The sequence below is a fragment of the Eleutherodactylus coqui genome, chromosome 11 (assembly GCF_035609145.1).
Source record: "Eleutherodactylus coqui strain aEleCoq1 chromosome 11, aEleCoq1.hap1, whole genome shotgun sequence".
NCBI lineage: Eukaryota > Metazoa > Chordata > Amphibia > Anura > Eleutherodactylidae > Eleutherodactylus > Eleutherodactylus coqui.
The window spans coordinates 90,345,707-90,413,072 of record NC_089847.1 but is presented as its reverse complement, the minus strand read 5'-3'; the positions used below and the strand labels follow the sequence as shown (position 1 = coordinate 90,413,072).

General features: G+C 44.3%; 2 protein-coding genes and 1 non-coding gene across 6 annotated transcripts; 1 reads left to right on the top strand and 2 right to left on the bottom strand.

The window, feature by feature from the left end:
- Positions 1 to 8,586: 8,586 nt before the first annotated feature.
- RPLP2 (ribosomal protein lateral stalk subunit P2) lies at positions 8,587 to 20,146 on the bottom strand. Its single transcript, XM_066583017.1, has 5 exons — positions 20,027 to 20,146; positions 18,367 to 18,490; positions 14,539 to 14,587; positions 10,847 to 10,945; positions 8,587 to 8,697 (listed from the first exon to the last, which is right to left on the bottom strand). Exons 2-5 carry the CDS (start codon positions 18,487 to 18,489, stop codon positions 8,621 to 8,623), a joined length of 348 nt encoding a protein of 115 aa, XP_066439114.1. The 5' UTR covers position 18,490; positions 20,027 to 20,146; the 3' UTR covers positions 8,587 to 8,620.
- LOC136582939 (small nucleolar RNA SNORA52) lies at positions 13,249 to 13,383 on the bottom strand. Its single transcript, XR_010787259.1, has one exon. It is a non-coding gene; the product is annotated as a small nucleolar RNA SNORA52 (small nucleolar RNA).
- A 5,042-nt stretch (positions 20,147 to 25,188) lies between the features above and the next one.
- On the top strand, positions 25,189 to 66,841 carry PIDD1 (p53-induced death domain protein 1). Of its 4 annotated transcripts, XM_066583014.1 has the most exons (19): positions 25,189 to 25,390; positions 25,475 to 25,535; positions 27,350 to 27,435; positions 29,335 to 29,441; positions 31,833 to 32,166; positions 35,345 to 35,758; positions 37,454 to 37,660; positions 42,158 to 42,212; positions 46,152 to 46,353; positions 47,442 to 47,576; positions 48,159 to 48,335; positions 48,420 to 48,567; positions 48,655 to 48,790; positions 51,990 to 52,140; positions 56,907 to 57,030; positions 58,164 to 58,282; positions 59,311 to 59,418; positions 60,762 to 60,967; positions 63,989 to 66,841. In XM_066583014.1, the coding sequence occupies exons 5-19, from the start codon at positions 31,908 to 31,910 to the stop codon at positions 64,230 to 64,232; spliced, it is 2,685 nt and encodes an 894-aa protein (XP_066439111.1). In that variant the 5' UTR covers positions 25,189 to 25,390; positions 25,475 to 25,535; positions 27,350 to 27,435; positions 29,335 to 29,441; positions 31,833 to 31,907; the 3' UTR covers positions 64,233 to 66,841. The 4 variants fall into 4 exon arrangements, with proteins under 4 accessions (XP_066439111.1, XP_066439110.1, XP_066439112.1 ...); XM_066583013.1 differs by lacking the exon at positions 27,350 to 27,435; XM_066583015.1 differs by lacking the exons at positions 25,189 to 25,390; positions 25,475 to 25,535; positions 27,350 to 27,435 and having other exon boundaries at positions 29,124 to 29,466.
- Positions 66,842 to 67,366: the final 525 nt, after the last annotated feature.

Genomic DNA, 67,366 nt, shown 5'->3' with positions numbered 1-67,366 from the left:
CAGGGAACCCATGGGTTAATGGCTGCTAAAGCATAAAAATCTTATACCTACCTGTTCTCCTGTTGTTGTTGACATCGGGGGGTCATCTCCCGGCAGCATATTAGCACTTTCTGCTTAGGTTAAGCAGCCTGACTAGAGCCACCTGATTGGTGCACGCTGTGCAGTCACGTGGTGCCGAAGAGCCAATCAGGTGGCTCTAATCAGCAGCGCTGCTTAACCTAAGCAGAAAGTGCTAGTATGCCTCCCGGCAGGCAGTCTTCTTCCTCCAGCAGTCGCGCCGCTCCGGGATCGCGCGCATGCGCAGTGGAGAGGTGCCCTCTGACAGGAGTCAGGACGGGCCGCGTCTCCACTGCGCATGCTCAGCACTCCGGAGTTCAGCCAGGACGGACGGGCCGCCCACAGCAAGCACTGCTTGTGACGTGCTTGCTGTGGCGGTCCGTCCGTTGACCTCGGAAGTGCCTGACGGACGGACCAGAGCAGGAAGCGGTCTTTTTGACCGCTCCTGCTCTGCTTTAAAGGCACAGAAGAAGATGCCGGCTGGAGGGGACATGCCTGGCGATCGGGCCAGGCCAGGCAAGGTGAGTACAAATTTTTTTTTTTCATGTCAGAACCCCTTTAAGGAAAACAATTGCCCCTCAAACGTGTCCACAGGCTTTAATGTAATCCCATAGACTGTCAGTGTGGCGGCATAATGATCGTCCTACCTGAATCTGACAGTCTTGTGTCCATGTCAGTCTAGCCATGAGAGCGCAGAACAGGAAGCCAAACCCAACGAAAGCCTGCAGGATAGGAAACAGTTCTTAAAGAAATAATCTAAAAATCTACCCGATTCCTTTCACTTTTCACGTTTTCCCCATAAGGCGAGGAGCAGCACTTCATATTCTGTATGGTTAAATGTGTCAGGATGGAGCTCTCCACAGCAGAATATACTGCAGTACTGGCAGAACCTAAGGAGCACACTTCCTATATAATATCAAGCAAATGTTCATATTGTGTATAGGCTCTAATGTGACACCAAGCCGTGGATTCTATAGCATTAACAATTTCACGACCAAGATGTAACAATCAATTCTTGTAGATGTGTCTTATATAAATATATACCTATTAGACATTTCTGTGGACCGTATATGGTCTATGCACTTTTTGTCAAGAGCAAGGAGTGACACAGGGTGATGAGGGGCGATTGGAAATAGCTTTAAATTACTTTCTGGCATTTGGTTTAGTTATCGTATATCTATTGATTTGTGCTGATTATTCAAGGCATTTCTGACATCTTACAATCATAAGCAAATCACACAACAGTCCTTGTTATTTTAGGATCTCCCATTAAAGAGGTATATGCTGAGGACAGCATAAAGAGGTGTATGCTGAGGACACTTAGTGTTCATAGTGAATGCTGCAAGATGGTTTAAAAACATACATTCAGGCTACATCACACTAGCATTATTTTGACTAATCCATTCTTACCAAAAACGGAAATAAGTATAACGGAATAAATTATATTTGTTCTTCTTTTTGGGGCTTTATGAAACAAAACTATTAAAAAACCTTATAAAATGCTTTCCGCATCATGTTCGCTTTCGGCATTTAAAACAAATCTGTTTTCTCTTGCAGCCTGCTAGATGTGGTGGTGGCTCTTCAATGAATATGGCTTGGTGGTTAGCACTGCTGGGGTTCTAGGGTCAAATCTCATGAAAGACAACAACTTTGAAAAACTCCATGCAAATGGCACCCTAAGGGTGGCTTCCCATGAGTGTATGTGCAAAACGTATGCAATAGTGTGACTTTTTTGTGCCATGAACGTTGCGCTATTGTGGGTATCTGTGCATTTTTCAGTACTATGGACACAGCCGTACCCCTAATTAACAGGCTCTTTCGCCTAATTTAGACTCCAATGTGGTCTTTTCCATGTGAAATTGGACACATTTAGACTACATTCACACTTCGTTTTGGCGCCCATTCAGGCTTCTTGTCCAAGGATTTCATCTGACATGCCAAAAACGGTATTCAGATGGAAAACTGAACGGCTCCACTTATGATCTCCATTGAAGCTGGGTTCCATTTGTCTCCGGCATTTTGGCTGGACTGAATAGTGTAGTCGTCTGACCATAATGTCAGAAAAGAACAGAAACTTGCTGGAACGGAGACCAAGGCTTGCAGTTTTGGTCTACATTTCATAAGTGACAGTCTATGGAGCTATTACGCTTTCAGTCTGAATACTCTATACTGGCGGGGTCTGTTCCACTGGATTAACGCATATTCAAATTGGGTCAAAAAGTGAGACTGGAAACTACAGGCCAGTAAGTCTAACTTTTAATTTGGGTAAAATGTTTGAAGGGTTTCTAAGAGATACTACTCTGGAGTACCTCAAAGAATATAGCTGAATAACTCTGTATCAGCATGGGTTTATGAGAGATCGCTCCTGTCAAACCAATCTTCTACGAGGAGGTAAGTTTTAGATTGGATCAGGAGGGTCACTGGATTTTGTATATCTGGGCTTTTCCAAAGCGTTTTATACTGTGCCACATAAAAGGTTGGTATATAGAATGAGAATGCTTGGTCTGGGGGAGAATGTGTGTAAGTGGGTAAGTAACTGGTCAGTGATAGAAAGCAGGGGGTAGTTATAAATGGTACATACTCTGATTGGCTCACCATTACTAGTGGGGTACCACATGGATCGGTTTTAGGCATTAAAATGTATTAAAGGGGTTGTCCCGCGGCAGCAAGTGGGTCTATACACTTCTGTATGGCCATATTAATGCACTTTGTAATGTACATTGTGCATTGTGCATTGTGCACTGCACAGTAAAATAGCAAGATTCGCAGGATGCTACAAAACTATGTAAAGTAATTGACACAAGAGAGGACAGAATGCGGTTGTAAATGGTACCGTTGAAAAATACATGATTGTGGGGATCCTAGCTAGACTTATTTATACTTGGTAAGTTACAAACATTATTTGGATTTCCTACTATTCTTACCATAACGATAATTATATAGATTTGCATTGGTAGCATTATAAATTACTGTATAATGTATCTGTGTTATTGGAGAGGTTCTAACCAGGGGCTCAGCTGTAGGGGATGCAGACATAACAGCCACTCAAGCAGCCAACCCCTCCGCCACATAAGAAGACACCAGTATCATAGATGGCTTATGGTGGTTGGGGGCCTTATTATAGATGTTGCATTAAAAGCCCCTATGTTACTCCTACGGTTCTAACATTTTCATCATCCAAATATATTAGGTTTTTTTAGGTGGTCCACTGGCCTAAATCCATAGAGATTTACAACAGGAAGTTGTTTTCTTGCTCTATAAATTGCCTGGATCCCTTGTAGTCACTTGGAGACTTTTGTGCCATGAAACCTCCCAACATAACTTTTAAAGTAAACGGCCTTTGAAATCCTTGAGGGCTTTGGGGTTTCTAGAGTTCTGGAACCTTCTCTTAATAACCTCACAGGCCCCACCATTCTAATCCTATGAATAGTCTATATAGTACACTACAGATCACTTTTTATTGACTTTCCCCTTTTAATGATGATTTATTTAAAATGTAATTGGAATGTATTTTACAAATTGTAGGAGAATGGACACCACCACCCCGGAGAGTAGAGGGGAACATGCCACGAGTCAGACATCCATACGTTATGTGAAGGAGGTGAAAGACACAGAGATACATATCGACTTAGAGGTGAAGAGCGATAAAGATCAGCAACTCCGCATAAAGACCGACAAGCAAATCATCAGCTTAGTAGGCAAACAGATATGTATTGAAAGTCACCTGTGCCGAGAGACCAGTGATACCGTCATAGATATAGGTGAAGAGGAGGAACAGCTGAGAGCTTCAGAGCAGATAACGCCACAGCGGAGAGCTTCAGAGCAGATAACACCATGGCGGAGAGCTTCAGAGCAGATAACGCCACCGCGGAAAGCTTCAGAGCAGATAACGCCACGGCGGAGAGCTTCAGAGCAGATAACGCCACGGCGGTGAGCCTTAGAGCAGATAACGCCACGGCAGAGAGCTTCAGAGCAGATAACGCCATGGCAGAGAGCTTCAGAGCAGATAACGCCACGGCGGAGAGCTTCAGAGCAGATAACGCCATGGCGGAGAGCTTCAGAGCAGATAACGCCACGGCGGAGAGCATCAGAGCAAATAACGCCATGGTGGAGAGCATCAGAGCAGATAACGCCATGGCGGAGAGCTTCAGAGCAGATAACGCCATGGTGGAGAGCATCAGAGCAGATAGCACTATGGCGGAGAGCAGATAACACCACGGCGGAGAGCTTCAGAGCAGATTATGCCACGGCAGAGAGCTTCAGAGCAGATTACGCCACGGCGGAGAGCACCAGGGCAGTCCATCTTCATGTAGGAATATCTCTTTGTTAAATTTCCCTCAGTAGCCTGACGGAGGCGAGATATCCCCAGGAAGTTAGCTGTAACATCATGTATTTTTGTTAGCCATTAAAAGGTATCATATCTACAAGATTACTTGCTTTCTATCACTGAGAACAATCACACAATATACACAAAAACACCAAATATCAAGCAAATATACACAGATATGCCTATGCCGTAAAGCTGGCTTCACACAGGTGTAAGAGTATTTGCGCAATAGGCATTGCATTTTTGATTGTGTCTGTGCAGTTTAGTTTAATTTTTACCCCCCCATCACCTGCATACTTATCCACGCAAGGCTACCATCCCACCTCAATTGATGACCAAATCCCCAAAGCTGCCAGGATACGCAGAAAAGGAAGGAAACAATTGTATACCTCTACAATTCACAGCTGAAGGTACTAAGGAAAACGGCAAAGAAACTCCATCATACCCTAAACAAGGATGACCGTCTGACAACCATATTCCCGAAAGTTATAAAATCAGAAGTGTGTTGCCCCCTGACACACAAAAAGGAACTTATCCCTGTAATGTAAGGAGCTGTAAGACCTGCTCACATATACTGACCGCAGACAGGATACAGATCCCAACACACAACAGGACTATAAGATCTCGGGGACATTCACATGTTCATGAAAGTTATTATACTTAAAGGCAATTTCAAATCACAAAGCAACAGAAGAATTTGGGAGTATAAATTTATAACAACCTTTGACACTTTCAGCAGAGGCCTAAATTATTCCAAGAGGATTTGTGTGTGACCAGGAAGTATGAGACATCTATAGCAGAGATAACACTCTGGCCTGGTGACCCCCTAACACTAATTCAGACACCATAAAACCTTCATATCTTTATCAGTGGACTATTCAACTATGTTTTTATTTCTCTAGTCATCCTGTTGTGGTATTCTTTTAAGTGCAAATTAATCACATCCATATCTGTGCCCAGATATATTCATGCCTCTTCTGATCTATTCCATTATGCCTGAAGAACCCTGAGGTTCGAAAGCTCTCTATAACATCACATATTTTTGTTAGCCATTAAAAGGTATCATATCTACAAGATTACTTGGTTTCTCTTGCTGGGAACAATCACAAAAACCATGCACACCTGCTCCATTTAATTTCAAATTTAACATGGGCTACTTGGTGCGTAATACACACCAAAATAGGACATGCTGCGGTTTGCTTTTTACATGAATAAATTGCACAGACAAAACCTGCACGTATAGAACCCACTTAAATCAATGGGCCCTATTCACTGCGCATTGCATGTGCAAGTTTTGCATGTCATATGCAACACAAATGCATTTGTGTGACTAAGCCCTTGGATTCCAATGCATAAGATCACGTGGCCGTATTCCTGTGAAAGCGCCTGGCCGGGCCAATATAGCGTTGGGCATTTTCATACCAAGCCGGAAAGATTGTCCTGGTACTATATTTCTGACCGGAATACATCAGCTCCTATGTGAGCCAATGACAGCGGCCGGAGAGGGGAGGTGGGAGGGAGTTTAGCAGCGTGACTTCTAAACTCCCTCCCTCTTCGATCCTCCGGCTGTTTGCAAAGGGAGGGGGGTGAGAGGGGGCAGAGCTAAGTGCCGCCCCATCTCACTGCTGGCTGCGGACAAGGGGTGAGAGCTTAGTGCCGCCACCTCCTATCGCAACAGCCAGAGGGGAGTCGGCGAGGGGGAGGTTAGGGTTAGGGCAACAGCATCAGCGAATATGCGCCTCGCCCATGCCATCTGAACAGGTGCACAAACGTTAGATTTGTGCGACCGTTCAGACGTTTTTACGGCACCGTCGGGCGCACGTAAAACCGCCTACAGCCATGTGAAAGAGGCCTTAGGCTCCCATTCAAACGGTAGGGTTTGGTCAGTATTTTGTAAGCGAGAACCAGAAGTTTGTTCGACATACGAAGAGATGCAAATCTTTCCACTATGCTTCTTTAGGTTAAACTCCTGGTTTCAGCTTACAACTACTAGTGCGAAATACTGAGCAAATATTGCTGGAGCTGAAATCTGAGTGTCAGCCTCGAATGTCTGACTCTAGTATATACGTCAAATGTGTGCGACTATATCCTTAGAAGACAATTAATTCTGCTATGACAGATCCCCATGTTTACACAGATATTAAAGATCAGGAAGCATTGGCTTTCTTAATATATTGCATCACTGGCATTTTTTGTGTCCCCTCAAGGGGAGAACGGCTTACAAAGGAGTTTTAGTCCGTTTGCTCCATTTAATGAGCACACAAGAAAAATGTATGACGGATGGGCTCAGATCTTCAATTACCGTAAACAAAACATTTATATTGGCAAGTGTCATACTGTTTCTTTGTCCATGGGGTATACGGATACAATGTTTATGCCAAGTAAGTGGTCTGTCATGTGGAAGATAATACATACGAGGAAGGCAGCACTAATGTAGTAAATGATGAGATTGCAATTACAAAAGTGATTAGTGTAACCAAAACGCACCTATAGGACCAGAGCAGGTGTGTGCTGGTAATTGCCCTATATAGCCAGTGGCTGCCATCTGTCTAGTGCTGGCCAGTGTTTGCTAATACACACTTTTGCAGATAGTGTCATTTTTGTTGGTTCAGCCAATGCAAGATGCCGTCTCATATCCTAGCGCTGATAAGGCCGACCACAATGTTAAATTTCACTTTGCACTAATTACTTCATGGCAAACTACTACAATCAGGTGTGGAAACGATAAACTGACTCGCTCGGGTTACTAATTTTCCAATAGGCAGTCTGTAGCCATTATCAAAATATTTAATATTTGGCACAAAAGCGAACAAGTAAAATTTGCTCCCCCCTAACCTCAGTGTTTCCTTACAAAGAAAACAATGATTCTAACGAATGCCAATATACAATTATGTATAGCAGCGCTCATTTAAGTTTTTACCAATGAGCGTTCATTGGCTAATTGGTGTCTTACATGGCCCAATGGGCAGTCTGTGTAAAAAAAGGAAGGGCTTAACATTCTGAAATTAGGCCTGTATGAGCATCTATTGTCATAATTAGTCTTTATTCACACATGTATATCGGCCGCCATACCTGCCTGTATAGCCCGATTAACAATTAACCTAAGATTTATATCCTGTAATATCCTTCCTCTCCAGAAAGACATCAAGTCCCCTTTTAAACTCCTCTATGGATTTTGCCATCACCACGTCCTCAGGCAGAGAGTTCCACAGTCTAACTGCTCTTACAGTAAAGAACCCCTTTATGTGTTGGTGATGAAACCTGCTTTCCTCTAGACGTAGCGGATGCCCTCTCGTTACCGTCGCAGTCCTGGGTATAAACAGATCATGGGAGAGATCCTTTTATTGTCCCCTCATGTATTTATACAGTTACTTGGTCCCCCTTAGCCGCCTGTTTTCCAGGGTGAATAATCTTAATTTTAATAGCCTCTCTGGGTATTCCAGTCCCTTCATTCCATATATTAGTTTAGTTGCTCTTCCTTGAACCCCCTCCAGCACTGTAACATCTTTCCTGAGCACCGGTTTCCAGAACTTTACACAGTATTCCATATGAAGCCTAACAAGTGCCTTATATAGTGGGAGGATAAGGTCCTCGTCCCTGGAATATAAATATATGCAGCCAGGAAAGATACTCCTGGAACTATCTTTCCTGGCTGGAATATATTGGCCGCTGCATAGACTCCTATGGAAGCCAATGACAGCTGCCGGAGAAGGGAGGTGGGAGAGAGTTAAGCATCATGACTGCTAAACTCCCCCCCCCTTCCCCCCTGCTGGCTGTTTGCCATGGGAGGGGCCAGAGCTAGTTACTAAGCTCGAGCCCCTCCCATTGCTAGCCACCAACAAGGGGTGGGAGCTTACTACACTAGCTCCCGCCCCCTTTTCCTGGCGAGAGCTGGCAAGGGGGAGGCAGTTTAGCAGTGCTAAACTGCTTCCCCATGCCCAACGGCATCGCGGGCTCGGAGTATATGTGCCAGGCTGTTTGAACGGCTGCACAAATGGCAGATTTGTGCACCCATTCATAGGTTTTTACGGCACCGGCCCGTGTGAAAGATCCCTTACACTGTTATATATTCACTAATACAGAAGTGCTGTAGTACCCGGCCTGATTCTCACACTGGGGTAAGGGACAGCAACCAGTGTGGCCACGGACGAGTATAACACATCAGAGTATTTTTTTTGTATAATAAAAAAAGCACCAAAGGCTAAAATATACATTTTATTTTATCTGCCACAAGTTCTAATCGAAAAGCCCAAATCCCATGTCCTCATCAGATTCCTCAGACTCTTCTTTCTTTTCTTCCTTCTTCTCTTCAGCTGAAAAACAGTAGTCATATTAAGGATTGGGTAATTACAATCATCAAGTTTACCAATGATTTGCAGATTAAAAGGGCCATTTACACGGGACGATTCTAGTTCAAAATTCGTTTCAACGAATGAAAAGGAGCAATAATCGTCCCGTATAACTGCAAAAAAAATAAAATTCTTTACCATTTGTTCACTTGTTATCCAGCATTAAAAATAAAAAATCCATTGCTGGATCGCGGACTTCTCGCTGCGTATAAACTTCCCCCGCTGTGCACAGAATCTGGAGCGCTGAGGGAGAAGCCTGCGATCCAGCGGTGTTCTTTGCCTCTCTAAATGCCCTGCACAAGCGCCAACGATCTTAGCGGTGACATCAGCGCTCATGCAGTAGTTTAGACAGCTGTTGTCCCACGTAAGTAGGATTTAAGGCTGCGGTTTCACATGGAATCTTTGAAAGATTAGTTTTAGATTATAGCAGCTGTAGAATCATCAATATAAACCTACAGCACCCACCAAGTAGCGCCCAACACAGGGTTGTTGAAAATGGTCTATCTTGACTGTTTAGAAAGAAAATAGCTGCTTCAGAAGCCTATTTTGCCGCGTAAAAAAAAAAAAAAAAAAATTTATATATATATATATATATATATATATATATATATATATATATATATATATATATATATATATATATATATATATATAGCGCTTTTGTTTCCACGATATTGAGCGCCACCGATGCTTTTGAAAATCAACTTGCATCGCTGCCGCCTGCAATAAAATTGTGTGCTTTTTTTTAAATTGCAACAGTCAATAGGACTTTCTAATGTTAAAAATCACATTGCAACCCGGGTTTGTGCTAATGGGAAGGAAACCATTCAATATCATTGGTTTAATAAATCTGCTTTTTTACTCACTCTTGCACGAAACTTACACTATTTTATCGTCCGTGTGAAACCACGGGTATGAGCACACAGGAGAAATAGTTGGCAAGGAAATCTGCACAATTTCGCTGTGGATTTTCACCGCAGACTTCACTCCCTGCATTGGCTGAAATAGGTGCTGTAAAACCGGCATTCTTCTGCAGAAGCTAGAACGTGACAGATTTAAAAATCGAAAGCATGACTCGATACGGCTGCAGATTTTGGTGGGTACATAGGGTTGGTTCTAACCCCATTCACTTACATTGTACTGCACTTTGCTGCAGAATTTTGGTGCACGTCACAGCTGAAATGTCGCTGTGTGCGAATTCACCCTTAGGCCACCTGCACACGACAGTGTCGCATTCGGTCTGATCTAGCGTACCTGCATTTTCTATATTGTAGATGACCGTGGACCCTCACAATCGGTCATGTGCAGTACAGATTAAAAAAAACAAACAAAACAAAAAAAAAAAAACCCACAAAAAACAACGTTTTCCCCCACACTGTCACTGGGCGATAACGAGGCTTTCCGCGTCCTATCCGTAACGACAACTGCAGATGGGCAGCGGGTTGGACACTGATTTCAATGGAAGCCGGACGTATGGCATTTGCACTAAAATAGAACATGCTGTAATTTTAAATTATCTGAGCGGACAGGCAAAGGTTTTTTCCTCTTTTTTAAAATGCATGCGGAATACCACGGGTAATGATCATGGATTCCACAATTTGATATCTGGTCGTGTGTGTGCGGCCTAAGGCCGGTTTCACACGGCTAAGAAAATTGGGTGGGATTCGAATGTTGCAAGATGCACGAATATGAAGCCCATCCTTCTGCATGGGGTCGGTCATACACAGTCAGTTTTCTTAACCGAATAAGGATGCGTTCATACGCTGCAGATTTCTTGTGGCATTTTCGCAATGGATCCGCAGCTTAGCGTTACAGTAGAAAATCTGAAGCCCCTTTACACGTGAACAGGATTTGCTTTAATCACATTCACTTTGATTGCGAACTTTTCTGCAACATGCGAACGCTCCATATGTGCAGTTAAAAAAAACCCTGAAAAACAAAAACAGAATTATACGGATCTTTCACTTTGCCTTCTGGTTTTTAAAATCAATGGGCGAAAAACGGATCAGTTTATTTCAGCTTTAATTCTACTTCTCTGCTTCAAAAACATTACAGAGACTGAAAAGCCCTAAAGCAGGTGTGAATGGGTCCTTCTATGTATTCTATAGGTTACCTGGTGCGGCAGACCCTCCAGCAGCGGGGGCAGCTGATCCAGCAGAGGCGGCAACAGCAACAGCTCCTCCGGTGGGCAAACCTGCCAGCTTGGTGTTACCTGCAAGAGAAACACAAGACTCCTGATTTCTGTCCTTTACAACAATGGCAGCACTTATGGTAACATCACCCACCGAGTTCACAGGGTAACCTGTAACCTACATGTTACCACGCTTGAGGACACGAATATTGAAAACCGAACCATTTCCTGAAGCTGGCGTGTCCCTTACATAGGAAAAAAAACATTCTTCCCTTAAGTGAACTGTAAATAACAATTACATAAAGACGGATATCTAAAGCTCCGAGAACAGTAATCCCCCGAGAGCCTTCTGAGAAATCTAAATTCCTTACAGACATTATCAAGGCACGGACTGAGCGGCTTTGTATTTTTGACCTAGAAGTTGCATAAAATGTTAAAAGGGGTATTCTGGGACTTAACATTTTTCCTATTGATGACAGACAGATGATTGATGGGGACCCGCTGACAGCAGAAAGTGCTGACCATAGCGCAGTGGCCATGGATGGTACTGTAGGTGCAGCTGCCATAGAATTTAACAGGAGCACCGCTGACCATACAACATGGGTGCTGTGCTATGGTCAGCGCTTTCTACAGTGACAGCAGCCCCAGGAATTAGCTGACTGACGTGGATTCCAGCGGCAGGTCCCCAACTATCATCTATTGCCATAGCATTACATTATACTGCAATCTGACAGGCAATCAAGTTATGTCACAGGCAATCAGCAATTACAGTCCTGAGGGCGTTCAGAAGATCTTATTGCAGAGGGCAGTGCAAGACCCCCAATCATTAAATCGGGACATTTAGATTGTCCAGAGTTGACAGAATTGACAATTTAAAGGGTTAACAGCTCCAATGAGCGGTGTGGCTTATCGGAGCTGTTGCAGGCAGGTGTCAAATGTAAGAAACAGCCAGGACTCGCATTGTATGGAGTGGGATCGACCAACGATTCCCACTCCATATATACACCAAACATGCAGGACGTAACTGTATACCCCCTCAATGACAAAACCCCTTTAAATCCTATATATATTGCAGTCACCAAGTGTACCTTTTCCCCCAAGGTTAAGGATGTAAACCGATCTGGACATAAGTTCACTTGCCCTCGCGTCCTGAAATAAACCGTCTTGTAAAAACGCACGTACCCCTCACTTCCACAGAACACTGACGACATATGCTGTCCATTCTTTCTAAGTGAAAGCCCAAGGGAAGCTCTGCTAATACCACCAAGATTTCTCAAGACAGCAAAACAAAACGTCTTCCTGGTGGATCTTTAGTCTCATAAGAGCCGTGCCTGCAGTTACAAGCGCCAGCCACTACATGGAGGTCGGGCAGAGGCTTCAGCTCCGACCTGTTAATGCAGTGCTGACAGCATGCAGTCTGCCTGATTTTCTTGCTTGTGAAGTGGAATAAAAGTGATCCCTTTGAGGACTGTGAAAACAACACCTCGTTTGCTGCTGGTATCTATTCTTGATTGTTCCTCTGGCTAGGGGTCCTTTTGGATCGGAACCGTTTGGACCAGCTTGCCAATACCGCTCCGCCAAGGTTGGTGACTTCTGAGAGTGCTGTTGTAATCTTTAGCCATTTGTCAATAAACGGCATGCCTTTTTTTGAGATACTGTTCGCATCTGTAGCCGTTCGTGAAAGTATTCTTCCCCAGCTGTTAGCCCAACATATCTGTACATCATTGGTATCTATGTAATGCTTGAACCCCCACCAAATATCGGGATTTGCAGAGGCAAAACTAATTAAAGTTGCCCATAAACCTTTGATAGTTGTTGGCTGAAGTGTGGAGAAGGCCATAAAACAGCTGACAGACTGGTCCGTCTGTAGCTCAGCCCCAGACCCAATATGTTAGAATTAGAGATGAGCGAGCGTACTCGGAAAAGCACTACTCGCTCGAGTAATTTGCTTTATCCGAGTATCGCTGTGCTCGTCCCTGAAGATTTGGGTGCCGCTGCGGCTGACAGGTGAGTTGCAGCGGGGAGCAGGGGAGAGCGGGCGGGAGAGAGGGAGAGAAAGATCTTACCTCAGTTCCTCCCCGCTCTTCCCTGCAGCTCCCCGCTCCGTGCCGGCACCCGAATCTTCAGGGACGAGCACAGCGATACTCGGATAAAGCAAATTACTCGGGCGAGTAGTGCTTTTCCGAGTACGCTCGCTCATCCCTAGTTAGAATCCAACATGGTCGACGCTTCTTTACCAAAAAAATTGCCATTTGGATGTGGGGAGGAAGAGTCTACATACCGAATGGGAATAAGATAGTCAGCCTGTCTAATCTGCTTGGGCCCTGTAAAGGCTACACTAGAAGGAAAAGATGTTTAATGCCCATCTTATACGAGATACAAGTAATTGTCCAGAGAAGCTTGTACAATGAGAAAGGAGAACCAAAACTCATCTCATGAAACAGCTTCTCTGAATTAATGTAGTCCACAAGCGAAACCCAGCAGATACTGAACCAACCTCCGGGTATTAGGATGGACCATAGATTGCTAACATAGATGCTGCCCAATTAGAATGGTTTGCTCCAAAACCCATAGTCCCTTTCCAATATTACATTACTGGGTAGCAATAAAGAGCCAGCTGGGGGCCCCACTGATAACACAGAACAGGGTCCGGCCGATAATCCATTCTTCCTCACCAAGTCTGAAGGAAGCGAAGAAGGTCCCATGGAGAAGATGATAAATGTACATGGAGGGAGCCATCGGCAGCCATCTATAAACCTCTCAAAGCCACTTCCTACGGATGAGAGTTGTGACCACGGATCTACTGGCCCAAGCGTGCCTGTAACACTCCTCTGGAAGGGGACTAAGGGATCTTTTCACAAGGATGCAAATTGTTCCACAGAATAAAACCGGATTTGCCATCATGGAATCCTGCGTGTCTAAATGCAGATTTATATGCAGAACTGCCAGAGTTTAAGCAATTTTCAATTCCGCATTACAATCTGCACGTTGGACATTTTGGCCTCATGTCCACGGGTAAAGTAAGATTTTAAATCCACAGTGATTTTCCCGCAGCGTGATCCGCGCCCCATAGGGATGCATTGGACACCCGCAGGTAGTTAAATACCTGCAGATATCATTTTCCCTTCAGGCGCGGATTGCGTCTGCGGAAAAACACCCGCGGCATGCTCCTTTTTAGTGTGGGTCTCCCGCAGGCTTCTATTGAAGCCTATGGAAGCCGCCCGGATCCGCAGAACACCTGTATCTGAATTTCTGCTCTCTGGCGCGGTAGAAAGGGAGAGCAGTAGTTAAAAAAAAAAATGGAGTGCCCGGCGCATGCGTGCGGCACGCTGCCAGCGTGCCGAGCACATCCACCAGGTCGAAGAAAGAAGATCAGGCCACGACGGAGGGCAGATCCGCAGCGACCGGACAGGTGAGTTTAATCCTATTTTTAGCCTCATGTCCCCGGGAAAGGAGGGACCCGCTGCGGGATTCTGCATGGAGAATCCGCGACAGGCCTGCTTTTCCCCGTGGACATGAGGCCTTCAGGTTTTGGTGCAGTATTTTCTGCATAATGGTAAAAGCCGCTGCATCCTGCAGAACAATTCCTCCAGTGTGAAAGGTCCCGAGAGGACATGCCTGTCTGATCATGTGGGGAGAAAAAAAACTCCAAAATAAAATGTATGTAGTCTTACCTTGTGCGATCACATCATCGATTTTCTTGCCCTTAAGTTCACTGATGACCTACAAAAGAGAAAAAAATCCTTACAGCAAGTTCTGACTATTTCTATTAGCCTGGGTTCACACGGGGCGGATTCCCGTTGGAAATCTCGCGGTTTGGCCGCAGCAAAAACTGCGAGATTACCGCCGCAGCTTAGAAGCCGCACAGCCGCTTGCTCTTTCGCTGCGGCCGGCACTCCCACAGAGGAGAGCGCAGCCGCAGCGGAATGAAAAAAAAAAAAAAGAATAGACATGCTGCACCTTCTGAAACCGCGGCTGCGGCCGCTGCAGCCGCGGTTCCAGCCGGACTTACCGCAGCGGAATGGCTGTCCCGTGCGGACGAGATTTCTGAGAAATCTCGTCCACATGGCTGGCTAATCCCGAGATTAGCGGCCGCGGGCGGATTTGCTGCGGCGAAATTCTGCACGTCAAAACCCCGGCAAATCCGCCGTGTGAACCCAGCCTTAAAGGGGCTTTTTGAGATGAAAAATAAATAAATAAATAAGTTCTATGAACTTAAAATAGGGTGAAAGGAAAAAAAAAAGAAAAAAAAAAGGATACTCTCCTATTCCGGCAGCTCCCCGTCCAGCGCTGCAGCCCCAGAATGGCCGCTAAAACCTGTGATTAGCGAGCTGTCACACGCACAATGAATAGCACATGACCGCCGGGGGGTTCGGCACTTTTTTTTTTTTTTTTTTTTACTTTACAGTATTTTTAGTCTATAGAATTTTTATTTGTTCTGAAAACCGCATTTAAGCAAGAGACCTCACCTACGGCTGTGAAGACATTGCAGCAACCAATATGTACACACTGCCATGAACTGAGGTTGGAGATGAGATGGCAGGGTTTTCTGCCAACATTCAGTGGTCTCCGCTGGTATCATTTCTTTTTTTGTAAGCCAAAAGCAAAACTAGTTCATGCTAAACAAGCTGGAGCCAAAGCAAAGTCAGCGCCATCATATGGGTGCAGCGGATGTCTCCACTTGGACTGCTCAGGGTAATAAAGCTTAAAGGGACCCCGCCACTTCAGCTGACATCGTTTTAGTAAATACTTGTATTCTCGGTTACATACAAGAGAGAACTCTGCAATATGTGAAATGAAGAATATGTAAGGTTTTGGTCTACTGAAAACTTCAGACAATTGCCACTGGCATTAAAGCGAAATAGAAGACATCAGCCACGTGTAGGGGGCCACGGTTTATCAGAACTCTGTTGTAATGTTCCTGCTTCTGTTCTGTTGACAACTTGGTGTTCCTATTTTTCTTACCATACTGTACATCCTACTGACAAGGGGACATAACACCCAGGTACCCATTAATTCATTTCTAGGAGGAACAAGAGGAAAGGCCCAACAACCATAAGAGAGGATACAGAGTTGTTGTACTACGAGAACACAAGTATTCACCAATTCCGATAAGTGGATGGGTCCCCTGACGTTGTAGGCTTCTCTATATTGTCAGCTTTTACTACATACTTACATCCCAGGCTGCTGTCAACTAAATAAACCCCTCGCCCTGTCCTACTCACACAGGGGAATATAAGGCTCCGTTCACACATCAGGCTCTGCTATATAAGCCAGATGTAGCCATAGACTCTTATGCCACATTCACACAAGTGCGAGTTTTGTGCATAGCGAGACGAATGAATATAAACTACACAGCGATGCTACAAAGGTAAAAAGTCACTGAATGTTCTATATTTTCACAGCCCTCGGAACGCTTCGCCCATTGTTTCACATCCTCGTCACTCTGAACAAATGTGGCAAGGATAATCCAAAATTCCAGGCAGTTTCCCATGTTCAGGCCGCTCAGCCTGTGAGTTAATCGACAAGGGTTCCTCTTTACTCACAAGGGCTTCCTCCTAGAGATGAGCGAGCATACTCGCTAAGGGCAAATACTCAAGTGAGTAGTGCCTTTTGCAAGTACCGGCCCGCTCGTCTCAAAAGATTCAGTTCAGGAAGAGGCCGGGGGGGGGGGGGGGGGGGGGGGGATTTCTCTCTCTCTCCCCCCCCCCCCCCCCCCCCCTACCCCCAGCTCACTCCCACAACTCACCTGTCACCCCCGCCGACCCCCAAATCTTTTGAGACGAGTGGGCAGGTACTTGCATAAGGCACTACTCGCTCGAGTATTTGCCTTTAGCCAGTACGCTCGCTCATCTCTACTCCCTCTTTTAGTGCAGGGACTAAACTGTTTGATGCAATAGAGCATTCATCCATCACAGAACCCCCAATGTGATTACATGGCACCCTACACTGGTCTCATGAATTATGGGGGAAAGTCAAACCTTTCACACTTTTGAGCCTCCTATATTCTCTCATCTTTAGGTAGTCCTTGAAGATTATTCGGGTTTTCATCTCCAGCCAATCCCTGAACATTTTTATAGGATTCATCTTTAGTCGTTGACAGCCATGTTTTCTCTATCAGTCTAGTGTTTTCCTTTGCTTAAACTTGGTCACTTTGTAACAGGCAGAACCAGCAGTCTTCTCCAGCAGCCATCTCTAGACTAGCTTTAGTCAGCTTTACCATTTCCCTGACAGCTAGGGCCCTGGGTATATTTTACTCATCTGGGTCTTTCCTACAAGGGATAGCACTGCTGACCAACATCAGTCACCTATAGATTAGTGATCCTAGATGTCAGTCCCCTTCTTTACGGGCCAGGGAGCATCGGACGGCTAACCCTAGCCCTGACCCCCTGGGCTTGTAATGTCGGTGTCACCAGGAAGGAACTCTATAGTCATCTTGTATGATCCGGTCCTGGACAGTTTGTGTGGCTTTAAGTTCTTTTTATGGTAGTCTGTGGGCCACAGTTCTTAGATCATCATTAAGGGCTCCGGCACACGGTCAGATTTGATTTGATGAATCCGGGGCCGGCAGCTGTCCTTGGATTCAGCAGCAAATCCCGCTAATGGCATTCTACGGAAATCTGCTGCTTCCTGCATACAAGCGGAAACTTCCGCTCACAGCAGGAGAGACGCAGCATGCCCCCCTTCTGTGTGGCTTTCCGTACTACGGCCCTTGAGCACTGCAGAAGGGTCGGGGAATCTGCATCATCGCCTAGCGACGGCGCAGCTTTCTCTGTACTGCGCATGTGTGCCGGCTGGCGCTCCCGCAGTACAAAGGAGAGCCCGGACAGGTAAGCGGGGTCACCGGCCAGGCACAGAGTCAGATCCTGCTGCGGGATCCGACCCGGCCGTGTGCAGGAGGCCTAATAAGGACTAAATTTTAGGGTTCTTGTCTGTGAAGGGCGTTTATTCTAAGGGCTCCCGTTGATAATCCGGTCGTGAGTAACGCAATGCACGCTTTCCATAGCGTTGCTATGGAAAGCGCAGCCCCCTGTCCATGAGCGGAGAATCGCTATGATTCTCTACCCGTGGCCAGGGGGTTGCGCTTTTCATAGGGGTTTAAATGGTGGCACGCTGCTTATCTGTCAGATAGGCTCACCGTAGAGAACTGTCAGTTCTCTCCCCGGCGTCGGAATATGACTAGCGATATTCCGCCTCGCCCGTGGACAGGGGGCCTAAACCCCATACCCATCTGCCCCAGTGAGGTGTTTGTAAACAGACCGCCCCGAGTTGGTGATCTCATCACCAGCTCATTCACTTGGGCACAATGGGCAGTAGACTAATTCAGAGAGATTAGAGACCCCTGGATGTAAGGAATGAAGGGTCAGACTTACTGCCAGGATCTTAAGAAGAGAAGCAGCGTGTAGCATGAAGCTGCAGAACTCTTCAATAGCCAATGCCTGAAGTTAGGCTTGGCGAGGGTGACATGGCTGCGACGGGGACAAGCGGGCAGCAGCGCTTACCTTCTCCACGTGAGACTTGTCCATCTCGATCCCCACACTGTCCAGGATCTTCTTGATGTCTCCAATGCTGGGGTTCTCATTCCCGCCCAGCAGGGCCAGGAGGTACGCCGCCACGTAACGCATCCTGGTCAAGACAAGATGGCAGGCCATTACAAGACCGAAGGGGGGGGGGGGGGGGGGAGAGAATTAATCACTCGCGCCTAAAAAACCGCCAAACCACAACGAACCTGCCATTCAGATCGGTTCATCGCGGTGACATTAGCGCTCCCCCGCGGCAGAATACCGCTCGCGATATTCCATCCCGCCCGTGGACACTCAGCCTAAAACTGCTCCAGTTTACAAAAAAAAAAAAACAACTTTAACCCCTTAAGCACTCAGCCTATTTTGGCCATAATGGCGCAACGCTTTTTGGAGGATGTTCATCGACACTTTCCAAAAGCCATTACTTTTCTATGTTTTGGTCGATGCGGCCGTTCGAGGGCTCGTTGCTTTTTTTGCGTGGCGAACTGCCGTTTTTATTGGTACCATTATTGGGCGTGTATATCTGTATTCAGAGCTTTTATTCATTTTTTTGAGGCCACGAAGAGCAAAAAAAAACCCCGTCAGTTTTGCATTATTTGCTTTTAACAGCGTTAATCGTGCAGAAAAACATAAGTTTTTTCTGCGGGTCGGCGCGATTACGACGATACAAAGTTCGCGGTTTTTACATTTTTCCACAATATAACCCTTTTCTTTGGAAACTAATGGTTTTCTACATTGTCGCTAAGTCCCGCCTCTTTTTAGTGTTCCCGTGGCCGCAGCGCTGGGAGGCCTTGTTTTTTTTAGCAAGCTGTATTTTTTGTTAGCCCCATTTTGGGGTAGCTGAGGCTTTTTTGATCACTTTCATTGCTTTTTTGGGACCAAAACTGCGTATTCACACCGTGCTTGCATTTTTTGTGTACGTGATAACGGCACGCCGCTCCCGTAGACACCTCCTGCCTATATACATAAACACGCAGCGCACGTGCTGGCGGACTCACTGCGTGTTTTCGCGATTCCATTGCCTTGCGCCCGAATGCAAACCAACTGTGTTGCTGCGGTCCGTATCAGGCCGGGCGTACTTGAATTGCGCATTACGCACACAATGCTCGCGGTATGATCCGCGGTACACAGCGGCGGTTAAAATACATCGAATTTCGCTAGCAGGTTTATTTTATCGCGTATCACTTGCGACAGGGGCCTACGGTTCTCCACGGGCGCAATGAACGCTGACAAACGAAATTACATTGCATTTGTGTGGCGTTTACACGCAACATCGCTAAGCGTCAGCAGCGATCTGCAGCGGTAAAAGGCTATATTATATACGCAGCGTTTTATTGTACGCCAGTGTGAGCGAGCGGCCCTTTAAATGTTGATGCGTCCCTCGGTGGGTCTGACCGATGCAGTAGAGGGGAGTTTGTTAGGTGGCACAGGTCACTGTGATGCACCTTCAGCTCTGCTACATCCCAGCCCTTGTGTACCAGAGTGTCTGCTATCCGCTCATACCCTGAGGAGATGCTGCGACCTGTAGTGCCTGGCACGGAGGGGCAGCCTATCTATTAGGAGCCCCGCATGAAACTGAGGCCTAGTGGTCACCACCACCGTCGCCGCCATTACTGCCATACCGGGCGGCCCTACTTACTTCACGGGTCCTTTAGTAGCACTGAGGCCGGAGAGAAGGAGCTGCACACGTGCTTCCTCTATAGGGGACGAGGCGGAAAGACCGCTCACAGGAAGGGCTGATACACAGGAAGATCCTGAGGTATCGGGAGAAGTGCATCATGGGAGTCGGTGCCATCTTGCTACACCCAAATTGCCGCGCAAGCGCAGTAGAAGGAGTGCGGCCTGCTGATAACAAGAGCTGTGCTTCTCTATGGGCAGGTTTATACTTTTTACAGTGTGTGTGAATATATGTATACACACATGGCCCTCTCCAGGCTACACCACAAGTACCACAAGTAGCAGTGTAATAGCATACTTTTTCCATTAAGGGTCAATTGAGCTCAAAGAGCACCAGATTGACGAGAGTTTATGGCGTTTTCAGCCCAAAACATGCATATGTTCATAAGTGCTTGTTTGGTGTTTTCTGTAAGGCCGGTCTCACATGAGCGGATTTGAATTGCAAATTCCGTGATTGCCGTTCGCGTGGACGATACGCGGGATTGAAATGCATGGATTCTCGCCGGTTCGCTCACACTTGCGGGCAGGAATTATGGATTCTGCGAGCGGAAGAAAAATGGCAGCATGCCGTATTTTACCGCGGATACTGCGCATATGGGCGCCATTGATCTCTAAGGATGCGTTCGATCTGCAGTACACAATTAACATGGCGTACGGACGCAGATTCGCTTGAGAGAGAGTTTTTAAATTGGCAATCTACGGTCTTTTGGAGTGGCGTTATCAACCGCATTTGAAAGCGTTTTTTTACGTACCCGCCATTGCGTGAGAATAGAACATACGGCGTTCATTTTAGCACGTGTTAGAAGCGCTTTGCCATAACGCTCATCTGCGAAGCCCTATTGAAATGTTAGGGGACAGGATGAAAGTAGGACGCTCCCTTACAGTCATTGCGTCCGTCTGACGTGTTTTGTTTCTGTCATTGGACAAATCCAGCTCCCATATCAAAGCCAGAAAACAAAATGCCAAATGCCGGTGTGAATCCAGCTGTAGGCCGGCTGCACACGGACGGATTTGCAAAGGCCGCAGGATCCGTGTCATCGCCTAGCGACGGCGCGGCATTATCTGTACTGCGCATACGTGATGGCCAGCACATCCGCAGGGCAGAATAAAGAAGAATCCGGACAGGTACGCGGGTCACCGGTGGGCACAGGGTCGGATTCTGCTGCAGGTCGTGTGCAGGTGACCTTACCAATGGCCACTTTGACTTCAATTTCGCAGTCACGGTTCTCCATAGCGTTGGGGGGGGATGGTCACAGCTGGATATGTTATACGTCTGAATTGGAAAACCTCTTTCTGGATGTTTTCACACGCAGCATTTTTTTCTGACCTTTTTTTGAGGCTTTTGTCTTGCTAAAAGCATCACGGGCCGACGCTAACTGCCTTATCACAGCGATCATCAGTGCTGTACTATAAGTGCCCCAGAGGGACACAAATTGTGTGAAAAAAAGAAAAGAAAAATGAATAAAAAAGAAAAATGTAAAAAAAAAAAGTTAAAAACCCCCTTTTTTATGCTCTTTCTCATATTGGCATAAAAAAAGTTAAAAAAAATTAAAACTCCACATATTTGGTATTGTCACGTCCGTAACGACACGTACAATAAGCTGCACATGCTTTTGACTGTGCACGGAAAAAAGCGTTTAAAAAAACGCTAAAAAACTGAGGCAAAATGCAAATTTTTAGCATTTTGCCTCCCTAAAAACGCAATAAAAGTGATCAAAAAAGCCATATGTACCCCAAAATGGTACCAATAAAAAACACAGCTCGTTGCGCAAAAGGTAAGCCCTCACAGAGCTCCGTCCATGAAAAAATAAAAAAGTTACAGGACTTTAAATACAGTGATTTAGAAAAAATTTTCCAAAAAAAGGGTTTTTATCGCAGAAAAGTGGAAAAACCTAAAAAAAAAGTAAGCATTTTGGTATCGTTGTAACCGTACCAACCCGCAGAAAAAATTGATTGTGTCATTTATGCTGCATGATTAACGCTATTAAAAAAAAAAAATCTATGGCAGACTTGATGCGTTTTCTCTCCCTGCTATCATAAAAAAATAATAAAAGTTTTACAATATAGTCAATGTACCCAAAAATAGCACTATCAAAAACTACAGTTCGCCACGCAAAAAACAAGCCCTTATACGGCCGCGTCAACGGAAAAATAAAAAAGTTATGACTTTGAAAAATGGAAAAGAAAATCCGCCAAAAATCGTTGCGTCCTTAAGCCCAAAATAGGCCATGTCATTAAGGGGTTAAAGGCAATGGCTAACAAAAATACTTGATGTTATAACGAGCGTAAAAACCCAGCCGATATACAGTGGTCTGAATGCACCCTTATCGCGAGTTTTGAAGCAAAATGACAATTCATTCTATGTGCTGATCAAAAGTCATATAAGATATCCACTATAACAATTACCTAAATGATTATAAAAGTAAAAAACAGAGAGATCAGGACAGATTTTTTTTCATCTGATGCAATACATCTAAGCCACTACAGGCAGGACTATGTCATTTACAGGACATGAGAAGAATATGGGGGTAGGACTTTGCCCTTGTGTTCATATGATCATATGATGTCGGTGGCACAATGCATCTGTGATGTCAGAGCTGAAGCTATATAAATAACTACACCCCTACTATATGAGGTGCTACCAACCAGAAACTTAGTTCTTGGAAGGTATTGGTTCTCCTTGCTAGGCGTATGCATCCTTATCCTGGGCATTTGCATTTAACTGCCATAGGATCCCATGTAAAAGAAATATACAACACAAGGTAGAGGTTTCTTTACTTAATGGCCTTGTGCTGAAAAATGTAATTGACTACACTTTCCAGTGCAGCAAAAAAAGGGATGCTTATTCCTATCCTACCCAAACTTATCCCAAAAGACAATATTTTGGCATACGTCAAATACATGTGACCATATGGAAGTCAGCAACTGCAATAGGCAACGGGGCACTAAATTGTGAAACACCTTTCGAATGAATGATGATTTGTCCGACAACTGCTTCCATCAGCTCCCCCATACACATGAATGTTTGGCTCGGCTGAACATTTGTGTATTTAGGAGGGTAAGTCGCAGCCAGCCAGCCCTAGCGCTGGCTTATCTCCTAAAGAACAAAAGGATCGGGCGTTCAAATTCAACATCCCCAAATCTTCTTTTGGAAGGAGAAAAAGAAAGAAGGAAAAAACGAGACAGAACAAACAAAAAAAAGACAAAAAAATAGAGAGAACACCCCCACCCTCCCCAACAATTTAACCCTCCCCCTTAAACAACAAACCTGCGCGACTCTTAAAGAAAAAAGAATTAGCCTAAACAGTAGATCGGTTCAAGCGGGTATCCCTCACCATATCCATTCCCAGTATCTAGACAGGCCGTTGCAGGACAGTTCACCCAGCACCCCCAAACTTTGTCAAACTTCTCAGGAAACCCCCTGGCCATATAAGTCAGTTTATACATTGGAAGCACAGAGTTCACCACTTGGATCCATGCGTTCCTGGTCGGCCTACAAGGGTGCTTCCAATTCAACAAAATCACCTTTTTAGCATAGAAAAACAGTAGCTTATATAAGGTGCGGTATGCCGCTGCCACTGGTAGGTCTCCAACAAGCCCAAAGGGGCAAACCCCAGGGTGCATGATCCTCGGGGCCCCCAGGTGAGATTCCATAAATACAAGAATGTCCCCCCCAGTAGTCTTGCATGACACCGCAGTCTCAGAACATGTGCATGAGGGTCCCATCAGCAATTAAGCATCGGGGGCAGGTCGCTGAGGAGAGCAGACCCATTAAATGTAGCCTGGATGGGGTGTAGTATATACGGTGTAGGAACCTGACCTGGATTAGCCTATCCCTAGCACTAATCAAAGGAGAACCAGAGCCCGCCAATATGTCCTCACTCTCCTCCGCTAACAGATCAGGGATGTCAATGACCCACTTCTGGGTGGCCCTCTCTCTCAACGGGGCAAGACGGATCCATCAGGATTTAGTGGCATTTGTTACCAGTCATACGACCCTTAAGAACATAAGCCATAACGGTAGTGTGAAGAAAGCCTCACATGCCCTAGTGAGGGTGACAGAAGGGGCTTTGGATGTGATTGGCAAGTTGATGTATGGTTGTGTTTTTGTTTTTTAATCCCAATATGGTTTATTTTTTGCAATGTGTCGCAAGTGCATTTCAGTGTTCTCCCAGCCTTTCTGTCCCAGGGTTTAGTCTGGATCACCAGAAATGGCATTGAGATAGAACAATGGACAAAATCATTGCTAAAACGGAGACAAAAGCGGCTCTGTTTGAGTAGGTTTCCGTTTCTTTCTGGCATTTGTGCCATTTGTGACTAATTTCCATCAGGAACAGAAACCTGCTATATGAAGACCAAAGCTTGCAATGTTGGTCTTCGTTTTAATATTGAAAGCCTATCATCCCATCCAGTATTCTTTGGGCGATCCAAACAGAATCTCTGGTCGGAAAGGCTGGGCACACATTGAAACATAGTATGAGCCATGTCTAAGGGGGGCTTAATTATGGTATTCTTTATACCACATATTGGCAATACTTAAACTCCCTGGATATAAGTGCATTTACACTACAATTACACGAATCACCATGACTACATCAGGATCTGTATTTGGCTAACTATCTGTCATCTTATGCCAGTCTGCTGCTCCAGTAGGACTTGGGTGTATCAAGGTAATGGGGGTGAATAATTATGCATTCAGTTGGCTTATGCATTATTTTTTAGACAGAAGGAAAGAAAATAATTTCCAAATTTTAGCATTGATTCTGTATTTCAGGTGATGAGGAAATAGAAATAATCCCCGTGCTCAATAAGAAACGTATATAGAGGAAATTCGGCTGAAAAACTGTGGTTGTATAATAAAATATACATATTTAATATATTACAAGGAGGATAAAAAAAAGAGACATACAAAATACTATATGCAACGCGCTTCTGCAATACTATGTCGCATTTCTCAAGCATAGTATGCACTGGTATAGACCCTGTTTGCTTAGACATAGTGTTGCCGAAACGCGTTTCATATAGTATTTTGTATATCCTTTGTACTCTTTTTTTACCCTCCTTGTAATATATTAAATATATATATTTTATTATACAACTACGGTTGTTTTTTTTGGATGAATTTCCTCTATATACCTTTCTTGTTGAGCGCAGGGATTTTTTCTGTCTATTTCCTCATCTTGGATTGGCCAAAAACTGCCATTTTTGGATTTGTCCTGTGGCTCTCCTATTACCCTAGGATGCCTATGTGCACAAGACCCGTATCTTTTTGCTGACCTGGACTTCAGGTGTGGTGACAGTCTTCTTTGAGGACTGTGCACACCAGGTAAGTTGTCTTAATTATTCACTAAATATCCATTATTGCCACTTGCACAAGGCGCTATCCCAAAATATTTTCTTTTTATTTCAGGTGATGATGCGCTATGTTGACGAACGCATTAGGACTCTATGCATCAATCCTGTGCTGTCAGGTGAAGAGGATATACAAATCTGATGTGTGAGCTTATCCCATTACAGACATTTAGGACAATATGGCATTACCTTCCCGGTAGCAATACTTTGGTTCAGCTCAGTGTGTCTACCAACATGACCATACACCATGTCATACAGCACACAGCGTTGAGGCTTGGTTTGCGGGACAGAAGGTCCAGAAACATCATTGGCCAGCCCAAAGTCAAGATCTAAATCCCATCGAGCATCTTTGGGATGAACTAGGATGCCATATCTGTGCAAGCCCAACCCCCCACATCCATATCTATCCCGACATCTATTGAAATTTGGTAGAAAGAATGCCTAGCAGTTTTTTCAGCAATCATTTAGGTCAAAGGTGGCCCAACACCGTATTGAAAAAGCTGAATAAAATCGAATTTCATCACCTTCTATGTGTGCCCCAATACTTTTGCCAACATAGTGTATGTAAGGCTGGTTTCACACAAGATTTGTGCATTGCGAGATTCACAAATCTTGCACAGATATGAATTCCATTCTTTTGAATAGAGCCATATGCATCGTGGTGAGGGAAAAAATTGGGGCACGTCCTATCTTTTTGCGTTCCTCAAAACACATCGCCCATTGTTTTAAATGGGACAGTAAAACACATCCCCCGATATCGCACTCGCCCATGTGTAGGTAGCCCAAGTGTTGTTTGTTATAGGGTTTATCTAATGACTCATTATTAATGAGCAATATAATGGGGGTTAGTGCAGAGAAATGGGAGAGGGCAGAAACATATGCTTACACTTTCACACACAGGTAATGACTATGGCATTCTGCGGTGCCCTGGGATCTGTAATGTAGTTGTTACCATGATCGCAACCTACAGGGAGTTTATCAGCCAATTTACGTCTTCTAATTTAATTACACCAAAGCTCAGTAAGAATTATGGAAACTCAGTGGAGGCTGGAGAATTGTTCTCCTAAACTCCACATTCTGATGTCTTCTGTACTGCTGTCCATGATTTCTCAGATCAGGAGGAGCCTAGTCTGGTCCACAATCTACAAGAGCCATCCAAGGGAATGGAGAGGTCTGTGGACATGTGCGGCCACCTCTCCATTCATTCTCCGCCGAGATGCAGGGAATAGAAGCTTGGGATAGATGTGGGTCCCAGAGGTCAGACATTATGGCATATCATGTGGATATATCTTAAATGTCTAATATCGGAATACCCTATAGCAAATATTTAAATATGATACATTTTACCTGCTTGCTTATTAATAAACTGCTGTTTATATTGTCATTATATTGAGGAACTGATTGTAATGAAATCTCCTAAAATTATATTTAATGACTACTTGATGGAGAAGTTATATAACAACCCCTATTCTCCCCCAAGACCTGAACTATGCATTATATAATACATCCAATTTCCCTGAAGTATCCCTTTAAGAGAGCTTGTTAAGGGAAAAGAACAAAGCAACGTAATGTCAATACTTGTACGATTAATAGAGATGAGCGAGCCTACTCGCCCGAGCACCGCGATTTTCGAGTACTTCCGTACTCGGGCGAAAAGATTCGGGGGGCGCCGTGGGTGAGTGGGGGTTGCAGCGGGGAGTGGGGGGGAGAGGGAGAGAGAGAGGGCTCCCCCCTGTTCCCCGCTGCTACCCCCCACGCCGCCACGCCTCCCCCCGCCCCCCAGCGCCCCCCGAATCTTTTCACCCGAGTACTGAAGTACTCGAAAATCGCGATGCTCGATCGAGTAAATACTCGAAACGAGTAGATTCGCTCATCTCTAATGATTAACAAATTATACAAAACAGGTGATAATGATCATCATTTTCATATGTAGGTTGAAACACAGTCATTAAATAAACCAGAAACAGCTGTGTAGGAGGCTTAAGACTGGGTCAAGAACAGCCAAACTCTGCTACAAAGGTGAGGTTGTGGAAGACAGTTTCTAGTCACAGGTCATATACCATTAAAAGACTGAGCATAGCAACAAGACACAAGATAGTTATACTGCACGAGCAAGGTCTCTTGCAGGCAAAGATTTCAAAGCACACTTGGGTTTCAAGACTTGCTGTTCAGGCGCTTTTGAAGAAGCAGAAAGAAACGGGCAATGTTGAGAACTGTAGACACAGCAGTCAGCCATGGTAACAGCGCAACAGATGAAATACACATCATGCTTCCCTTCTAAATTGGAAGATATCCAGCAGTGTGATCACCTCAGAACTGGCAGAAACCAGTGGGACACGGGTACACCCATCTACTGTTCTGAGACGTCTGGCCAGAGGTGGTCTTCATGGGATAATTTTAGCTATGAAGCTATACTTTTGACGTAGAAACAAGGCCAGACGACTCAACTATACACAAAAACACAGGAACTGGGTTGCAGAAAAATGGCAGCTCTGGACTGAGGTTTCAAAATTTGACATATTTGTCTATAGCAAAGGGCAGTTTGTTCGCAGAAGGGCTGGAGAGCGGTACAGTAATGATGTCTGCAGGCAACCGTGAACCATGGTGGAGGGTCCTTACAAGTATTGGCATTTCAGCTAAAGGAGTTAGAGATTTGGTCAGGATTAATGGTGTCCTCAATACTGGGAAATACAGGCAGATACTTATCGACCATGTAATACCATCAGGGAGATGCCTGCTTGGTTCCAAATGTATTCTACAGCAGGGCAACAACCCCAAAAGTACAGCCCATGTCATTAAAGGGGTTTTCTGGAACATTGAAAAAAATTCTAGAGCCTTTAAATAGTGCAACCCCGATGCCCACCACACGGAATCCAGAAGAAGCGGTGCACCACTCAGCCACTCACAGGCTTTAGCGGCCATAGAAGAATGACCACTGAGGCCTGTGAGTGGCAGAAGGGTCACATGCACAATGAATGGCACGTGACCACCCGCCACTTCTTGGTCCTGCATGGCAGGCATCAGGACTGCATCGCTGGATTGGAAGCTGAGAATAGGTATTTATTTTTGTCTTCATTTTACACAAATTAGGTGGCTAGAATTCTTTTAAATGTCCTGGAATACCCTTTTAAGACATCTTTTCAGCATAAAGTAGAACAAGAAGTCATGGAAGTGATGATTTGGCCCACAGAGCGCTGATCTCAACATCATCCAGTCTGTCTAGGATTACACGCAGAGACAGAAGGATTTGAGTGAGCCTACATCTACAGATGGTCAGTCCTTCAAGATGTTTGGAGGAAAAACCTCCCTGTTGAGTTCCTTCAAAAACTGTGTGCAAGTGTACCTAAAAGAATTGATGCTGTTTTGAAGGCAAAAGGGTGGTCGCACCAAATGTGGATTTCATTTTGCATTTTTCTTTTGTTCATTCACTTTGGATTTTCTTAATTGACAAAAGTAAACTATTAACACTTCTATTTTTGAAAGCATTATTACTTTTTTGCATTTTTCTGCTTAACACTCTTGCACAGGACTGCATGTCTGATCTGTAGAAGCCTATTAGTACTATGCAGTCTGTATGTGGATACCTTTTTGCTTATTTTCTAATGTACACGGTCAAATGCATGTTGAAGTGTGGTGTGTCGAACTACGCCAATACAACACATATACATCTGTAGATATATTTCGTGTGTGATTCAGTTCTCTAGTGCACAACACAAAAGGAGCGTCCTGTGATGCGAACAGGACAGAAGAGGGAGGGGTGGATAGAGCTCTCCAGCTCCTCCTGCCCACTTCTCGTCACCAAAACCTCATGTAACCAGGAAGTTCAAAAAAGTGACTCTCATGAAACCTGCAGATCCACCGTACACAGAGATCATGAAATGTGTGCAGAATGCTTCATTCATCCCTTACAGTTTACAGAAAAATATGTGAACCCCTCTACCCTGCCTGCTGTGAGTGAGACTGCTTCAATGAAGAACAAAGGACTCCTTCCCTGAAACCCACCGTCCATCAACCGCCTTCAGTTTGTGAGTAGTGGGACTATTGCTGCAGGTTAGCTGATGTGTAATTCTAGCAGAAAGTTGCATTCCTAGTAATAATCCCAGTGTTCTGTATGCACAATAGAATTGTCAGAATATTCCCACATACTAAAGGGTTAAGTAGTGCTCATATAGCACAGCACATATACATTACTGCTCACACTTCCTATTGCACTTGCTAAAATATGGTCCCCCGGGGTCGGTCCTGAGAACTACGGTTGTAGGAAGAGGAATTGTTTGTTAAGGTGGATCTCCATGGTTGTCTCTAAGGACAAGCTATATGTGAATATATCCATACAGCGCTGTTGATGTGTTCTAGCCAAAGGAGTAACATCTAAATAAGGGCTCGTTCACATCAGCGGTTTATGTTTTCCATTTCAAAGGGGCAGAGTGTGATTGTTCTCAGTAAGGGCGCCTGCATATGGCAGAGCCAGATCCCACACGCAGAATCCGTCTCTGGCAGCAGCGGCTACGTGTACTTGCTTTGTCGCCATCTTTTCTGTACTATGGATGGACCTGGCAGCTCGCCGTCACACGTGCGCAGTACAGATTTTTTTTTGCAAAATCTTCTTTCCCCGCGCTGCTAGGCGATGGTGCTCAATCAGCGGCCTCTCTGCAATGGTCATTGCGGACAGTCCGCGGGTCGGACAGCTTCCATTGACTTCAATGGAAGCCGTCTGTGGGGAGCCCCCATGAAAATGAAGCATGCTGCAATTTTTCCTCCACGAGCGGAAAACGCAATTGAGCAAAAATACATAATGTTAAAAATGCATGAACCTACTCAGGGTTCTTCCTCAGGCATAATGGAACAGATCTACAGACGTATTTATATAAAAACACATACAAATGATCACATGAAAGGGCACAGGCATGATGTAATTAGTTTGCACTTGAAATGAATTCCAGAACAGGATAAGAAGGCACAGACCTGTTGTGATTAATTAGCACTTAGATCAATAGCAGAAAGGGATGAGCATAACAGTAAATGCTCAATTAGTCCAGTGACAAGGGATTTGAAAGTTTTATGGTCTCTAAATTGATGTTAGAGGGTCACCAGGCCAGCATGTTACCTCTGCTCTGGGTTTCTCATATCTCATAATCTCCAATGATGCAAAAAAAAACCTCCGAGATTCATTCCATTTTTGATAGCATCAAAAGTGGTTATAAACTTATATTCCCAAATTCTTCTGTGACGTTGGGACTTAAAATTGCTTTTAAGAATAATAACTTTCATATGTTGTATGAGCAAAATGGAAAAGCTGTTCCATTTTATTTCCCATTTTACTTACCATAGATTTCATTAGGATTTTCTAAGTCTCAGTTATGCTCAGTTCTCTCCATTCCATCTGCTATTTTAACGGAAAAAATAGCGCATTGTAACCATTTGCAAAAAGGTGATTTTACATCTGCGTCGGAACCTCCGGCTAGAGGTTTTGTCACAGATGTGGCTCAAAATACCAGAAGAAAAAGGGCTGCATGCAACACTTTTTCCTCCACCCAAAAGCCGACCAGCTGTGTGAAAAGTGGGTGGACCCCATTATAGTCAATGCGGTGCGCCCTGTGCTGTTCGGTTCCTTCCGAAGACGTTCGGCCGCGGGAATTCCCTTTTCCTGCTCTCCAAACAGAACAGGAAAGCGGAATCCCCAGAGCTAGTGTGAAACCACCTTAGGCCAAAAATCTTTGTAGGCTTGTGGCCGGTCCATCAATGACTATGTGCAGAGAGCTTTAAATCATATTATGAACATGTCCATTGCATTGCTTCACAGGCTGTCTGAATCTTTACTTCACATTTGCATCTCTGTGTTTTTTGATGTTTTTTTCATAATTTGATGAATTTTCAACATATAAAATGCAGAATGAGAAGTATGCAAAAAAGAACCCTCTAAGGCCTCATGTCCACGGGCGAGTCGAATTCCGTGGGCAGGAGCCCGCAGCGGAATCCCACCCAGCCTGCGGCCGAGGGCATTATTTTACCTGTTCCGGATGCGGTGTGGGACTTCTGCGTCCCAGCCGGATCTTCTTTCTTCTGTAGGGCGGTTGTGCTCTGGCGCGTCGGCCAACGCTTCAGCGCACATACGCAGTACTTTTTCTTTTTTAAATTCCTGCTTTCCCGCGGGATCTGCGGCACTTTGCAGTGACAACTTCGGATGTTCCATAGATCGTACGGCTTCCATTAACTTCAATGATCCGCAGAAAAATAGAGCATGTTCTGATTTTTTTTCCCTTTTACAGTATGTAGTGAAGATGATGCTGACTTGTATTGTGTTTATTATGTACATAGAATGTTTTTGTTTTTTTTTTACTTGTCAGCCTTCAATGTTTCTTATATTTATTTTTACATTTTCAGTTGATCATTACGCTTTGCTCTCCTTCTTACAGCTTAGTATAGCTGACATCTCCTCCGCGTTGGGCGAGCTGTGACATGCCGGTGTTGCCACACTTAGACAATGAGAGATGGAGCATCTTCTGGACCCCCAGTGGGAGGGAACCAGCGCAGAGGAACCAGCCTCTCCTACTCCTTATATCGCAGGCAACAGACTCATCCTCGATGTCTACCTGGACGGATGCGAGAGGTTCCTGCAGGTGACGGAGAAGGAGACGAGTCACCTGGTGGAGGTGGAATTTCTCCGACTTAGCAGCAATGATGCAATGATAACATCAGCGGTGGCTGATCTGCCGAGGTTCAGGAATATTAGATCCCTGGTACTGAAAGGTAAAATATTCTCGAAAAACTATTACTAATACCCATCATATTGCATGTGCTCAGCTGACATCACAGAGGATGAAGTGGCTGCTTATCATTTTTAGAATGACTGTCGATTGAACATCCAGCATTGAATAGGGCCAATTCTTAATGGGGTCAACATAACTATGTGGTTTTGTTCATTTGGGCCTAAGATTAGATGAATGGTCCAGTAGAGCCCAGGTTCTCAAGCTGTGGTGCATGTACCCCATGCGGTACACGTCATCTTACTAGGAGATACTCACATTGTCCTCAAGCTAAGCTTTTAATTTCCAACACAGTGTATCAGATCATAGCCATATGTACTTTTATTGTGTAGAAGGCACTTGGCTTAGAAACATTAAAGAGTAGCTGCTCTTCCACACTGGAGAACTTATGCTCTGTCAGCCATTTTCAGTATATAGTGCTGCCAGGAGGAGCCGAAAATGGGCAACGGAGCACTAGCACCCCAGCGTGAAAATACAGGTACTCTTTAAAAATGCTGGAGTAGAGCATTCAATATCTTCATATCTTCATTGTAATCGCATGCTATCTATATTGCATTTTGGCCCATTAGTTATGGGGACTAAAGGGCCAAAATGCAATATAAAGGAGTTGCAATTTAAAGGAGTTGTGGAAAGAGCAGAATCCCTGTTCATGTGCCCCACTAGAGCAAATGACGTAGTGGTGATAAATGGAGCTCAGAATGAAGACTTGGTTCTTTATCCATGTAAAACATACAGGGGAATTTATTAAGATTGGTGTTTTATATTGTAATGTAATCCATGCTGGATTAAGATATGCCTAATGTATGAAGAGGCACACATATCTTCACACATCTAGGACCAATAACAGAAATGCCCCCAAACAGGATTCCATGCCAGCTATCCTGCTTTATTATACTTACATCCGCCATGCTGGGGCAGACATGCCTCCTCTTGATAGGCCACTCCCCATTTCTTGTAAAACTGGCACGAGCAGTGTAGATTTCAAGAAGTTGCACATTTTTTTGCACAAGATGGCCTTGGACTAAAATTTGCAACTTTTTTACATCACTTTTCATTTGATAAATCTTCCCCTACAATGTCCTCCTATGCATACAATGTAGGTAGAAAAACATAGTGACCCTATGCTCTTCACTGCTAACTGCTAACAGAGTCAACTTTTGTAGAGAACATAGTAATATGGGCAAACATAACTTACTGCTACAGTAATCATAAGCTTGGATTACATCATTCTGAAAGCCAGTCAATGGGTACATATAGGACTGAGATCTAATCATTATTGGAATGGTTAGGAAAACAAGAGGAAATTATACAAAACCTACTTATGGCTAAAACAAAGGAGAAAAGGCAGTCCTAATCTACGATATTGTGGACTGTCCATTGCTTCTGTAGAGGAGGGAACAAACAGTTATTCAGGACAGTGCATGAGAAGCCTTACACATTTAGCATGGACCATTGGGGAACGTGAATTAACCATGTGGCCCAACAGTAGGCAATTCATTTGGACTTCATAGAACTAACCTTTGGCCACCTAAAATACCTTTGTGGATCATGTAGTCTGTCAGGGGCTTAAGGCAGCTGGTCATTATAATATCCACCTACAGTGAATAAATTAGGTAGAAGTTGGGTGCTCTTTCCATTATACTCCAGAAGGTGGTTCTCTCCCAATATCTTCAGGAGATCAGGCACAAAAATGAACTTGCACAGAATGTCCCTTGGATGGCCAGAATCTGGTAGAGAGCCATAATGCAGAACCGTTGGGAATGAAGAAGAGTGCGTAGAGGTCAGGCCTTAATGGGGTTATAGATATTGTTAGCCCACATAAATTTATTTTAGGCAATTTTGTGCTATTTTAATCACCAGTTGTCTCAGGATCAACATTGTTCTTGGCAGAGTAGAGGTTTCCACATTTGAGCTGTCCAGCTCAGATTGTAAGGCTTTTTTTTATTCTTCCTTCTCGGTCAATGAACTTGACCATGAAATTAGCAATAGATTTTATGTCACAAAGTTCTGTTGAACATACATTGCACCCTGGTGGCTACATTACCTAGATCAGATTTTAGTAGAATCATCGTTGTCTAAAATGTATTGTTTTATTCTTTCATTATATCACTATCCTACCAAAGGTAATTGGACACCTGAGCAAGACTAAAAATTAGTATTTATTTCCATATATTAATACTTAGTGGGGCTTCCTTTGGCCCTGGTAACATCAGATATGGTCCGTGGCATACTTTCTACTAACGTTTGATACACTTCATCTGGTATTTCCCTCCACTCATCCTGCAAACGTCTGGCAAGTTCTTTCAAAGAAGATGAATACTGTTCATATTTCCTGACCCAACGTTCCAGTTCATCCCAAAGATGTCCAGTAGAGTTCAGGCCTGGACTCTGTGCAGACCATTCCAATTGTGGAACATTCATATCTTTAAACAAACCAACGTAAAACATTGTTGGATTTGTGACAAGGTGCGTTGTCTTGTTGGAAGTTTTGCTGACCATTCCCAGAGTATTATTACATTGTCGGCAGCACATTATTGACTAGAATGTCAAGGCACACCTCCACATTTATGGTTCTTGCCACTACAACCAACAGACCAAGACTATGCCACGTAAAACATCACCAAACCATAATGGAACCTCTGCTGTACTTACCTGTTGGCATAACATACTTGAGCAAAAGGCGTTCCCCAGGCATCATCCACACCTGAGTATGTCCATTTGATGGAGTAATATGATTCATCACTGCATAGAATGTTCTTCCATTGCTCATGTGGTCAAGACGACATTCCTTGAACAAGTGTAGATGGGCCGATACATTTCACTTCATGATGGGCGGCTTGAGTGCAGTGGCACAACCAATATATCCAATAGCATGCAGTTCTTGTCACAAATTATGGCTGACACCTTCCAGGGTCTACATCTTATTCAGCATGGTTTAGAACACATGACATGCTAATAATACATGTTGCATTCTACTGATAGGGGTGTCCAAATACTTTTGGTAGGGTAGTATTTGTTGAAATCGGGTTTTTAAAATGCCTATTTTTTGAGCTGGGAATGTGTATTGTTGTAGCCCGAAACTAACATTTGTAGGTATGTACTGTATGATTCTATAAGATGAATAGGTGTTGTAGTTCTACCTATTATATCACACTTCCCAGGTGGACACCTACGGGACGATTATGGACGCTGCGTGAATGGTTTGCTGACCACTCTACCACCAGATATCAGTAAGCTTTCCTTGTTGCGCCATCTGGATCTCAGCGTCAACAACTTTGCAGAGCTGCCCTCTTGCATCACTGCCCTTTCTTTGCTTACCTCTCTCCATCTTGGATACAACCGGCTCAGGACACTTCCAGATGAGATTACTGAACTGAAATCCTTGACGGAGCTCTTACTCATGTCCAACCAGCTGACCGAGCTCCCCGCAGGCGTTGGGCAGCTGAAACATCTGGAGAAAATGGACCTATCTGAGAATAGGCTGGAGGCTTTACCACTGGAGGTTGGAAACTTGCAGTATTGTATTGATCTAGATCTGTCTGGGAACAACCTTGCCAATCTTCCTGAAACCGTGTGTAAGCCTAATTTTAATTACATTTCCAATAATAGAAATTTATTAGGCAACTGCTGTATATACACTTTAAAGTGAGCCGTCCACTTTGCTTAACATTGGCTATATGGTAAATGTAATATCTACCAACTTTGTAATATACCATCCTTACCTTATTTGCTACTACATGGAAATTGTCAAGAAGTTGCTGTTGGTGGATCTGTTACTTCTGTTGTGTGCCTCCCGAAATAATGTTGTGGATAGGCTATGGATCTGAATAAATCATTATTACCCTTAAAGGGGTTTTTCCAGGATCACACGTTATCCCCTATCCACAGGAAAGGCAATACCTTGCTGATTGGTGAGGTCTCACCCCTGAGACCCCCGGGGATCTTGAGAACTGGGGTCCCATGTTCCACTCTGCATGTCATTGCGGGGCCCTTTTTTCTCTCCCTGCAGTGATGTCAGAATGAATGGAGCGCTGGCCGAGCATGCGCGGTTGGCACTCCCTTGATTTAAAATGGGGCTGAAGGAAATACTCGATTGGTTGCCGCTCGGCTATCTCCGTAATCCCACTGAAAGTGTATACAGCGGCAATATACTTGTGCAGCCAGTGTTCTATTCAGTCTCCTCCTTACTGCAGGGGTGCATTAAGCCTGCAATGAAGAGAAGGGGGGACACAGGATCCCTATTTTCGGGATCGGTGGGGGTCTCAGCAGTGACACCTCAAACGATCAACAAGTTATTTCCTATCCTGTGGCTGGGGGATAACCTTTGATCCTGGTACAACCATTTTAAGCCCCCCCCCACACACACACACACACCCAGCCTTAATATATGAACTTGACTGTTGACTATAAAGCAGATGTTACTCAAAGATGGATACCAAAATGCAAAATTTCTTGAAAAGTGCATGTCATATACACACATAGAGGGACTTCATACTGTCCTAAAGTTAGACAAGGTAGAACTAGACCAGCCAGGAAGAGACTGGACTTCGGTTATTACAGCAAGTACATGCTGTATGATATATCTGGCACATCTAGATAGACATGTTAGTCTTTTTCTTCCTTACGTAATCTCATGGTTGGCTTAATTGATGGGTATGTTCACACATGACAAATTGGTGGTGGATTTCCCACAGCGGAAAAAAATTAAAAGCACAAAAATCTGCAACAAATCCGCACCCTTTAGTGTGGATGTTAAAGCTAATCTGCAGCAGAATACACCCCTTGAAGAGTGGCGGGGTGGCATAGCATCTGTCTGACGGACCCCATTATAATCAATAGGGTCTGTCAGGCACCATTAATTTCTGTCATAAGATGGATCTCTTCGCAGCTGGCATTCCATTTTCCTGTTCCCATGATGGAACAGAAAAACAGAATCCAAACCCAATGGGGAACCCAGCTTTAGATCTGGACATATTTTCAGTCTCTGAATGTAAACAAGAATTTTCACATTCACTGACGGCAATCAGAGATCTTGGTGGGGAATTGAAACACAAAATAGATTACCATTAATTACAGTGTTGTAGAACATAGGAATTATAATAAAGATATTTTTGCATACAGAAGCACTTGTAAACTACATTCATTATGTATATTGCAGTCCGCTTTCCATTTTTTCTTCTACTTTGGTATACAGCATATAGGGTAACAACCAAGTGAACCGTATATTTTGTAATCCCAAGTCATATAGACATCTGTTTTTATATGTATAGGTAACATGATGTCCGTCCAGCAGCTTTACCTTCACAACAATGTCCTTGTGGCTGTACCAGCAGGACTGGCCCGTCTGCCTCACCTCTCTCGTCTGGACTTACAGAACAACAGGTTACGCACTGTCCCCATAGAAATCATGCAGTGCTCTTGTGTATATCTACAAGGGAACCCCATAGGTGAACCGGAGCCGTCACCTCTTTCTGAAGGTAAAGAACTATCTTTAGATATTTACTACAGATGAGCGAGCGTACTCGGAAAAGCACTACTCGCTCGAGTAATTTGCTTTATCCGAGTATCGCTGTGCTCGTCCCTGAAGATTCGGGTGCCGCTGCGGCTGACAGGTGAGTCACAGCGGGGAGCTGGGCAGAGCGGGCGGGAGAGAGGGAGAGAAAGATCTCCCCTCCGTTCCTCCCCGCTCTCCCCTGCAGCTCCCCGCTCCGTGCCGGCACCCGAATCTTCAGGGACGAGCACAGCGATACTCGGATAAAGCAAATTCCTCGAGCAAGTAGTGCTTTTCCGAGTACGCTCGCTCATCTCTAATATTTACCAAAAAAAATTAGCACTGAAGGAAAACTCCTTGTGTAATTAATCTGTGAGTGCACTTTGCAAAAGTGTACATAGCTTTTAAGATAAGTCCTTTTTTTTATCAATGTGTCTTTGGGAATGAATACTTTTTGTAATTGGTTTACATTAAAAATTTCTCATCGTTCGAATTCCATGCTTGTATTGTTTTCTAAGGCACTGCAGACGGGAGGACTGACAGATTAGCAAATTCTGTCAGTCAAAATAAACTGACAGCCCCTCCCTTAGCCTGCTCCCATGTTGTGATCCTGCATTCACTAACTTTCCACTGAGCTATTACAGAGGGCTGTATGACAGTGATGGCGGAGGAGATCAGGACAGAGAGCAAAGCAGAGAAAGCTACTGTTATAGAGGGCTGTAACTCACTCTGCTCCCATCAGTGAGGGAGAATGGACCAGCAGCTACCAGAGAGGATAAGATAGCTGTGTAGTATTGTGTGGGTGTGGTTATGCTACACAGCCTTTGAAAGAGGAGAAGCTGAGCTTGTGCACCTTCATGAGAGAGACCAGCCGATCACTGCTGGGGATGCTCCTGCAACCAGAAACTTGTGTGACGCTTTCTAAGGCCTTAGTCAGACGGGCGTTTTTTCACGCAATTTGCGGATGCGCATCCGTCATGCCCGAAAATCTGCTCCTAGCCGCGTTTCATTAGAAACGGGCCGGAGCTGTCCAGCGCATTGCATTCAATGGAGCCGGCTCCATTGAAAGCAATGCGCTGCGGGCGAGTGTGGGATGAATTGTCGGGAAGGGCTTAAATATATAAGCCTTTCCCAGCAATTCATCCAGAAAAGTGTTAAAATAAAAAATATATATATACTCACCTGCTCCCGGCAGCCGGAGTTCCGCGCGGCCGGCCTGCAGTGGGGTGTGAAGGGGGTGTGAGTCAGACCTGCCTCCTGATTGGCTCAGCGCTGAGCCAATCAGAGGCAGGTCTGACTCACACCCATTCATGAATTCATGAATGGGTGTGAGTCAGACCTGCCTCTGATTGGCTCAGGCTGAGCCAATCAGGGGCAGCTTTGAGTCACACCCCCTTCACACCCACTGCAGGCCGGCCGCGCTGTACTCCGGCTGCCGGGACAAGGTGAGTATATATATATTTTTTATTTTAACACATTTCTGAATGAATTGCAGGGAAGGGCTTATATATTTAAGCCCTTCCCGACAATTCATCCAGCGCTGTCCGGCAGCCCATTGCTTTCAATGGAGCCGGCTGAATTGCCGGCTCCATTGAATTCAATGGGCAAACATCGCTCTTCTCTGCCACAGCTGTTACAGCTGTGGCAGAAAAGAATGATTTGTCTACTATATGTTCTCAATGGGGTCGGCGCTGCTGCCGCCGGCCCCATTGAGCGCATATAGAGAATAGAACAGGAATCGCAGATCGCAGATAGGTGCGATCTGCGATTTCTGTTCTATAATTTATCAGACGAGCTCATGTGTCAGACACGCTCATGTGTCCGATACCATTGCAAAGCAATGGTTTTAAAAAATCGCCGGACACATGAGCATGCGCAAATCGCGCGAAAAATCGCCCGTCTGACTGAGGCCTAAATGCGTGATTAGGAAAACGTAATGCAAAAAAGACAGATAAGTGCATCATTTTTTTCTGCAGGGACATATTAAAATATTAGTAAATGAATTCCAACACCCATCCAAAAGTATTTCTTTAAAAATCAATCCTTTATTAAAAACTGCATAAAAATTCCTATGTGCAGATGTCTAGAAATATTCCTGCTCATTTTGGCATAGCAAAAAGCCTACATTATTATATCAAACACAGACAATAAATAATCAAGGAAGGCTATGACATGAATAGACAAATTTATGCTCTTCCCCAAAATGTGCAAATAGCAATTCACCTGTATGTTCACCTTATTAAATCAATAAAAATAAATGAGATCAGATCTGTAGTTGAGACTCTTTGAAAATCTGGTATCAAGTTTTAGAATCCAAAAATCTTCCCTGGTGAGAAGCTTCTGGAACCTACTCAATGTCAATAACCCTTAGGGATGAGATGTCTGCAGCATGGACTTCAAGAAAATGTCAGGAAGCTCCAGAAAGAGTTTGTTTATTTGAATTTCCGTCATATGCCAAAATAGATGAAATGTGCTCCGCTATACATGTTTCTAGTTTTCGTGACGTACAGCCAACATAATGGAGGTGACATTCAGTGCAAACTATTGAATGCACTATATATGAAGGATTACTATTAATAAATGACTGTATGTGGCAACCTGTAGAATTGTTGAAAGATTTAAAATCTCATGAAGGTGCACAAGCTCAGCTCGCCCTCTCCTCTTTCAGAGGCTGTGTAGCATAACCACGCCCACACAATACTACACAGCTTTTGTTGGTAGCATAGATTACATCAGTTACTTCCACATTGCAAGAAACCTTGGCATCTGAGCCAGTTTTTATTTTTAGAAGAGGATGTCTATAAACTGCTAGAGATTTTGCTACTAATCGTACGAGCCCTTCTGACAACATATCTCACCCCTGAATCCAGTATGTGAGACAAAGAATCATTGGAGCAGATTATTTCGTATAATTTTGGTAATAGTAGAAAAATGTACACCATAGAGTGTTTAAAAAATGATTGAGACTCAATTTCTTTTATTTTTTTTTACCTAATCATTCTAAAATGGATCGGAAAACTTATGATTAAAAGAGTCATCTCAGTACGTACATTGTTGGCATATCAATAGGAAGTGCCATTCATGTTTGGCTGGCATGGTGTATGACCACTGGCAATTTCTAGAAGGAAGTGCCAGCAGCACGTGGAAGCATTGTTAAACCTCTTATAATCAATGGTCACCCTAGCACTTTTGCCACATTGTTCTATTACTCCTCAGGGTCACAGCAGGCGAAACGCCGTCAGTCAGACTTTAATGGTGTATCCTAGCAGTATGCCATCAATGTCTTTACTGGAAGAACTGCTTTAAGCTCTGGGCCAGTGAAATAGTGTCGTCTACTTACTATGGACTCTAGTGCCATGTTTTTACTATATTATAATATAGTATCAACAAGTGCATTTTGAGTAAAAATCCTGTTTTGTCTTTTTAAACTTGTTAAATTACCGAAGCTGATTTTCTTGGGTCGTTTTACTATTGAACCTCTAAAAAAATATATTTTCACACATAGGGAGAAAAAAACATTTTCTTACCTGTCCAGCTCCAGCGCGGATCTCCTCCATGCCGGCTGGGTCTTCTTTCTTCAGCACGGCGGATGCGTCAGAAGTGCTGGCGACTTGCCGGACGCGTGCGCAGTGCTATTTTGCTTCTTTTTTTGAATCTCCTGCCTTCCTGCGGATCTGTGACACAGCCATAATGACAGCTGTGGCTATCCCGCAGATAGGACGGCTTCCATTGACTTCAACGAAAGCCGTCCCATGGGATCCGCAGTATGCTGCGATTTCTTCCTGCGCATGCGATCTGGACACCAGGAAAAAATTCTCGTCAGCATGCTTTTAATTGCCTTGCGGATGTTAATGCATCCCTATGGGCGGCAAGAGCTGTGGATCTCCCACGTAGGAGACATGCACAGATTTTATAATTGAAATCCACGCTGGGACATTGGGCCTTATTGCCCATAAATTCACTATTAGGCAAGCGTCATACAGTGCAGTTTGATGCAGCTTTTAGGTCTCATTTAGATGGCCATATGTGAGTTGCACCTGAAAATCTTGGGTGCAACTCACATCAGGCAGCATACAGACACCCGTCCGTACGCTCTCTGATCTGGGGGAACAGTGGATGTTGCATGTTCTAGTCTCATCCATGACCACGATGGAGAATAGGGCATGCAGCATTTGTTTTCGCACGGGCTATCAGTCCATGTGAAGAGCCTCATGGGCTGTAATGGGTCTGTGTGCTGTCCATGAAATCCACGGGAAGCACATAGACAAAAAATACAGCCTTTTGAATAAGATCTAAATGGGTTTTTCAGTCAAAGACAGAAGTGGATCTTCTAGAGAGAAATGTAAAGCAAAGACTTTTCCTCTGTTCTAGATTTAATTCAGGTTTAGGCTGAAAAAGCAGAATACAAAAAACTACACGAGAAGTGCGCTGGTGACCGTTATGTGTATGATGCTGTAATTGTATAACCTTGTCGTTTGTACAGATGAAAGCCAAAGCTTAGACATAAAGGAGATCTATGTGAACCCAGAAGACAAGAGGTAAGTCATGTCAGTGTTTGCAGTTAAGGACATAGCCACACATTTTGGAAAACTTCATTTAAAGCTGCCATGTTTTTCTTAAATAAGAAATGGGAATAAGTCCTAGCAGAGCAGGAGAGGGAAGATCCTCTTCAGGTCTCTATTAGAGATGAGCGAGCGTACTCGGAAAAGCACTACTCGCTCGAGTAATTTACTTTATCCGAGTATCGCTGTGCTCGTCCCTGAAGATTCGGGTGCCGCTGCGGCTGACAGGTGAGTCGCAGCGGGGAGCAGGGGAGAGCGGGCGGGAGAGAGAGATCTCCCCTCCGTTCCTCCCTGCTCTCCCCTGCAGCTCCCCGCTCCGTGCCGACACCCGAATCTTCAGGGACGAGCACAGCGATACTCGGATAAAGCAAATTACTCGAGCGAGTAGTGCTTTTCCGAGTACGCTCGCTCATCTCTAGTCTCTATCACATGGGCGCTGTGGGCGTGTATGTGTGGTGCGTACAGAAAGCGCTTCTATAGGAACCAATGGGTTGCTATAGAAGAGTTCACATGAACGATTGTTAGACGCGCTAAATTATCGCATCTAAGGCCTCATGTCCACGGGGAAAATCAGGCCCACCGCGGATTCTCCATGCAGAATCCGCAGCGGGTTTCTCCTTTCCCAGGGACATGAGGCCTGAAAATAAGAATAAACTCACCTGTCCTGGACGCTGCGTGTCTCCCCTCCGTCGCGGCCGGATCTTCTTTCTTTGGCCCGGCGGATGTGCTCGGCACGCCGGCAGCAAGCCGTGCACATGCGCCGGGCACATCCGCCGGGCCGAAGAAAGAAGATCCGGTCGGGACAGAGGGGAGACCCGCAGCGTCCAGGACAGGTGAGTTTAATTCTGGTACGGGTGTTCCGCGGATCTGGACGGCTTCCATTGGCTTCCATAGAAGCCTGCGGGAGCCGTCCCCGCAGGAGACCCGCACTAAAATGGAGCATGTCGCGTTTTTTTTCCCGCACGCGGATCTGTGCCTGAAGGGAAAAATGACATCCGAGGTATTTAACTACCTGCAGGTGTCCAAGGCATCCCTATGGGGCGCGGATCCGCGTGCGGGAGAAACGCTGCGGATTTTAAATGATAATAATCCCGTGGACATGAGGCCTAACAAAGATAGGACATGTGAGTGTAACTCGCATGCCAGCTCCGTGGTGCGCGCAAAGATAGGACCTGTCCTATCTTTGCTGCGTGCTTTCCATACACTCCCACGGGAGCTAGAAAGCATGCTCCACGCACCTTAAATAGTGTGAACAGGATACTCCAAAGTAGCTGGAATTAGCCCGTTCACGCGATCTGTAGAGCAGTATAGCCGCCAGCTATGCACGCGGCTACACTGCGGGCGAACAGCGCTTGTGTGAAAGAGCCTTAAGGCTGCATTCACACAGGCCGGAAATGCTGCAGACTTTCCACTAGTGAAATCACTGTGGAAAGTCCGCAACATTAGCAGTATAAGGCCTTAGTCAGACGGGCGTTTTTTGCCGCGATTTGCGCATGCGCATGCGTCCGGCGATTTTTTAAAACCATTGCTTTGCAATGGTATCGGACACATGAGCGCTTTTTATGCTCTTGTCCGATAAATTATAGAACAGAAATCGTAGATCGCACCTATGTGCAATCTGCGATTCCTGTTCTCTTCTCTATATGCGCTCAATGGGGCCGGCGGCAGCAGCGCCGACCCCATTGAGAACATATAGAAGACAAATCATTCTTCTCTGCCACAGCTGTAACAGCTGTGGCAGAGAAGAACGATGTTTGCCCATTGAATTCAATGGAGCCAGCAATACAGCCGACTCCATTGAAAGCAATGGGCTGCCGGCGTGCGCGGGATGAATTGCAGGGAAGGGCTTATATATTTAAGCCCTTCCCGACAATTCATCCCACACTCGCCCGCAGCCTATTGCTTTCAATGGAGCGGGCTGTATTGCCGGCTCCATTGAATGCAATGCGCTGGACAGCTCCGGCCCGTTTCTAATGAAACGCGGCTAGGAGCAGATTTTCGGGCACCGGTCACGCGATTTGCGGATGCGCATCCGTCATGCGATCCGCAAATCGCGTGAAAAAACGCCCATCTGACTAAGGCCTCAGGCTGCCTTCATAGGAGCGTACGTGTATTTGCGTGAGCATGAGTGCCGCGTTTTGGCCGAACAAACTTTCCTTTTTGCATACACATCGGTGTATTTACTGTACTTTTTCCTCCGTGCAACGCATATGTGTTTGCGCACTGAAAAAAAAAGCAGTGATGTTTTTTTTCAGCCATTGAAAAGGGTAATTAGTCTAATAAGTTCAAGATGTGTTCTGTTTCCTGCACAATTGCGCAGTGTTTCACGCATCTCCTAGTGTATTGCGCATATTTGCGTAATCCCATTGACTTATTTGGTGACTTTTGGTGCACAAATGTGCAGGAAAACAGAGAATGCTGCGGTTATTTTTTGCACAACTGAAATTTGCTGGAAAAATATGCTTTTGTAAACAAACCCAATGAAATCAATAGGTTCTTTTCACTGCGTATTGCATGCGTAAATTTTGCATACACAAATAGGCTCATGTGAAGCTGGCCTAAGCCATGTGGGGGGGATTTAAAAAAATTCCTTTGCATGGTGAAATTTCTGCAACAAATTGTCAGCGTTTTTGAAAAGCGCTGCGGATTCTAAATCTGCATCATGCGTTTCTGACACTGATGAAGGGCAAAAACCCTGAAACAGCTGTCAGTGCATGGAGTCTGGCTTTGCTTTTAATTCCCAGTCATTATTACAAGGCTTGTATAAAGAGTCTTACTTTGGCTTGAAGGAAAGCTGCCTTCCAATAGGTGGCGCTGTGGAGGTATTATTCCATCTCTCTTATTTGCATATTACCCAGAGGAGCATAAATGGCCTTTTTATTCTCCTCATTCATCGTTTAAGTGCTCTCTCTAAAGAGAAAAGATAGCGTTTCTTTTCTGACCCCCTTCCCAGGTCTCTCACTAGCAAAGCCAGACTCCTACCTGACAGTGATGAAGGGCAAATACCCTGAAACAGCTGTCTGTACATGGAGTCTGGCTTTGCTATTATTCCCAGTCAATGTTACAAGGCTTGTATAAAGAGTCTAAATTTGACTTGAAGCAATGCTGCCTTCCAATAGGTGGCACTGTTGAGGTACTATTCCATCTCCCTTATTTGCATTTTACCCAACGGAGCATAAATGGCCTTATAAGTCTACTCACTCACCATCTAGGTGCTCTCCATAAGGAGAAAAGATAGTGTTTCTGAACCCCATAAATAACCATGCACAAACAGCTGTTTTGGGATGATTGCCCCTCATCAGTCAGCAAAGTGGGTTTCTGACTAGTGGGAGGCCTGTAGATGTGGGTCAGGATGGGTATAACAAGGAGAGCACCTAAAAGGTGTGTCATTAGACTTATAAGGTCATGCATGTTCCTCTGGGAAATATGCAAATAGGAAGATGGAACAATACCTCTGCAGCGCCACCTACTGGAGGGCAGCATTCTTGCAAGTCAAGGTCAGACTTTTTAAACATGCCTTATAACAATGACTGGGAATTGTGAACGAAAGACAGTGGCACACGTTGGGGAATACACCTTTGGCGAGATGTGAACAGATTACTTGAGCATGATCTGCTGGAAGCAGGATAGGAAAACCTTTTGAGATCTCTTCAAGGTTGGAACGAGGTTCTTAGGTCGGAGGATGAATTGCAAGCTGAAGATCTAAATAAGCATGGTATATTTCCGTTACCTGTATTTTTGTTTGTCCGGTATAACATTCATGACAATCAGCTAAAACTGACTACGGCATGTCAAACCACATCTAGTGCTTAAACTCTAAATAATAACGCTAGAATACAAGTTAACTACAAGACGTTTATATGAACCAGGAATCATGCTGCACATAATAACGTTCCTCCTCCCAATTGTTCGCAGTTTTTGTGTCACCCCAGATGGATGCTGGGTATTCCTCCCACATGGCTTCCACCTTTGCTTTCCTCCCGGAGCTGTATTGTGCAAGACAAGAATATATTACCAAATACTGTTACCAGACCAGCAACATGTGAGGCTTGGCCACCATGATGTGCTGCTCAGTAGCACCTTGGAGCTTCAGCCACATGGTACACAGTTCCATCAGGTAAGGTGCAGCTGGTAACAGGTTATCTTCAAGGGCGTACATACCATAGAAGTATACTATACAGCTGCTATGGGGCCCAGCCTGATTATATCATCCCTTTTGACATTGAATTCGAGAGCCTATGCATTGCTCACCACTTCAAAGAAGCTCTATTGTTAGCAAACAAGGGGTGAGCAATCATCCCAAGAGTCACGGAAAGGGCGTGGAGGGGAAATAACCAACAGGGCCTTCTGTCCTGAGGGGCAAAACCCACCATCATTATAGAAGACTCATTTTTAAATTTGTGATGGAACCCTCATGCTCTGCTCCTACATTACATTTTATGTCTACTTATTAACCCTTCAGCTGAAGAGCTAAGGAAACAGTGTAAGGCTGAAGTGCTACAGATGATCCAAAACAGAAGGCCGGGTTTTCCCATATCGGCCATGAAAAATCGGGATAGGAATACCCCTTTAAATCGTTTTACAGAAGAAAGGGGCTGCATCCTTAAGGGGTTAAGCAAGTTTATATATATATATATATATATATATATATATATATATATATATATATATATATATATATATATATATATATATAATGAAACTTCCTCCTGTAAAAAGTAAACTTTGCAAGCAGTTTATGTACATTGGTATTAAAAAGGGGTTCATACAAGTATTTGGAGGATATGCTAAGTTGAGTAAGATTGTGTATTGTATACTAACAGACACTGGGGCAGATTTGTTGTTGAAAATGTGCCGGTTTTCTTGTGCAAATTGCACCCGAAAATTGTCCTACAAGCTCTGCACCACATTTATGACATATTTTTAGACACTTTAAGACTACTTTTTCATCTCCTCCCAAAAGGGGTGTGGCTTTGCATGAACGGGGTGTGGTTTTATAGGAAACAGAGTTGTGGCCTATATGGGACTTTTCCATTTATACCAATAGGCAGTATAAAGTTAGATCAGATAGCCTATTGATGTCCAAGATTTATCATTCCGCATGAGCCGCTGTGATAAACTGGTGCACTTTAAGACTGTCTAAGTTCACACTGCATTATACAGTATTAGTATATCTGCCCCACTGTCTTCTTCATTGTACCGCAGGATGTGGAAATCAATATCCCATTTGCCTACCTGAAGCCTGTGCCAAAACGTGAGGTGGTTATCAGGACTTTTAGTGACTCTTCTGGAACATGGATGGACCTGAGCACCACAGCAAAGGAGAAGACCTCGCACGAGGTGGGACCACTACAAAGAAACACATCATTGCTGCAGGATGGCAACACATTGATTTAGTCTCCATAGTAATGTTAACAATAACAATATCACAATAGAAATGAAGTAGTTGACATATTATAACAAGGAAATTACAACTGTGTTCAATAATGGTTGCCCAGAGGTCAATAGAATAATATCACAGCAGTAGACATGCATTGGTGGATACACATGGCTGTCTGTTCTCATCCAACCAACTTCTCAACAGGTTATCCCTGTCCACAGGGTAGGGGATAACATGCTGATCAATGGGGGTCTCGACACTGAGACCCCTGCCGATCTTGAGTACAGGACTTCCATGTCTTGTTCTCCTGTCACTATGTGGGTTGCTTCTTCCCCAGCAGGGACGTCACTCTGAATGGAGCCCTGGCCGAGCATGCACGGTTACCTCTCCATTCATTTCAAGGGGAGTGACGGAAATACCTGAGCAGGTATCTCGGCAGTCCCATTTAAAGTGAATGGAGTGTGTGTAGGGAATACTTTGTTGTTCTGATAAAACCCCTTTAATGGACAATGCTGTTGTTTTCTTCTCTTCATGAACACTAGATGCTGGCCTCTTGTAAGACCGCTCACTTCTCCTGGTTCCTTGTGGTCTCCCGTTTAGTTGAAGACTGCTGTGAAGTTCCAAGCGAGGGGGAGCTCCTGTTCTCCAGTGTGGATCAAAACATCCGGGTTGAGTTTCCCCCAGGTGCAACTGCAGAGACTCGAACAGTTCGCATGCAGGTCAGTGACCTTTCATATGATGTCATTGACGACTGTTCTTAATTTTTCATGCCTTTTTTTTTTTTTTTTAATATCGTATTTTAGGTTTTGCCGGTCTCTAAGAAAATGCTGGAGAAGATCACTGGAGACTCGGAGTCTTCCACTAGTCCACTCTTATGTCTTAAACAAAGTTCAGCAGCCAACTTTTTGAATCCTGTTAAGATTCAGTTGCCCCTCCCGCCTGGTGTGACAGGTCAGATAATAAACTAATTGTGCTGTGCCAGTGATGATACGGTCCGTATCTTGTCCATTGAAAATATGTTTGTTTTGTTCTTTGCAGGCGACACCTTGGATCGTTCCCATCTGTTTCTTTTGCATGGTGATCCACAGGCACAGACTTGGACTGACATAACAAACCAGGTGGTGTTGCAAATCACTCATATTTATGCTCACTTCCAGGTGGATCATTTTTCTTGGTGAGTTCCTATTTTCAGTGATGCTTAATATTTATTATACACTATCCAACCAAAACTAATTGGACACCTGAGCAAGAATCAAAAGTAGTATTTATTTCCATATGTTAATACTTAGTGGGGCTCCTTTGGCCCTAATGACTTCAAATACTCTTTATGGCATACTTTCTATTACCATCTGATACACTTCAGTTGGTATTTCCCTCCACTCATCCTGTAAATGTCTGGTGAGTTCTCTCAAAGAAAATGGATGCTGTTCATATTTCCTGACCAAACGTTCCAGTTCATCTCAAAGATTTTGAGTAGGGTTTAGGTTTAGGCCAGTCCTAAATTGCTGACCATTCCCAGAGTATTATCACATTTTCATCAGCACATTATTGTCTATAATGTCAGGGTACCCCTCCTTGTTCATGGTTCTTGCCACTACAACCAACGGACTGAGACCATGCCACGTAAAACATCCCCAGACCACAACGGAACTTTCTCCGTACTTACCTGTTGGCACAACACACTCAGGCAAAAGGCATTCCTCAGACATCCTCTACATGCAGGTACAGCCATATGATTTGAAGATGGAGTACCGTTATTCGTCACTCCATAGAATGTTCTTCCATTGCTCAAATGTCCATTGATGATGCTCCTTGCACCATTGCAACGGATCAATGTATCATCTTTGAGAGAACTTGTCAGATGTTTCCAGGATGAATTGAGGGAAATACCAGCTGAAGTATATCAGACATTAGTAGAAGAGTATTTGATGTTTTTAGGGCCAAAGGAGGCCCTGCTAAGTGTTAACATTTCTTGTCCGCTTGATTGGAGGACATAGCAAGACCTTTGGGTATAGCTGCTGACACTAGGAAGTGAACACGAAGCACAAAAAGAATAAGTCCCTACCACCAGCTATACCCCTCCTGCAGGCACTATATCAGATAAATCAGTTTTAGCTTAGTGTCCGTAAGAGGCAGACCTCTTGCTCTGCAAGTCTTTCCTGCTTTTATTATTTTAGTTTATTATTTTTTCTTTTTCTCCTCAAGATGGGAATCATGGAAGACTTAACTTCCCTGATTATCCTCAATTGGGAAGGGTGAACAGTGCTGCATCAGACACATTGTTACTCTATCCTCCAAGAAGACAAAGTGGACCAGAGTAGCTATAACTACTCTGCTTCCCAACAGCCGTGGGGTCAACTGAAGATTCTGAGTGCTCCTCCCCCCTATTCCATTTTAGCAGTGTGTGATAGTCGCTGAATTGGTTACGCTGCTGCTATCACGGGGATACCGAAATAAGAGGATGAAGATGATTGAGTAAACTAAATTAGTTAAGTATGGTGCTATCGCCCCTCACCTTTCCATACTCCCATTGCCTTCCTCTCCTCTCAACTCTCCTTTCTGGCTACATTTTTTCACTTCTAGTCAAGTAGTCCACAGCAATTCCCTTTCAACCATAGGAACCCTCATGTGGTGTCACCCTCCGTTGTGGCCTTTGGCCTCGTGCCATATCCAGCACTTTCTATCCTGCCCTTGGGATCTACCCAATGCGCCAACTGGACAGCATTTCCTTCATAGCTTCTGAGATATCTCTAGCTTACACCTCTGCTGGAGAAGAGTCTCCAAACTGCACCTGACTCTCCGCGTCTGAGGGGCTTTGTGTAGCTTAGCGATTCACCCAACACCTCTGTCCGGGTCAGCTCTGCTAATTCCAGTCCCAGGCTTCTAGGCCTTCACAGATTGAAGTTGGGAGCCTCGACTGGGTCGCACATTTCTGATGGCCAGGCTAGCGGAGGCTCAATTTTGATGCTCACGATGGTGAGGACAGGACCTCCTCTCACCGGGCCGACTCTTTTAATTGAGGTTCTAGCTTCTAGGCCTACACAGACCATGTTTGGAAGGCGGGACTTCCTATTGGTGCACTGGTAGGGGTGGGACTTCCTGTTGGCATGCATGTGAGGTCAGGACACTCTCTCCTTCCTTCTAAATCTTGATAAGCTGTTGGCCACATCAAAGCCCACCTTCCCAACCTTGTGATCCTCCCCTCTCCTCACCAAATAACTCCTCACAGCAGACCTCCAAAAAGGGGCTCATAGATGTATAAATACTCATTGTCAAAAAAAATCAAGCACCTAGGAATTGTTGGAATTGAATGGAATTTTCTCTGTTTGATTGTAACATTGATATAAGTGACTACACTATCAGAGCAAAAGGATACTTTATTGCGAAAAACTGAACCCTTGAGGGGAGGCTCTAGTACCCTGTTGTACCACCTCTAGCTTGGATACAATATGTGATACGGGCGGGCATGGAGACTCTAGTACCCTGTTGTACCACCTCTAGCTTGGATGCAAGATGTGATACGGGCAGGCATGGAGGCTCTAGTACCCTGTTGTGTGTAAAAGGGCCTTTAGTCAGTCAATATCTGGTTTCAGCAGAGTGTACCTGTTAAAGAACAAGGGCACATTTTTCTCTTTTGATACCAACCCACAAAATTTGCAGACCCTTTCTTGATGGTTGACAAGTTCTTTGGCCTTGCTAGCGATAGGGCCACTTTCCAGTCTTCATTACCTCTAAGTCCTCCAGAAGGCGTTCTTTTTCCACTGCTAGTGGATCTGTTGCTGATAAGCATCCACAGGGAGCAACAGACCAGACTACCTTTTCTTTTTACCACCTCTTGAGTACTGTTCTAGAATACCCCAAGTTCTTACTGTGTCTTCCAATGACACGGACAAGTAAATATTTTTTTTTCTCTGAAAGGGAAAGGGATCCTCAATCTGGCCTGCTTCTTTCTGGAACTATTCGTTTCTCATCATGGTCTGTATGGATCGGCTTCAGCTGTTAATTTGTTCTTTCCTACTGCTTACGTACAAACTGAATTAGCTCATTGCCTACAGGTGGGGTATAGCTGATGGGGGCGACCAACTCTTTTTGTGCTTATAGTCTGCCCCCTAGTGGCAGCAGCTATACCCAAGGTCTTGCTGTGTCCCTTAATGAACGTGATGAGAAATGGATTTCATGGTAAGTAGAAGAAAATCCTATTATTTAAATAAATGCTACTTTTGATTCTTGCTCAAGTGTCCAATTACTTTGGGTAGGATAGTGTATGACATGGGGTGCAGCCCGTGCGTTCGCATGAGACCTAACTCTGCAACCAAATATCATTCCTTACAATCATTGTCTGTTTGCTCTTACTTAAATTACCTTTTGTTAAGGTATTGGCTATGGTACACCACAAAGTCCTATGTGGGAGAACTGGCCAAGAATGTATACAAGCGGTTGCGTATGTACCAAGTCAACTTTGTTGCTTTACAACGGAAGCGGGATCCGGAGCAGGTGCTGCTGCAGTGTGTCCCTAAGCACAAGGTACGTCCCATATCTATCATTCCATACCTTGTGGCTTTGATACTGTATATCAGAGTGCCCTGGCCTGAACACTCTCAATAATAAATATATTTTAGGAAATTGCAATTACCTAATACTGTATGAGTATTCCCATCTCAGAAGTAAATGACATATTGCTAATCTATATGCCTTCAAACCTGATGAATCGGGCTTGGCTACAGGTACCTGCACAGTCGGAGGCTGGAAATGCCCTTGTGTAGGAAAAATATTTGAAAAATGTGCTAGAGCAGCACTGTAATCTTAGGATTGGTGGGGTTTTGGTAGTTGGACCCCAACCATTTAAAAAGTAGTGGCATAGTTTAGCGATATGTCATGAGTTGCTGTGATGGGAATAAGCCTTTCGTGACAATGAGCCTTAAAGGGGTTTTCCAAGAGTAAACTATTGATGACTTATTCTCAGGTCATCAATAGTTGATTGGTGGGGCCCGCCACTTGGGATTCCTACTGATTGAAGAGGCCACAGCGCTTCGGTGAGCACAGCGGCCTCTTCTTGGACCAGTTCCATCGTGTTCATTTATTACGGGTAGCTAAGTGTCATTCAGGTGAATGGCTCTGGGCAGCAATACCAGGCACAGCCCCTACACCACGTATAGTGCTGTGCCTGGTATGGATTCAAGTGACACTCCAGTAAGCCGATCTCTGTGGATCCCAGCCGATCAACTATTGATAACCTATCTTGAGGATAAATCATGAACAGTTTATTTTCCGAAAATGCCTTATATTATTTCTAGCCAAAGTTAGTTGATGTCGGAGTTAGATCACAGAATTTATAGGGAAGTATAATGTAAATGTTGGCTCACTTTTGTACATTGTGCTTCAGAAGGACATTGAGAGCGTCACAACTACTCAAGTGAGAAATCCAGCTTCTCCCAGCTAAGTAATGGCATGTGAGATTGCCTGCATGTCTTTCCAGTGTGAAATTTTTTTGTGTGGCTAGTGTTGTACTAAATACTTTCATGTAGGTAAATAAGCATATAAAGTTGGGCCAGACTGAAATCATACACTAAAGGAGTTTTATATATATATATATATATATATAGCCTATCGATAAGCCATCAACGCCGGACCTCCGAGACCTCTACTGCCCATTAGAACGACAGGGCCATGGCGCTCCAGTGAGGGGCACAGGCTTACACCCCCTTTTTTTGCTGATGACAGGAGTCCTGGGAGACGGACTCCACTGTTCAATCATTGGTGGCCTTTCCTAAGAATTGACTTTTATTCTTTACTCATTGAATAAACCATTTAGACCCTTTTGGGCCCCTGCACTTTGCGTTGCAAGTTTTTTAACGTGAATGATTTTACTCTTAGATTGTTTTGCCTTTTGGTTAAGCTAATTCTATTCCATCCAAGGTTCAGTACTAAAACATCTGTAGAAGTAGAGACAGCAGAAGACTGGTACAGATTCTGCCATTTAGTCTAAGGAATCATTCACACTGTATATCAACTGTTTTAGATCTGTATATTTCTTCTAAAAAACCGTATTGGATACTATGAGGAAGCAGAGAATCTAGCGCTGTCCGATCAGTGATGGCTCTCCATAAGGAGATTCATGTTGCCACCATGGCCGAAGAAATTTTACCTGTAACCATTGGGAAATTACGACACTTGTTGGGCTGATAATCAAACATAGGCAGCTTTCACACTGGCGTTAGGGTCAGTTCAGGTTTTCTGTCTCTCTGCTCCATTTTTGGAAGAGAGAAACTGAAATAAAATGGATCTGAGTTTTTTCCCATTGATTTCAATGGCGTTTCATAAAAAAACAGAAAGCAGACGGAAAGGCTTCCATTCCATCAGGTTTCTTTTTTTTAAACGGAAACATAATGCTGTAGACTGCTCTATTTACCTGTTCCAAGAACCGGAAACCTAATAAAATGGAAGCAAACAGAAGCCTTTCCATTTGTTTCCGGTTTTTGGTGGTTTTTTTTATACCACATTGAAATGTGTTTTCTGTTTTATTTGCTTCTCTCCTCTAAAAACGGAGCAGAGAGATGGAAACCCTGAACTGACCCTAACACCGGTGTGAGAGCGGCCATACATTTGCTCCATGCTAAAAGCAGATATACAAAAAAGTGGTAAACACATCTTCAACTCCAGAAGAATCAATAAGCAAAATGTGTGTTAGGATCCGAAATCAGATTACGCCGTGCTTTGTGTACCTTTCATCTTTTTACGTTTCTTTGTACTGGACTTATGTATGTGTTATATATTGTGATCTAATGTTAAGGTGAAGTTGGAGATGTGTTTCGCACATTTGTTTTTAGCATGCAAGCGGTTCCACTTGTTAAGGATTGTGTTTTTGTACATTCGCTACATTTTTGCGATAATATGTGTGTATTTGTTATGCACTACATATTACGCACATTAAAAATCCGCACGTAATACGCAGGCCACATACGCCCTTGTGAGTGAGCCCTTAAAGTGAACTTGTTGACGGTGCAGAGTGAGATAATTATTATGGGTCTACAGATTTCGGCACAACAGCACCTCAATGTTTGCTGGAATGTGGCAAAGCAAAGTTCAAGGTTAAAGACATGACATTTGTTCTTGTGGCAGAGAGTGTTAAGGCAGCAGAAATGCAGTCGTATGCTCTCGCTCACGATCCAAAGGATGCGAGTTCAATCCCTGCATGGTTCACTTAGCCGGCTCAAGGCTGACTCCATACTTCAGAGGTCGGTAAAATGAGCACCCAGCTTGGTGGGGGCTAATAAATAAATTACTTGAAAACGCTGCAGAATAAGTTGGCTGCGTTCCCACACTGGTTGTCGTTGAAACCCCTTCCAGCTGTGACAGCCAATGGCCACATGATCTTCCCAATAACACTGGCTATATTGTATGGCTATTGGCAGCCGCAGCTGAGCGACGTTTCAGCAAAAAGCGTTCTGACTTTGTTCAGGTATTTCAATGCAGTTTTTGAAGCCAAAATCAAGTTCGGATCATAAGAGAAGGGAAAGTATAAAGAACTAATACTGCTTCTCATTTTTTGAATACACAACTGGCTTTGGCTTCAAAAACTGGACAAAACCCACACATATACGGAGAGCCTAGTGACACTTGGGAACTGTGGACTCCTATATTATGGCAATGTATTACTTGCAATTCTCTAGTTTGTTTTATAATGCACTTACAGCCTCATGTACATGGGCAGAAATTCCGTGGCGGGATTTCCCACAGAATTTCTGCCCATGCCATAGGATTGCATTAGATAATGCAGTCCTATGCAAACAGCTGCGATTTGACCGTGTAAAAACACGCGCAGCAAACAAATCGCGCATGTCCAATTACTGTGCGAGCCGGCTATGCAATGCGCATGTGCCAGCTGGGCAGCAGCCGGCACATATCAGAGCGCAGGAGCCGGCAGAGCAGGTGAGCAGCAGTGGTCCCTGCAGGGGCACGTCTCGCATCCTGCAGTGAGAATTCTCGCAGCATGATCCGACCCGGACGTCTGCAGGAGGCCTACAGCATATACAGGTCAAACTACTGGCGGTTATATTCTTAATGAAGGTTATTCTAATGAAGGCTGATCCAGAGGGCTTAGAATACTCTATTTAATGCCTACAACCAGCCCAATGTGAAGACTACAGTACAGTATTCCTACAGTAATGCCTTGGTTTATGGTGAAAACATATTATACAGTTGCTCTAAAAATTATTCAACCCCCATTGCAAATTAAGGTTATTTGCCAAATTTACAAACTTTCAGCTGTTTGCAAAAGAAAACAATCCAACAGTAACCATTTAAAGAGCTCAACACAACGAATCTAACAAGTAGTTTCTCCAAATTCAACATAAAATGCCGCTTGTAATGACTACTGCAGTCTCAGAATTATTCCGTACCTTCATGACAGATGTCTTTAGTACTTTGTAGAGACCCTTTTGCTGTTATGACCTGTTGCAAATGTGATACATATCCAGACACCAGCTTGTGACAGCGCTCTTGAGGAATCTTAGCCCAGTTCTTATGGACAATGGCCTCCAGTTCACTAATATTCCTAGGTCTGCTTGCTGTAACTGCCTTCTTCACATCCCACCAAGGATTTTCTATGGGGTTCAAGTCCGGTGACTGTGATGGACACTCCTGAATCTTCCAAGACTTCTTCTGGACAAATGCATAAACCTCATGTTCTGGTATCTTATTGTTGGCACAATTGTTGGTACTTTCAATGACTTTCATTACGTCCAACAACCTAAAATAATGAAATATGTTCTGAATGTTGAAGATATGGAATGACTATTCTAAAGCTACACAAGTTTGTATAAAGCCTACTTTTGCTTGCTATGAAACGTCTCCCTACATTTCCTCTCGATACATAGACTGCACACAACGTCCAACACTTCTTCCAATTACCCCTCTTGTCTTTTCTTGCATGACGTCTTGTGTAATCTAATTGTACTTCTTGTTGCCTGAGTGGAAGAGACCAAATGGGAGCTTCTATTGTGCTGCCTACATCTTCCTTCTACTACTTCAGTACATGTAGCCACATCGTATAGCAGTCCTTTAGATAGGCGGTTGAGTGTTTGCTGGACAACCACACACATAGTTGGTGGCTATAAAAAGACAGAAAACAATCTTTGTTGGCATGAGTAGTATTGATTCAACTGTGCATGCTGTTCCTGAGATAGGCATTCGGTTATGACTTGATCTTTTTTGGAAAATGTTGTAAAGGGGAATCCAACAGGTAGAAAAGGTAAATATCTCTTCTCAGCACATTTTTCATTCTCCCTTAGGTGGAGTCAACAGTTAAAAGACTGCAAGATAGATACAAGGGCCCAGAGCCATCTGACCTGGTTGAACTCGTGGAAGGAGAACAGTTTTTTGCAACATTTGAACAAGGTTTAAAGCTGTATTCAGGTACAATGGGTTTACCATTTTATACTCATTGTCAAAAAAAATGAACGCACTTGGAATGAATTGTTGGAATCGAATGAAACTTTCTATGTGTGATTGTAAAGTTGATAAGTGATTGCAATATTAGGGTGCCTACCCTTTAGCGATATTTTTTCTTGCCATGTGAGAGCCTCGCAGCGCAGAGAAAACTCTGCGATATTACTCATTGTTTTCAATGGGGCCTGTGAGATCCTTTTTATAAGCCAAGGGTGGAACCACTTTCAGGGTTCCGGTGGCAAGACCGTTCATCTAATCACACCACAACTCTAATCATTTGCAACTAGCCTAGCAACAATGAACGTGCCAAAGTCAATCGGATCTCTTGATTTTCCCATCTAACGTGGATTCACGCTGAAACTGATCCACGGAAAACTCGGCATGTGATTTTATGCTGCACTCTGGGGTTGCGTATCTAATATAGGCAAGCTCATGAAAAGGACGCAAAGATCTTTCAAAGGGCTGAAAGATTTTGCAATCTATTTGCATAAAGTGTTAATGACCATAAACGCTTTATCATCTTCATTTGCATGTATAAGGGCCTCCACATGGTGTTTGCAGAGCCCAGCATGTGATTAATCACACACCCAGCTGTGCACACAGCTGCATTGTTCCTCTAGTGGTGGACAGCAGGTTACAATGTTATCTGCCGACTCCCGTGGAAATAACAGCCTGCAGTCTATTGAGAGACACTTTATCTCTCAGTGACTGAACAATGGATTTTAGGTTCGCCATAAAATCATCGTTCAGAGGAAAAGTGCACAATAGCCGTGTTTACATGTAACGATTATTGCTCATTTTCAGTCATTTGAACGAATCTTGAGCGATAATCGTTACATGTAAATGGGCCTTAACAAAGGACCATGCCATATGTTTCCTGATTTGACAAATCATTCAACAGACTTTTAGTCTGTCCTGGTCATGTGATGGGCACGCAGGTAAATGGCTTGTTACAAGACACAGTTCTGTGTTGTAACTGGCTATCCATCACAAGGCAAGGACAAATTTCTACTCTCTATAGTTAATTTGATTTCCGTGCAAAATTAGCACTTTTATTGCGAACCGTATTCCCAGTCATTCTTCTCTGTTTTCTCGCTCAGATCGTCCTGATTGTGTGGACGGCAGAATATGTTTTGTGTTCTATTCACGTATGAAAAACATGAAGGAGGTGTATGTTACATCATCTGCGGACAGGATGGAGAAAGATGTTAAGGGGCAGGTGAGACCCTCTTATTAATGTGGCTTTACATAAATATACAATAGCTATATATGTAAAACAATCACCAATATCCCCAGAAATATACATGATGCATGTTTATTTTAATCATATGTAAGGGACAGGGCTCCAGCTCTTGCAACTCAAACCTCTCAAATAGGGAAAAGAACAGGACTTACCCAGCGTCAGCGGATGACCTTGGATATAGGTCCCCCACTGACCCCTCAATGTCCTGGTCGGCGTATCACATAAACGATAGATCCACGGTCCTTTCCTTGTATCCTGGTGGGTAAGACAGGAGAGCTGCCTGGCCAGTCACACCTCCTACCAGGGAGGTCCGCCAGCAACGAACAAGGAAAACAAGAAAAGATAAAGGGGGCTCGGCGCTCCAACGAGGTCTTTTCCTATTGGAGCGCCGAGCCCCCTTGTTTCTTTTCTTGGTTTCCATGTTTATTTTAATGGGAATAATAGACACTTTCTACATAGGATTGGATATATTGAAATCAAATATGCCTGATCCTTCCTTCCCCCAACTTCTGGTGTTGAGAGACTGTTGTGCTACCCCATATACATTAGATCCAATGTGTATGGTGGGTTTTACATGAGTCTCCTTTGCCGTTTTTTAAATATAGGAGAGGGAAGCTCTCGTATCCCCGTCCTCTATCTTCTAGTCTAGAGACGGACAAATCATATGTGAATCCTGGGCATGGAGGCCAAGAACATAATGGGGCCCTCTGCCAACTTAAAATCAGTAACAAGGTTACCACTATCTACTGTATTAGTTCCAATGTAGGGGACTAAGCTGATACATATCATATATCACAGTTATTTGTGAATTGCTGGAGAGATATAAGAGGAGTGATCTGTGATTGGCGAGCCAGGGGCCCTCAGTTGTCTGTATCTCATCTCTCTGGGATACATTTCTGTTCCTTCTAAAAAAATAAAATAAAAACTCAGACATAAAATCCCATACACAGCGTTACAATAACAGTATTATTCTTCAGTCCTTTTTTGTCCTTTTTGCTTTATAGGTTTCTTTTTACCGTGGATCAGTGCCTGAAGGTATTCCTGAAGAAGTCACTAAACAAAGGAAGGGCTCCCGATCTGATTGGATGGCATCACTACCTATCAAACTGCCCGTAAGGATTTTTTACAAAAAGCATGAAAAAATGTGTTTATTGGATCTTTAATAGAGATGAGCGAACATACTCGGATAGGCACTACTCGTCCGAGTAATGTGCCTTATCCGAGTACCTCCCCGCTCGTGCTGAAAGGTTCGGGTGCCGGCACGGAGCGGGGAGCTGCAGGGGAGAGCGGGGAGGAACGGAGGGGAGATCTTTCTCTCCTTCTCTCCCGCCCGCTCTGCCCCGCTCCCCGCTGCGACTCACCTGTCAGCAGCGGCAGCTCCCGAACCTTGCTGCACGAGCGGGGAGGTACTCGGATAAGGCACATTACTCGGACGAGTAGTGCCTATCCGAGTACGTTCGCTCATCTCTAATCTTTAATCATCTCTTCCGGCTCCTTATTTAGCTGAGAAGCTCCTAAATTCTACACTATTATTCCATCTCAAGCTGGCCATATACATTAGACGAAAGTTTTCCATGCCCAACAATTTGGGCAAAATCAGAGTTTCTAATGTTTGTGGGGGTCTCCTGACGCTTCTCAAAAACAGATTCGAGGTAATAAGGATCAGGCATGTTGGGCCTACTCCTTTATTCTAGGAAAAACGTGGCAACAACACTCATATATGACTAAAAACGCATGATTTCTATATAAACCTACTGCATAAAATGTAAGGTTCTGAGCATAAATTTTAATCAAAATACGTGGGCCCATCCGCCATGTCCAGGTGAACCTTATTGGACGGGCTTCTAACTTTAAAAGATGCTTCTCTTTTGGCAAAAAGCCCCTAAATTGATTCAGGGAAAGCAGGATACCTGGTTATATACTCTAGTTAAACCACCTGGGACGGATGGTGATTGGAGTGCACGACAAAAGTGAAGACAGCCGCTGGTCCACAAATGCACATGCAAGTCAACACCTACAAATAATTGAAATGTGCAGGTGCATTTAATTATGCATTTAATTTTCTTGTTGAGGGTGCTGATTTTGGGCCTTTTTACATGGGCCGATACATCGTTCAGACCAGCACGAATCTGAACAATTGTCATTCAGGTTGAATGCATGCACCAACTTAACGATAATTCATTTGCTTATCATTTATTGTTCAGTTTATGCCTGCCTAAAAACTAAACAACGAATTGACCCATGTAAACAGGCAGTCCATCTATGAACCACTGCCTGTTTACTGTGAATGGAGGCAGGTGGGCCGGAATGATCCCCGGCCCGTTCTGCCTTCATTCACTCAGCGATGATCGTTCTAGTGTAAATACCAAGTGATGTAAGGTGCTACGTAACATGCATGCGCTATATAAATAACGGTGATTGTGCAGCTAACAGTTTTTCTGCTTATCTACATCAGAGAACGAAATGCTCAAATGGAGAAAATGAAAGGCAAAGGAAGGATTATTCACTGCCCCCCTTGAATATAGGCAACCCTGAGATGGGTTATCTGACAGAAACCAACTTACTCAGCATCGCCAGTCAGATTGGATCAGATTGGATGAAGATCGGTATTAACCTGGGACTGCCGTATCCTGAGCTACAACGTATTAGTTTTAGAAACAGGTGAGAGATGTGTTACATAACCCAACCAAGATCTACTACTGGCATTATTTTGGTGTTAATCCCTTAGTGACAGCCAATACACCTCCTTACTGTCCTGACTTGATAGGCACTCTGCAATGGCAGCCCTGGGGCCATTCAGGAGGACCCTCAGCCACCATGACAACCGCATGGCAACCTGCAATCTCATCACAGGTAGCGGTACGGGACCCGAACATCATTTAAATGCTGCTGTCAGAATTGACATGGCATTTGAAAGGTTAACAGATATGATGAGAGGTGTGGCTTATTGGAGCTGTTGTGGGCAGGTGCCAGCTGTAAAAAACAGCCAGCACCCACATTGTATGGAGCGGGATCAACCCGCGATCTCCATCCATACAAAACCCGAACCTGCAGGATGTAACTGTAGATCCTGTAGAGTTCAGGGGTTTAAGAAAAAAAAACTGTTCAAACAACACATTTTTCCGCACAAAAAAAGTTTTAAATGGCTAAAATACCCCCCAAAATGTTTAAAACAGCAACACATAACAGGTATTATCACGTTCATAACAACCTGAAATACAACTCCCCTCCCCCCCCCCCCAAAAAAAAAACCAAACAAGCTTTCATATGGCTATGTCAACAAGTTATGGCTGTTGCAATGGAAATCGTTTGGTCCTTATGGCTGTGTTCACATGAGCGCACAACGCATGCTGAAGCGCGGCTATTAGAACCAATGGTTTCCTATAGAAAAGTGCAGACAAAAGAATTTTAAGTGCGTAAAAGAAGCACACCGGCTCATGCCTACAAGTGCCCGGGAAAGAAGGACTTCCTCTGTCGGGAAGCCTCTCTCTCTGCAGCGGGGAGAGAGAGGTGAAGGAAAGCCCCGGGGGAACGCTCTTCTCTGTAGGGCTTCCCTTCATCTCTCTTTCTCCCGTCTTGGAGCAGCAGTGCCGTTTCCTGTTTTGTGCGCTGCTATGCTTTCAGCCGCACAAATTCCCTGCTGTGAATGGACAAATTTTACGCGAAGCAGCTTCGCTGAAAAAGTACATTTATGCTATTTTTGCGCAGTTCCCCACAGGTTTTTTTGCGCGGCTAACTTCGACATGCATTGTGCGCTTGTGTGAATGAGGTGTGAATAATAACGATAATTGCTTTAGAATTGGAATTATGAGATTGGACTATTTGCATTATGAATCCTTTGAAAAGATCGCAGCTGACTGATACCTCTTGGGTCACTCATCTCAATAGGCAAACAACAGAACTGGACGGAATGATAGAATTTTTTTGTCCTGTCATAGGCCTCCTGTAGACGGGCGGAAATTTCGCGGCTGGATTTCCCACAGAATTTCCGCCCGTGTCCGCTGCCATAGGATTGCATTACAATACGCAATCCTATGCATGCAGCCATGATTTGTCCATGAGAAAACATGCGCGGAAAACAAATCGCAGCATGTTCTATTTCTGTGCGGGTCTCACAGAAACGTCACGTGCAGGAGCAGGTGAGCCACACTGGTCACTGTAGGGGCACGGGTTGGATCCCGCTGCAAGAATTTTCGCAGAGGGATCCGACCCGGCCGTCTGCAGGCAGCCATAGGAATAATACTCATTGCCTCCGAATATAGAAAAAAATAGTAATTGGCTATTAATATAGGGAGAAAACTTGACAATATATGTATATCCATCTGTTGTACTGTCACCAGCATACTTGTACAGTATAGCCATAGGGGTAACAGGCTAATGTAATGCCTTTGGCTATAATGTATTTGCACCAGAATACACTACATTATGCAGTTGCATGAAAACTTTCAGAATCTCTCTGAAGACATCCTACATAGATGAATGTGATCACATAGCTGGAGCCTAAGGGATCATGCATACGGGCGGAATTTACTGCATTCTGCGCCACAAGTCGCTATAAATTCAGCTCCAAAATCCACACAGCCACGCACTGATTTTAATGCCGAATCCGCTTAAATCAGCTTGCAACTTTGCATCAATATCTGCAGTTAGCCTTGCTTTAGGCCTCATGTCCACTCAAAAAATACAATCCGCGCAGAATCTGCCACGGATTTCCGCGGCGGATTCCACGTGGATTTGCTTTAAATGGCATTTTTTTGCATGCAGATATCCGCACACATTGCTATCAATGTGATAGCAATGTTGCCGATCCGCGCGGATTCCGTGGCAAATTGAGCATGCCGCATTTTTTCTCTCGCGCATGAAAAACGCAATTCTTTTAAAATGCCATCCGCGGGTGCAAAAATTAATTTAATGGACCCGCGGATGGCAATGATTCCCTATGGGCAAAATCCGCTGCGGAATCCGCAATTCCATTTACCCAGTGGACATGAGGCCTTGGCAGTCAGGCTTGGATTTTGATGCGGAATTCCGCAACTTCCCAATTTTGCTACATTAACGTCCATATCTTGAACAGCACACCTTCGCGACGACACCTGTGGGGTGTGGAACACTTGCCTTGGCACTAGTCTTGCCTGGCGTGCAGCAGCATTTCTTTACGCCTGGCGCCAGAAGAGACTGGCGCTACACAAACTTATAACTGTCACCATTAGTAAGCTAGGATGTGTATATGGGGGCTGACAAAGGATTTGGAATTATTTTAAAGGGGACCTGTCTACTGTCCAGACATGTCTGTTTTCGTAACTACACTGATCGCTGAGTGTCAGGGTAAAGCCACATGGCCCAACCGCAGGTCTAACTGTGGATTTTGATGCAGAAGTGCAGGCAGGTTTTAAGCCATTTTCAATTCTGCAGCAAAATCCGCAGGTAGCCTGTAGGTTGTGGCGCGGCATGTGGCGTATGCCGTCCTGTGTGAAAGGTCCTTTATAGGAAAAGATACTCTAGTGCTTGTATATCATGGGGAATACAAGTATTTACTACAACAGACCAGTCAGGAGAGTCCTGCTTATTGCAAGCATACCGGTTTGAATGCACCAGTAATTCATATGTACTTTGACATGGCACAGAAGTCTCCATATCTGATGAAAATGATGGTTTCCAAATTCTTATTTTGTGTCTTCCCAGCAAGGACTTGAATCAACTAATCCTGGATATGATATTCTTATGGGCCCAGAATAACTCTAAGCAGCCGGACTGTGTACAGAAACTAGTGCAGGCCATGCGGAATAGCAAGAGGAATGACATAGCAGATGAAATAGAAGACGTGATCACATTGGGAAAAGAGAAATACACACAGTCTATCCGAAGAGTTGGCTTGGACCAAGGCAACAGCAGTGAAGACTCTGCAATTGCAATGAGTCAGTCATGAAGATAGGCTGGAGGTTGAAGCTCCCCTTACACCTCACAGATGAACAAAAAAGTGCTGGTTATGGCGTTCATTGGAACAATGTGAGCCACAGGATGGAGGTTTTCCTGCTGCGTTAATGAACTTTATTGTGAAATTCAATTTAACTGGAGTTTGGCTATGAGAGTTGTTTCTTCATCATCTCAGTTGCTGGAATTGTTAAGGGGATGTTCACACAAGGCAGAAATGCTGTGGATTTTGCTTTTGCAATTTCAGCATGGGAAATCCACAGCATTTACAGTACAAGCCATGTGAACAAGATCTAAGAAATCTTGTCCACATGATGCAGAAAAAAAAATCTGCATGGAATCCACATCAGCATTGACATGCAGTGTGGATTTTAAATCCACCGCATGTTAATTTATGCTGCGAGCGTTCAGTGCAGATTCCACCTCTCTTAATGAGGGATGAGATCCATAGGAAACTACACGTCAAAATCTGCACCAATTGGTGCAGATTTGGTGAGGCTTGGTGAGAGATGTGCTGCTGAAAATCCATAGCAAATCCATTACATGTGAACATACCCCACGGCCAGCTTCACATGGACGCATTAGTGCATGCAATACGCAGAGAATAGAAGCCATTGATTTCACTGGGTTGTTTGCATTTACGTATTTTAAGAGCACATTTCGAACAGATGCTTAATCCGAACGACAAGTGAACGAACCAACGATGATTTTTATGCCTGCACAAAACGAACAACGAGCGAAAAGTGACCGATTATCCTTCGCCATCCAGCCATTGGCTGCGTTTAGACTGAATGATTAGCGTTCACTTTTGCTTATTGGAACGGTTTTTTGAATGATACCGTTCTCTCTAATAGCACCTGAGAAGTAGCGTGGATGAGTTGTATCAACAGGGTGTAAACAAGCACATATTGTATTCTAGAGCAATTCTACACTTACATTAAGCGCATGCTGCGAAATCTGAGCCCGGTTTATCTACAGACTATGATTGTCAGCTGCGCCATTTTTCTCATAGATGAGGTGCCAGGTGCTGCTTGGGTAAAAGTCTGGAAGACTACAATGTCTCAATCACTAATTTTGTTGACATCATTTTGCCTTGAGTTCCCCTCCGCACAGGAGTCAATGAAAAGGCTCATTTACTTGAGCATATTTGCGCAGCATTTTGCACGCGTAATATGCAGTGAATAAAACCCTTTGATTTCAATGGGTATATTTTTTTCGCACAATGTGCGATCGCGTGAAAAAATACGCAACATGACCTATCTCGTGTGCATTTGCGCACCGCAAGGGCCCATTGAAATTAATGCACATTTACACAAGCCCACTACATACACATATAGGTCTTATTCAGACAACCGTATATCGGCTGGGTTTTCACGCTCGGCTGATATACGGTGTCCCTCTCTGCGGGGGGTAGGAGGCTGGAAGAGTCGGGAACAGTACACTGAGCTCCCACCCCCACTCCGCCTCTCGCCACTATTTGCCATGGGAGGGGGCGGGATGGGGCAGAGCTAAGTTCCGGGACTTAGTTGCGCCCCCTCCTATTCCAAATTTTGACGAGGGGCAGAGAGGGGGCAGGAGCTCAGTGCACTGCTCCTGGCTCTTCCAGCCTCCTCCCCTTGCAGAGAGGGACACCGTATATCGGCCGGCGTGAATACCTGGCTGATATACAGTCGTCCGAATAAGCCTAAAACCCGTGTTTTCGCTGCACAGACACGCACAAGATCAATGTGATTTTGTGCGCACTTTTTTGTGCACGCACACATATTTCGAATATAGTTGATGCCGTGTTCAGGCCTGCAACTTCAAGCAAAGATATTTCCAGACAGAAATAATATAATCTAAATGAAGTCATGCTTGTGATATGCATTAGAGGGACTTTATTGAATCTTTATGGAGGTTCTCTGTTACGTTTAAAGGTAAAGCACCTTTGGAGTCACTTTAAAGGGGTTGTCCAATTGTAAACTATTAATGGTCTGGATTTAAGATAGGCCATCAACAGAAGATTGGACAGGGTTTGCTGTCCAGGATCCTCACAGATCAGCTGTTTGCCGGGCGGGCGATATGAGCTGATGTACTGAGCTGATTTCTGCTGGAAGCAGACAGCTTCCTTCTCGATGTAGTGGCCAGGATTGGTATTGCAGGCAAAGTTCACTTTCATTTCAATTGAAACTTTGCCTGTAGTACCAAGCCTGGCCACTGCAGTAAGAATGGAGCTGTCGGCTTCCTGTAGAAATTAGTTCAGTTCGCAAGCACACTGCCCTGGCAAACAGCTAGTTGGCAGAGGGTAGATACCTGCTGATCTACTATTGATGACCTATCCTGTCATCAATAGTTTCCAGTTGGACAACCCCTTTAAAGAATGTTTAGTTCTATATAATTTTTCTGTATTTTTGTGTAAATATATTTATGGAAAATATTTATGACCGTGTCTGAGCTCTTTTAGATGAACAGAAGAAGAAGCGAGTCCTCAACCCCGCACGAGACATAATACAGTGTGTCATTTTTTCTTACAGTGTTCCTTTAAACCTCAACATATAAAATGTTGTGTACATAGATCCGGTACATTTGTGATAGAAAAAAACTTTAATAAACTAAGACACGTTTCCTTTGTCTTTTTGCTCATTTCATGTCACACACTTTTCCCACAATAATATGCATAAAGCAGTACCACAAGTAGTGCCCGTGTGTTTGTGCCATAAAGAAGTGCCCATACAGTGCCACTTAGAGTTAAACCACCTTTTTTATTTAAAGTGCTATATTGTTAGACTGTACTACCCGCAAGGGGCGGCAATAGATGCCACGTGGCTTAAAGTAGAAATAGTATTTTACTATAACCAGACCCATCTCTGGCCTGACTGGTTGTTCCTGCCCCTCTAACCTCTAGAGCACATGTACTGAACTTAAAGGGGTTGTCCCGCGGCAGCAAGTGGGTCTATACACTTCTGTATGGCCATATTAATGCACTTTGTAATGTACATTGTGCATTAATTATGAGCCATACAGAAGTTATAAGAAGTTTTTCACTTACCTGCTCCGTTGCTAGCGTCCTCGTTCCCATGGAGCCGACTAATTTTCGGCGTCTAATGGCCAAATTAGCCGCGCTTGCGCAGTCCGGGTCTTCTTCTTTCT

Bases quoted from the DNA above. Each gene is read 5' to 3' on its own strand.
- RPLP2 (XM_066583017.1), bottom strand. From the start codon at position 18,489: ATGCGTTACGTGGCGGCGTACCTCCTGGCCCTGCTGGGCGGGAATGAG. The intron at 14,588-18,366 runs GTAAGCGCTGCT...TCTCTTTTGTAG, and splicing joins ACAAGTCTCACGTGGAGAAG to GTCATCAGTGAACTTAAGGG. The intron at 10,946-14,538 runs GTAAGACTACAT...TTTCTCTTGCAG, and splicing joins CGATGATGTGATCGCACAAG to GTAACACCAAGCTGGCAGGT.
- PIDD1 (XM_066583013.1), top strand. From the start codon at position 31,908: ATGGAGCATCTTCTGGACCCCCAGTGGGAGGGAACCAGCGCAGAGGAA. The intron at 48,791-51,989 runs GTGAGTTCCTAT...CCTTTTGTTAAG, and splicing joins CAGGTGGATCATTTTTCTTG to GTATTGGCTATGGTACACCA. The intron at 52,141-56,906 runs GTACGTCCCATA...ATTCTCCCTTAG, and splicing joins AGTGTGTCCCTAAGCACAAG to GTGGAGTCAACAGTTAAAAG.